Source organism: Ixodes scapularis, unplaced genomic scaffold (genome assembly GCF_016920785.2).
Source record: "Ixodes scapularis isolate PalLabHiFi unplaced genomic scaffold, ASM1692078v2 PGA_scaffold12__126_contigs__length_90152505, whole genome shotgun sequence".
Classification (NCBI taxonomy): Eukaryota; Metazoa; Arthropoda; class Arachnida; order Ixodida; family Ixodidae; genus Ixodes; species Ixodes scapularis.
In genome coordinates this window covers 11500780-11572868 of record NW_024609838.1, presented here as the reverse complement: position 1 = coordinate 11572868, position 72089 = coordinate 11500780, and the positions used below count along the sequence as shown (strand labels likewise).

Below are 72089 nucleotides of genomic sequence, written 5' to 3'. Positions count from 1 at the left end.
AGGAAACAGATACGTCGTCCTTGTCTGCTGTGTTTTTTATTGACATGACCGCGCTTTAAATATTCAGGAATATTAAATCAACAAACTTTCCCGTTTAGTTTTAGAAAATGTTTTACAAACCTCGTTTACCGACGCCAGATGAAGTGTCTAGAAATCGCCGCAAAGCAATAAGATATTTTCTGCTTTTCCAAATTACTTTTTTTTATATGACTCTGAAATGAGGGCTCTTCGAGGCTTTCAGCTTCCGTTGTTCACTGACACCCGTACGCATCTTCAATTATGGTTGGTGGCGTAGGTTACTAAAACTGTCATCTTTCTGCCTAGCCTAACAGCCTTGGTGTCGACCGCATACATTGAGCTGCTTACGAGCCAAGAAAAACGCAGGCCGAGACTACAACGTACATAAAAGAAGAAAAGAAAGTTTGGAAACAAATTTGAGTACAACTTCGTGTACTCCGCGATAGCGTCCTCATGTTTCTTCGCGTTGTCATCGATTATGTTTGTTAAAAGCTGCGTTTCATGTAACAAATAGAAATAAGAAGACAAATTGTAGAGCCCTTCCACTTCACGTGAAGATGGAGGACCATCGAAGCTAGAATTTTTATGACGTCGAGGACGACGCCCAGAGGACGACGTGTGAGACGACCTTAAGGACAACCTCAAGGACACCTTCTTGGACGACCTCGACGACGACGCCTAGAGGACGACGTCTAGAAGGACCTCTAGGACGACCTCAGGCACGACCTCTAGGACGACCTCTAGGACGACCTCGAGGTCGACACCTAGAAGACGACGCCTAGGACAACCTGTCTAATGACCTCGAGGACGATGCCTAGAGTTGATACCAAGAAAACTTCCAGCCTTTCCGCTCTGGTGAATAAGGAAGACCAGCGAAGCTGTACTACGGTGGAGCGACCTCAAGGACGACTTCTTGGATGGCATCAAAGACGACGCCTAGAGGATGACTTCTAGGACGACCTTGAGGCCGACCTAAGGGACGACACTTAAGACGACCTGAAGGACGACTTCTGGGACGACCTCAAGGATGACTTCTAGGACGACCTCGAGTTCAGCCTCTCGGACAACCTCAAGGACGACCTGAAGGGCGACTTCTAAGGCGACCTCGAGGACGAAATCTAGGATGTTCACCTCAAAACCAACAAGCCCAACACGTCAGATAGTTGACACCTAGGACGACGCCTGGAGAAAGTCAGCGTTTCCGCTTTGGTGAGAACCAGAGCGGAAAGGCTGGAAAGGTTACCGCCATCTATGAGCGAGGCCGGCAAGCCGGTTGTCTGGTTGCCGCCGTCGCTCCTAGATGGCGGTAGGTGTCCAGAGTTTTGTTTCGACATTTGTTTTGTACCGGACACGATCCTTGGAAACCTAGCCCTTTGGTGCAAAAATTGTGAACCCTGTTTACGTTTGCGTTCACGTCAGGCACGAATCGAAGGTTTATCGCTTTATCCGCAGCGGAACGCAGCAACGCCTTGGTATCGCATCTCTCCCACGAAGGGCGGTCACATGTTTACATGGTGTCTTTGCCAGTCGGGTCACTGATTTCGTTTTCTCGCCGCTACCGAAATTGAGGGCGTAGTTCTCGGCGCGCTACTAGATGTCGCTCTACATTTTGCACAAGGTCTATTATGGCCTAAAATTGGAGGTCCTGCCTCCTCCTTTCCCCCTTTTTTTAAAATCATCCGAATAATGCTCGTTACTCATTAAAATGACAATACTGTTGCTTCTCAGCGTCTTCCCACCAATGCCCGGTTTCCGTTACAACACTGTCGGCACTGTGCCGCCACATCTGTGTCTGCCAAGAAAGTCAGACGAAGAGGAGAAGCCCGCATGTCGAACGCACCTGGCTATTGAGTCGCACTTCAAAAGTAACTTATCAACCCTGAGTATCTCCTATGCACTACTTGGAAGCTCGTCCTAGACATAGAAGAAACAGCACTTCATGCGGCAGTGCCGCAGCAAGTATTCATATCGACGGTTATCGGCCTACACTGTGATCTCTCCCATTTTGCCTTCACACTCCAAACTTTCTATAATCTGTCGAGTCCGGTTCGAGTGCTTTTCAAACGCGTATTTTTTATTTTTTTTATTTTAAGCCGTAAGAAAGTGCGGGCCAATTCTGGCTTTTATTTACGGATGGACGCGCACCAAATTTACTTGTAACACCGTTGATACGTTTTGCTTTAGGGTAAGACGTTAAGCCCTCCTTTGAACCCTAGCGTCAGCTTCTGCTTAAAGATAGAATACGAGTTGCGCGAAACGAGCGCAAATTAATTAAAGCTAGAGAGTAACGAGATCCTAAAATCACTGACAGCTCAATAAATATGGGTCGTGGCGAGTCCTTTGCATATCATTATCATTCTGCAGCCAATGAGATTGAAGCATTGGCATTTGAGCAAACGGAACAATGAATTGCAAAGCATAAACCGCGATTCTATTATTAGTCCGCGCCCCGCATTCTTTAAGTTGCTAGCGATCGCAGATGCAGTGAACGTCTAGATTTGCCTTAAATGCATGCATTTTGATCACACGGGGTGCAATTTTCATGCTAAAGTAGTCAAAGGTCACCTCTCTTGTTTGATATCTAACGAAAAAAAAAAAGACAGCTACATTTAGTTTTAAAGTCCTACAATGCGTGAAATGCATTATAGGGAATTGTTGCATGTCACGTGACGTACGTTTTCCCGCTAAATTTAGCGGAGAAATTGGACTGGTGTCTGGGTCACGTGACGATGATTTCCTGCTAAATTTAGCGGGAAAACTTAGTCGGTGTATAGTTTAGCGGGGTGAATTGGCATGCATGTCCCGTGAAGTCCGGTCACGTGACAGAAATTTTCTCGCTAAGTTTGGCTGAGAGACTGAATTTGTGTATAGGTCTCACGTTATCAATTTCCCCGCTAAATATAGCGGGAAATGCCATGACGGACGGACGGACGGACGAACGGACGAAATTTTGGAACTGGAGGTAGCTTTAAAAAGTATTTCATGCTTTAAAAATGATCTTATGGAAGAGCAGAGGAGTCAAATCTGTGACGTAGTGTGATTGAGCGTGATTTGGAGAGATGTGCCCCGAGCACATCTCCACCGAGCACATCTCACCAAGCATCTCACCGAGCATATCACCGAGCACACCACCGAGCACACCACCGAGCACATCTCCTTCTAGGAGATGTTTCCTTCTCGGAGATGTGTTCGGTGGTGTAGAGCGAGATGTGCTTAGAAGGACAATGTTGTGCTTAGAAGTCAGTGGTCCAGCATAACATTTGTTCTTTCTCGTTTCCTCTCCGCTTTAATCGGGGCGCTAGTTTGTCTAAAAAGTGAGATTATTTTTTTAAAGTGTTACCTAAAAGTGTTACCTTTTTTTTTTGTAGTACCCAGGGCAATTTTTAACCTGCAGCGATGCTGCCCCCAACTCGCATTCTGAAACTTTAGTGCTGAAGGCTATTTTACGTTAACCGCTAGTAAGGGCGACGGTTTCGCACTTGCTGCGTCGTATCACTTCGCGGAAACACTGGCTCGCCTTTCCCCGTGAAGGCTTTATCCCACTCAAGTACTGGGACGATCACCCGTGCGAAAACAAGTCAAAATAGATATAAAAATAAGGCGATCTGAAGGGTGTCTGCGGCACTTGGTATCTAGAGCGCGAAATTTATCACCTCGCGCTAGACGAAGAGGCACTTTACATACCTTCTCAAAGATGCACAATCACAACGAACGCTCGACCAAAGGTTGGCAGCGAAAATAAACCGGATGGACATCTTGCAACAACTTCATGAGGTGGTTTAGAAGCTCGGACGGCTTCAAAATTGAACAAATACAATGTAAACTAAGTATCGGCGCGCTTTGAATTTTGGTACAAGATCCTGCTTAAGTGGAAAAAGCGCCAGCGCATCAGCAACTTGGATAAAAATTACTATATAGTTTTCGTCCTGGAAATATTAAAAATTTTGCTTTTCTCAAATTTGATTAAAAAAAAAATAAAATAAGAAGTGTCGGAACGTTTTCTTTCTAGGTCTTCAGCTTCCGTTAAGCCAAATAACGTAACTTTGTTTGAGTGTTTTTTTTTGTCAAACACAATCTACGTTTGACTGTAAAATAAGTAGTGTTTACTATAGACATTATTTGCTTTAAGTGATACTATACGTCGCAGATACATGGACGTTTATCTTATCTAATTAAGGTATGACAGCTGCGATTTGCTAGAAGGGGGTACAGAGGGACTGGGCGTCTGTGATCGGTGCCCTCTAAATATGATGCTCTGCTATCGCATCCTTATATTAGGAGTCAATGAATAAATTAATGGCAGTCAGGTCCAGCAATTAGCGTTTGAGAAATCAATAAAATTGAATTAAAAATGTAAAACTTAAAAATAAATTTAAATAACAAAATGTGAACAGTTCAAATGTCTCCCACTTTCACCTGTATGAAGGTATCAATATTTCAAAGGACAACAGATAAAGGAAACGCATGTTGTATTTAATTTCGCTGAGTGTTCGTGTTAATTGCAATTTTGCCTTACTTTGGAATGCAATATATGTGTTCGATTTCTATCAAGCTGCGATTAGCCCAAAAAGCATTAACACAATTATTTAGTCCCTGATAAAATACTCCCCAAAACTTTTCTTTTTAAGCCACGATCTAATACAAAGCCATCCCACCGTGAGTGAGCCTTTGATTTAAATAATTCAAGAAGAAACACCTGGAAAATTCCTTAAAGTACGTTGGGGTTTCCGAGCCCGACTTATAAGTAACAATAATGTGCCCCAACAATAATGTTGGAGCAAGTCATTGTTACTCTGCAAGAGATATGGGCTGGGAGCAGTGACACATTTCCCAACCTTCCCAACCTAATGCTTTCTTAGAATTTGCCATTTTTGGCACGAAAATGACATCCAGCGCCTTAGCAGTTTCAGCCAGACATTTTTCAAGAGCGCAAGTTCGTCTGCTTGTTTTGCAGGGGTTCTGGTGACGTCAGAACGCCGAGCTCTTATTGGCTCTGGTTGTAGGATTGTGGGTAGAGCTGGAGGTACCCTGTTTTGAGGTCTACCCACTATCCTTCCAATCAGAGCCAATCAGAGCTCGGCATTCTGACGTCACCAGAACCCCTGCAAAACAAGCAGACGAACTTGCGCTCCGCCTAATGTTAAAAAAATTTATAAACGTTAACGCGTCACTTAGAAGACAATTCGTTGGGTACCACTCTAAAAACTGCCTGCGCGTCTACTTACCCGCAAAACACTCAAAGAGCCAATCTCTGTGATCTACGAAATCAGCTCGGCGAATGATGAGGATAAACATCTGTTTAGACATCAAAATAAAATCTACGCTGTGGCATTACGCAATGCAAAGCGTCATGCTTGCTTTGCGTAATGACACAGCGCAGACTTAATTTTGAGGTCTAAACAGATGTTCCGCCTCCTCATTAGCTGAGCTGGTTTAGTTGAACGCAGAGATAGGCCTTTCGAGTGCCTTGCATGCAAGTAGACGCGCAGGCATTTTTCAGAGTGGTTATTGTAACTCGGAAATTCTTTTTTAGGTACGACCGTCTGCGTGCTGGAGGAAGAAAGGGTGAAGCGTGTTCAACTCGGAATAAACATTTAATGGAGACCTAACTTCGCAGAAGTGAGAACGATAACGAAAGAAGAAAAACCGACAAAACAAAACAAAGCAAGTGAATGGCAACAAATTGTAACATTCTCAGGAAAGAAAAACAAAGAGGGAACAAAAAAACCGCTCAACTCATGTCTCAACAATTTTACCTCTATACTCTTCAACAGGACGGAGGGCTCGGAAACCTCGTTCAAGGTCCCCTTAATGGCGATTAGCTCTATTTCTCGTCCAGACCCACGGCGCTCTCCACGTCCTAATTTCTGTTCACGTCCACGTTCGCACAACGACCACGTAAACATAAATAGAATGACAAGAAAAAAAAAAAGAAAAAAAAATATCCGATGGCTCTAGGTTCCAGGTTGTGTTGTCCAAAAACGATGGACGACACACTTGGAATTTGGCAGATCTCATTAGTCCATTTACATGCGTTGCTAACGGCATACCGCTTGTCGTGATACTCGAGACAAAAAACAAGATCTTTAGCTGAGGGTACCAAGCAACGATATGATTATGAACGAAGCACTACACGAGTTGGTAGTCTTGGTCAGACCACCGAAACTCGTCACATTTGTAATGACGCGCTCAAGCGACAAATCTGAGCATCACATTTGTTTGCGGGAGATGTATATATGCCCCGACTCATGCGAGCAGATTGAGCGTTCAACGTCTTATTTCCCAGAAAGCAAAGTAAGATATGGCAAACCTTTTTTATCTGGGTCTTAGCTCTGGATTAGTATACTCCGTTTCAAGTCAAGTCCGAGAGCAGTCGACGCCGCGATTCGATGGGATCAGGGATGGGCAGTATTTCAAATACAAGTATTTGAAATACGTATTTCAGATACTTTGTGTATTTTGCCTTCGTATTTAATTACAAATTAGGTAATGTATTTGACGTGCGTATTTAAATACTAAAACGTGGGTATTTCAACTACAATTGTAATTAAATACAATTTTTTGGGTGAAAATACATCCCTCAAAATTTATTGTCACTGCCCAGAGCAGGAAGAAAACTACGTTTTGCACCGAATGCAGTGTCTTTCAATCAAGCACAAGCGTTTAGTGACTTTGTGATTACGGTGCTAGTCCAGGGCAAGAATAGTGACGAAATCGACGTTCACAGGCAGACTGGCTAAATAAGTGCCTGTGACAACTTGGGATGCTTTCCAGCCTGATTTCCATCCATATTTTTGCCTGGAACATTCTAAATGCGCGGGTCGTCCAGATTTTCGTAACTGGTGCGATTGCAACAATAAAACATTTTCTGGCTAGTGCTGCGCGTCTTGGTCGTCTCGGTTCTTTGTTGGTCTATAACAAAATGTAATCGACAAAAAAAAAAAAAAAAACTGCTTGAAGCTTTGTACTTTCTTCACCTATTACGTCCAAGCTGATTACATTTTTTGTGATTATATTTTTATTACGTTACTAGAGCCTCGCACACTAACTCCCGAGTGTGCGATGCAAAATTAAAATGAGATACCCAGAAACCCGTTGCAGGTGCTCTGAAGTTGCTGACGCAAATTTTGAGGAATGTATTTGAAAAAGTATTTAGAGGAGTCCAAATACATTTGGTTGTATTCGTATTTTGTACTTCAATGCTTTTTGGAAAATGGAATTAGATTTGTAATTAAATACATTTTTGACGAAGTATTTTGTATTTGTATTTCAATACATATTTGCACGTATTTTGCCCATCCCTGGATGGTATCAATAAACCAGTGGCAAAAGTGCACTGTCATGGCGCTCTTCCTAGCCTGATAGGGTCGTTTAAAAAGGACAGTGTCACAGGTGACATCTAACTTCTGATACTCATGTTAGAAAAAAATATCGACAGAGAGACACTTAAGACTGTTTATGTGCAGGAAGGCGAAAGGCACTCCTACAAGCAGCGCATTCCTACAAGTAGCGCGCCCCGTAGTCCTTTTTCACACGGCGCTCCGGCGGTGACACTACGCTCCACCACTGCGCAGGCGAAGCATCTGTGTCGCTGCGCTTTTCTTGGTGTTTTACTTCTGAGCCGCGTCCGCTTTGACTTTGAGCGCCCCGCCGGCTTGCGTAACGAAGCACTTTGCGTTGCCGTGCTTTTCTCTGTGTTTCATTTCTGAGGCGCGTGCTTGAGGACGTAGTTTTATGACCATCTTTCGGGGACAACGCCACCGTTTTTTCGGGTAATGAAACAAGTAAGGCTTTCGCCTTAAAAAAGAAAGGTAAACAGAAGACTGGAACATATTTCTCCTTCTACGCCTCGTAGCTCAGTTAGCGAAGACAGACAAATACCAACAAGTGACAGCTAGACCATCATCTACGCGGATTTAATCGGACGCAGACGAAACACAGTCATTGTCATCAAAACTTCTAAAAAACAGAGCCAAAATGAATTAAAGGGGAACTCCGACGATATTTCCATAGTCAATAACTTGCCTCATAATTGGTTCAACGCTTGAACAGACACATGAATTATTAACGAAAATTGCAAGTCACGATCTTTTTTTCTTTCTTTTCCGCAAAGTGAATTCATTTTTATTTTTAGTCTTTGAGGCCCAGAGGTTCTACAGGAGACACGAGAAATGTTGTAGTAAACGGCCAGTACAGCTCGTTCTCGACTGGTTTAAGATGTTTGATGGTGTGAAGTAAACACTAAAAAAATTAACGCCAAAAAGAAAAAAAATTGCAGCGTATTTTTTTTTTTTAAATAACCTGCTGCACACGCACGCTATACACGTGACCCCAGTGCAAAGCGCGGGAAAATTTGAATGTTGGTTTTGGCAGAACTTCTAGTTGCCGTATTCTCTATAGCTCTTTCGAATTTAGCGATAGCAAATAGCAGGCCTAGAAGGGCAAAGCTGGGTCTCGCGAAAATCTTGAATAACTCAAAATCATAAAAATTAAAACACGAAAAAAAAAAAAAAAGTCCCGCGATCGGAGAAGAGTAGAGCAAAGGCCACCCGTCGCTCGGGCTCCAAGAAGGTGGCGCGAACTTATCGTCGCTTCCACGGTTTCGTTCGTCGACCTCGAGTGCGCACTTTTTTGCACGGGACGCCGGAGAGAAAGCTTTTGAATAACAAATGGAGGCAGGACAAACATATTCACGGTTGGCATTACACTAACGGCACACAATCGTTTCTTATCCGGAGGACGACGGTCCCGCTGGAGTACCGACCATGTCCAGACCACGTCTTCGTTATCGGCCCAGGAGGACCTACCGTAAAAGAGTGGCGGCATCTTATCCGGTCTTCCGATGGCCGGCCTCGTGATTGGTTGGCGTTGGGTCACGTGGGCTCTCTGGCGCCCATAATAAATTCGACTGTCGAAGACCGGGTCAGGTTAGACGGAGTCTTAGCTCCGCACGAGCTTCACAGCGATGAGGCTACTTTTGGGATTCGCGGCCCTTGTGGCCACAGTCGGTGAGTGTCTTCTTGGGGAATCGGTCGGCTGGCTTAGAAGTCCACTTTTTAGCCCCTGTGTTTTGAGTTTTGACTTTAGTAGGCAGTCATTGTGGTTATTATTTATTAAATTAAATTTATCGGGCCTCCAGAGTAATCGCAGTTTACACTTTCACTTTTACAATCTTCATTTTTTTTTCGTCCTCTCTTGTTAACCTAATGCTTTGGTTTAGTTCGCGAACAAATATGCGAGAATTCAATCGTTATATGTATTATCGCTGGACTTTTTAAAACATTTTAGTAGATGCTACAAATATTTCTCTATCGCGGGATGGCTCGAACTTTAATCGAGCGTAAAAATATACATTAATTGAAAGTACAATATCGCTTAATTTGATAATGTCTTAGAATTCTGCTACCTTAAATGAACTTTACGTCGTTTTCTCGCCAAATGGTAATTATGTTTTTGTGAAGTTTTTATTTGTTTAAAAAAAAAAAAGAAAGAGCCATTGCGAGAATAAAAACAAAACAAAAATTGCACTTTGGAGTTTCAATCCGCGTTTTTAATTTCGCGCCTTTACTAGGCGCGAAATGTGGTCGAGCGTTACCACAGACACCCAGTTATGTGAGTAAAACAAACAAATAGTTTGGATGTACATTATTATGAGTTAGATAGGAAAATAGAGACATAGCCTGGCAGCGGGTGACCTGTTTGATTTTCGTTCAGAATCCAGGAAACTACATGGCGAGATATCGGCCCTAAGTATAAGAAACTTATGATGGCCCTTCTGTCACCTGTTTTGTTTATTAAGAAGTATCATACGAGCGATATATGTCTTGTATCTTAGGAACAAAAGAAATTAAATGACGCACTTTTTACATCATTAGACAAATGCGCCACATTACAAAAAAGGTAGATAATATGTATTATCTTGAGGAAACAATGACTTGTCATTCAAAGTATATTTCCCTCACATGTCTACATACGCAACTTATTGAATTGCCCGTCTTTATTTGAATCCTATGTCTTCTTCTTCCAGTGACCTTCACGTACGCCAACGGTAAGTGGACACAATTTTCCATTCGTTCAACCTGACTTAAAAGAGAACGAAAATCTTTAAAGCACGTCAGCGATTACATCTGTCTTGCCCATGGGGTAGTGCTAAATGGTCCCATATTGATGCATGACGATATAAGTCGACGAGATTTGATTCCAAAAACCTTCTGATGCCACATATGAGCGGCCGTTTCCACTCAGAATAGTCACTTTTGATGACGTCTCATACTTTCGGTGTCCTTTAATACCTGATGTACAGTTATATAAATACATGCGTTAGAATCCTGAAGATATCTTCTCGACACACTGTAGCGCTGATATGCAAGAGACAGTCTCTAAATCCAGAATGGCAAGCGAATGGACGCCAAAAAGAATTCGAAACTTTATCTAGCTGACGTGGTCTACGAGTAAGATTCAAAGGATGTGGCATTAAAGTCGGCCTTGTTCATCCATTTAAACGAGCAGGATACGAGAATGGTCGGGAGTACATGTACGAGTACTACGGGCACCTGCACACGCACATGCCCAAGATGGAGCAGCAGGTGTCCGGCGTCGTCTTCAGGTGCAAGCTGCTCGTCCAGCCCAGGAAAGACTACATGATCATCAAGGTACGTGCTCAAATTAGACTATAACAGCTAACTTTGCCTAAACTCTTCAGGGATTTTTCTTATTGACAAAAATGGTTCCTGTAAATTAACTCCAGGTATACCCGTGAGCGATATGAAGGTGAACAGCCTTCTTCTTGTTTTCGGCGCTCCTGCAAGTTTTGGAACAAGATCTGTTCCAGGAGAGGGCTAGAACGCTAAGTTTAGACCCCAAGCCACGTATCATTTAAGACTTTGAGAGTTAATATAGTTTTAACAAGCCGTAAAACAGGCAAGAAACCAGGTAAGGTGTTCACCTTCACATTTCCAGCGGGTGTACAAGAGTTTCGTCAGCATACACAGGAAAAACTGCCAGTGTTTTTGTCTGCACTTACTCCTGGTAAAGTTTCAAATGCAGTTCTAAAAAAAAGAGATGTTCAATGGTTGTAATTTTTATGCTCAGCCTAGGTAGTTGAGATATTAAAACAGGAGTGTATGAAAGATCTTTTTTTTTTCTTCCACTCATTCGATATTTGTCTCAAGCTAGATTTGCATTTAAAGTACCGACCACATTTTATCTTCAAGTTTTAGGCATGGTGTCTTATAAAAACTCATTGTCGTGAAATCGAAGGGTTGATACGTCTGTATTAATACAAGAAGAGTTATCCAGTTAAAAGAAACTCATACCTGGCTATAGCCCCAAAATTAAATTTTATATTTTGTGCATTTTCCTTAATACCTTTTACCTGCAACATAGCTTCAATGTGAAAAGAAGATAAAATGTTTACATGCACAAACTCGGTAGAACACTTTGCAAATTAACAGGCTTCTCTCCTTTTTTTTTTATTCCTAGGCAATGGACATGATGTTCGACAAAGTCCACAAGGACGTCGAGGACTTCGATGAGCACGTCTTTAACTACCGTACCATCCAAGAACTCACCGAGTTTATGAGCAAGCCCTTCAAGATTCGCTACGATCACGGCAAGGTATGTTTCTTGACAGGCTGTAATAATTTCTTTGACAGCTCACACAAAAAAGCTCTGTTATACTCGTGGACATTACTCACAAGTGACATGCGCATTGCAGATCCGCAACATCCAAATCACAAGGGGTGAGCCTCTGTGGTCCATTAACATGAAGAAATCCATCGCCAGCGTGTTCAACATGGACCTTGAAGCCATGAACCCGATCATGCCCAAGGAAGAACGGTTTTACGGAGACATGGAACGTGGATACGGCATGGGACACGAACTGCCAACCAACTACCGCGTTTATGAGGTGCCCATAACCCACCCAGAATTTATCGACTTTTGTAAGCCTCATTTTTGCTTAACATGCAAAAAATTTAGACCGCAGACAAGCTTCCAGCAACTTCAATATTTACGTGTACATGTAATTTACTTGATTAATTACATTTTGAACGGCTAAGTTGTGACCTTCGCCACTTGGTGGCGAAGGTCACAACCTAGCTGCCGCGGTACTTTTACATTTTGAACGGCTAGGTTGTGTCACAACTTAGCTGCCGCGGTACTTCAGTGGAGAGGCGCTGTTTCGGAAGTGTGACGTAATTAAATTCAGTTTATTCGTTTTAAATTATCTTTTGTCGTCCTTTTAAGCAGAAAATTGTTGTCTCCGTGGTGGGGCCAGAACGTGGTTGAGATCTAGACAAGATCATAGGCGCTAGAATTTCGTTGCAGTAACCATATTAATCGCTGTCTGCTCACACCTAAAATAAAGGTTAGCTAGTAGAAAAAATAAACGGTGGCTGTCTATGAAACAAAGAACACAAAAAGGCTGTCAACGTCTTTTTAGGGTTTACTGTTTGTCTTCATCTTTTTATTAATCGGGGTTGTGCGGGCCGCTAAAAAAAATCAAGGAATCGTTTCAAAAGGTGTGATATCTAACGTGTGATTTCGTGCACTCTTACACCAGGACGGAATTTATGGAGAGTGCGAGACGATGTACGACATCCAGAAGACTGTCTGGCCTGAAATGCCATACATGACTGTCCTCAACGTCACAAAGGTCAAGAACTACGAGCATTGTCGTAACACTCCCCACATTTTCTTCGGAGTCAAGCACGGCTACCAGTGCAACGACTGTCCGGGTGACAAATCGGTGCGGATTTACCGTAGAATCTATTCTTAAAGTTAAGTAGCAGCTTGATTCGAGTACACCAATGTGAACGTCGTCAATCTTCAACGCCCAACAGTTTCCGGTGACGTCCAACGCGGCCTACCACTACAATATCAAGGGAACGAGGCACAACTTCATCATCGAGAAGATGATGGCCGACGGAGAAATCATGTTTACGCCGTACACGCCCAACGGAAACATCATCAGGATCCTTCTCAAGTGAGTCCTCCTGGAGCCGGAAACGCTTCGGAACATTTGTTCTTAACAATTCGCGTTTCTGTTTGCGGCACAGCCGTACCATGACCCTGATGGAAATCCGAGACGTCAGGAGCGACATCACAATGCCCGGGGACATTATCACATACAACAAACTTTCCTACATGTTTACGGACATGAACGAAGGAGGAAGAATGATCGACCTCAAGCACGCTCATCAACTCGTGGCCGCCTATGGTCTCAGGGGCAACGTTGATGAGGTGAGTCGTCCTATCGATTGTCACTCACTACCGGCCCCAAGAATTTAAGAAACAGATGGCGTGGCAAGTCCCAATCATCTCATTATCCCTCCGCAGCCAGTCAGATTACTGAATTAGCCAATAAAAAAACCAAAATAACCAATCATGAAGCGAGACGGATGAACATATTGCGTCAAACCCTGCGTTTTTTGAGCTATCAGTGACTAAAGATACGCGCATCAAAATTGATGTTTTTCATGGGAGACATATATTCATGTTATTTTTCTTTAAGGTCGGAGGACGTCGTACAACTTATTTAGAAAATTAAATCATGTCATTAGTTTAGAAATGAACGGTTCAACCCTCGGAAGGCCTGAAAAAAGTAATAGCAGGATACCTTTATCTTACACGGCAGATGAAAGAATTAGAAGTTTTGATCCTTCCCGAATCTGAAGAAGCCTTGTTGGCTGGATTAGGTGCTCTCAGAGAGAAAACTTGCGAAAGAGTTTAAATAAAACTACTGCTGAGGGGCAGCTGCTGCTGCAGGATGGCCAGCTTTACTTTTTTAGAATAAATCGCAATTTGATTTCCTTCACGCAGGTTGGAAGGCTCTTCAGGAACATGGTGGACTTCGACTACAAGGACAACGAGATAAAACACGCGATTCAAAAAGACAGCCTCCCTCTCAAGTTTCTGGAGATCATCTACTCGTTCGTGCTTCTGGACTACCAGCAGATTGATGACTTCTACCATCGCTTCGTCGAGCCCGGATCAGAAGAATACAAGTACGCCATATTATTTTAAGAAATTACCCTTACAGAGATGCACGTCCGTTTGTGCCGCTGCGGTCCATTTTACGGTCTGATCTTTTAGTTGAAACTGCTGCCGGGTTCTGGCCGGGGGAAACAAGAAACCAAAATGCTTCATGTGGTGCATAATGAATGCAGCTCGTTGTTCCAAGTAACACTACTAGTAACCCCAAACATGCCAGTGCCTCTACTTTCTCGGAAGGCACTCAGAGAGCCTACCACTGTGATCGTAAAGGGAACTTGGCAGTTGACGAGATCAAAAACAAGTTTCACGTAGAAAGTTAAGACTGCAATGTGAGAGTCATGACGTAAGCATATTACACATCATGCTCAGTGTCACATCGAGAACTCTCTTTGTTTTTGTCTAAACATAGTTGAAACCCCATCGTTCGCCGAGTTTTTTTTTTTTTTTTTAAATCGTAATTTTGGTTCTTTTGTGAGCGCGGCTTCTTAGCTATGTTCTCGTCAGTGTTAGCGCTAACGCATTACAAGTAACAGCGTTACCGGTAACCCCTTACATTTTCGCTAATGTAGTAACGTAGTCGTTTATTTTTCAATACAGTAATGGGGAACGTAGTAACGTAACTCGCTACTTCTTCATAAGACTTAAAAAAATTGCACCTCAATTTATTTTTGTACTTTTAGTCACCAGGTCTTCTGAATGCTTAATTTTTTTTTCCTTTTTATTTCCTTTTTTCTGGTGAGCCTTTAGCTGAAACCATAAACGCAATAACGTAACTCTGTTCAGCTTCTGCCAGAACATATTGTTTCTTTATATATGGCGCTGATGCTTTTTAAATTTTTTAGTTTCTTTTTTTTTATATAGCTTCCTTGACAGGCAGACCACCGTTTGTGCGTTTAGAAAATTGCCTGTTTCAGTCTTGTTTGTGAAGTTACTTTAATGACTTTGTTTGTTTTTTATTCATACAGAGAAGTCTTCGCGGACCTGCTTAGCGTCGCGGGTACAAACCCAGCCTTCATGTACTCCAAGTACCTTATTCAAAGCAAAAAGATCAGCGAAGATGAGTCGATTGAGATTCTCCGAAACATGCCATTCCACATTCGGGAACCCTCCGAGATCCTCTTCGACGAGTTTTACGTTAGTCATTCTTGCCTTCTTACATCACATTGTGCCTCGTTTAAACTTGCGTTTTGTAGTAACGTTTACCTGCATCATACGCTTCAGCTTAGAGGAACAACATTAATGTTCTTACTTTTATTGTTTACCCTATTTTGCAGCGCCTCTGTGAAGGAAGTCACGTTAGGGACAACCACGAAATTCACTCGGCATGTCTTATGGCATTCAGCTCAATGATATACCAAACCTGCGTTGTCAAGTACCACAACACCTGGAACGACGCAAAGGAGAATGCCATCTGCACTCCCACCATGGCTGCGAAGTACTTCAACGTGAGTTTAAATGCAATGACTTGCGGTACCTTTACTGAAGACTTGCGGCCACTGTACAGCGTAAAAACAAACGTCTAAGTACAACCTACGTATATCGCGTTTTTCAATAAGAGTACAGGACTAGTAATTGTACGAAGGAACTTACAAGTGTTTTAATTTTAAACGATTCGACGTACAATATAAACTTTTATGCTTATAAAAAAATTATCAGAAAGCTCGCCCCTTTAAGGTTACTACTATACAAAAACAATGGTTAAAGAAATCTTGCTACATTTTTAACGAAAAGAATGCGTGGTGAGCAGATAAGCAGACTTCTTTGTTCAGGTCTATGTTTTTGCAAATTATCGTGTCCTTCGCCCAAGGTTTTCAAATATCTGCGATCAATCATACTCGAACTGTTTGACGCGATGTACCCTAACGCGATGCATTTGTTGTCATTTCACTTTCTCGTGCTACAGTACTTGGTGCCCCAGTACGAGCGCAATCTGGAAGAAAAGGAGAGGATCATGTACATCAAAGTCGCAGGCAACTTCGGTCTCAAGGAAGCACTTCCTTTCCTGGAGAAATATGCGGAAGACAAAATGGACCAATTTCCAGTTCACATCCGGATGATCTCTATCTGGGTGCTCGAAAAAGCGGCTTTTTATAATCCAGAGAAGGTGAGACAACTGAAAAATATGCGATCCAAACCAGCCACGCTCATGATATATTTCGCTTCAACCTTGGCGTCTACCAGGTCCGAGACATCGTGCTGCCCATCTACAGGAACTGGACCGAGTCTCATGAGATTCGGTTGGCCGCATTCACAATCCTCATGAGAACCTTCCCAGACATGGCCCTGCTGAAGTCCATCGCCGCCGAGCTCGTAACTACTGAGCCTAACACGCAGGTCATCAGCTACGTCTGGTCGACGTTCAAGCACATGGCTGAACTGGACTATCCCTGCTACTTCGAAATGTACGACGTATTTTCTACTTTGTTGCAATTCAGAACTTCCCAAATAAGCGAAACGACATGGATTGATTACAGCCATGTGCTATGTTAACTATGCAATGATTTCACAGTGCTCGGCACCTTGAATACGTTATGCCTATCATCGAGGGTCACGAGAGACTGAAGGACCTGGAGGAATGGCCGTACTCCAAGAAGATTATCAACGGCGGATACGAACGTAAGAATATTGACTTATATACTCGTATAATGATTAGTAACTGTGTTCGACTGTCGACTCAAACTGTGAGCTTTGGTTATTCCAGCCGAATTCGACTACGGAGGCTACTCAGTATTTTCTTACATCATGGCCAACGACAGCTACATGCCACGCAGCATGTACATCAGGATGAACGATTACATGAACAACTTCAACTACGATACGTTCTCTGCGTCGTTTGACAGCTGGGGCCTTGAGCCCATCCTTGACAAGATGTTTGGACCTAAGGTCAAAGGCGACATCAGCCCAGGTCGCAGCCTTTGGAACTTCTTCGGCCGTCGTAGGTCCACCAGAGATATTGCCGTCCACAAGGAAGTCAAGGAGATTGATCAGAACGTAAGTAATGCAGTCCACAAAAATATCAACATTGACTGTGATCATAATCGCAAAAGAAGATGAACTGACTGTATTTGTTTTACTTTGAATAATAACTCTTAACACTCGGGATATATTTCATTTTTAGGTGTTTCTTCTTTTTATTTATAGCTTGTGTATGAATAGGTTTCTACGCTAGTTTTGTTTACATTGTGTTTTCTCCAGACAACCCGTTCTCTGCCTGATGTTTTGTGATTCGAATTCTTTGCTTTGTCGTCCCCTTGTCTAATGTCCTCGCAATAAATAAAGTTAAAGACAAGCATATAAATGAATTGAAAACACTGCAAAATACAGAACAGGTTATCAAATAACATTTTTTTAGTGCTTCAAGTATTCTAAGGCAATTCAATATATTAACGTAAATATACTGCATTTACAGTTGCTGAATAGTTCTCATGTGTAGTCATTTAAAGTTGAACAAGTTGCGAGCATTCCCATGTCTGTTTCAGCTCCACATTGAAACAAGAAACCACCCCAAGCCATATGCAGCCCTCAGGGTCACGGCATTTAACAACGAACTTATTAACTTGAACTTTGACGAGGAGATGTTTGATACCATCATGACTAGCGGTGAGAACAGTGACAGATTAAGATAACCCATTTTACAGCGGATAAATGTTCGGCTTTGTAACGGAAACGAGCGTTTGTTGTTTTCTGTTCGCAGACAAAGGGCCAATGTCAATTCTGAGGAAGATAGTTGGAGATATTAAGGACTTCCAGGTCCGAAGCTTTATGATGGACGGAGACATGTCGATGTTCTTGCCCACCGAGATCGGTCTGCCTTTCTACCTGGAACGAAAGCAACCAATGTTCATGTACTACAAAAACAAGGAGATGAAGTTTGATGTGAAGGGAAACGAAGCTGACGGTACCATCGATGAGTTTACCACTAAAATCAACGGACACTTCATGTAAGACTCTTTTTTGGATGTACAATCACTTCATAAATGATTTTATTTTCTGCCTCTTCTAACGAGTCATCAAAGTTTTGTTTTATTTTTGTTTCAAAGCAGCATAAACATATGTGGGTTTAACAACACCTTGTAGTGACAAGGAATATTTTACTATTTTTAATGAAAATGTATTGCCGCTTGCTTGTTTGTGTTGTGCTGAGGCCTCCAGGTCGACTAGATTGCATAGATAAAATATTTAACGGATAAAATCCTTCATGCATGATTTTTATTTAGCGTAGCGGACGACTAAAATCGTATTGTTGATTATAGTTCGCAAAGGACATACTGTTTTTTTTTTAACGTTTCTTCACATTGTTGAATGTCAGAAGCAAACGGGTATCACTGGGTCATTCCGTCTCTAAATGAAGACATTCAGAAACACAAGCACTGTTTTATGAGAGTCCTTCATTTGTTGAACAAAGCTGCCGAAAATGTAGAGAATTGATAATCGTGCGTTCGGGTTCAATCGTTTCCCCTCTGTACCATGAAAAGGTTGTTAAGCAGCTCTAAAATACAACTTTATTTTTCTTTTAAATTTTTCAACAAAAAAAAAACAAATAAAAAGGCATACGCCGAACAGAATCCATAGCCAACGGCTGGTGACGGATACTTTTGAGCCAATATAAAATGACAAACCGAAACGTACAAGAGTAAGCGTATTGACAGAATATCACCTATATACATTATTCAACCACATGGTGCATACAAATACACATCATGCAGTTTAATGCTCAGTGATCTTACTAGATCCTAGAAAAGGAGGAGCATCTTTAATAAAACGGAACTTTATATTTCATAAGCACATGGAGATCATGCAAAATGGAGGAATCCCTCGTTTTTTTCAGATTGTTACTTTTTTAATCAGGATAACAGTGACATATTCAACATGTTTCATAATGAATAGCAACACAATTGAAATAAATTGTTTCTGCATCTACAGTTATTGAGATGTTTAATCCGAAGCGCCCCCCCCCCCCCCCCCTTAACCTGTTTTATGTTCCTACTCCATTAAAGGTACGACCACCACACAATCGAAACAGCAAGCATCCTCGTTCCCTTCGAGAAGATCAGCGTCGGCGTTGGATACGACAGTCGCATAGCCATGTCTATTCCTGTCGATATCGATGCCGGCATGAACATGGTGGACCGGAAATTCAGGATGAAGACCCACCCGCAGTCGCCCCACGAGATTTTCCATTACGACTTCAAGCCCTTTAGCTTCATCGAAAGCTTCGAGAATGCCCTTCCAGTTATTCACGAGGAAACCAAGGTTGACATCTTCATGGAGGAGGACCTTCACATGGTAGGTTAGCAAGCATTAAGGTAATCGCGGATAAAAATAGATTCTATCAACACCTTGTGTCAAGTCAGCGTTTCAGTCTAATTTCCGGCATTTCGTGGTAACAAGACCATTTGTCGCCGCAGGCGTTCTTGTTAACCGATCAGGATGGATGAATGGTTGCCCTCCCACTAACTTCATGACGTTTTATCCATGCATATATACATACGTCTGTGATGACTGGCGATCTTGCTGACGCGTTATAGAATGACTAGGAACCGAGGCGGCAACCTTCTTTAATAAGGACATTCAAAAGCTTGCGTCACGTCACGATAAGTGGCGAGATTTGCCCTGTGGTAATGTGGAGGAAGGGCTACAGTATGTATTTAAATATGGTGAATATAAAAAAAATGCACATCACTCGTTTTTTCCGCAGCTTTTTGGAGGTTTAAAATAGCCTTCGTGTTAGTGTCATCAATCTTGCTAGAATGTATTTTGAACTGTGGTTATTAAAAAAAAAACATTTCCGTTTTCAATTTATAACTGCTCAAACTAATCTAAGCTTCTAATACATGTGTTTGTTTGAGTATTTTTTACTGGATACATATACGCCCCTTTAAAGGTGTTTGATGAAGTTTGTAAAAGAAATGCACAAGGAACTGACTCTTTTGTTTTTGTGTCGATATATTGTATTAGTCCATGCCTACGCAGTAGTGAGCGTTCGCGAGTTTACGGGAAGGAGGGGACGTGCTTGTTGTATGTGTCTTCACTAATCTTAAGAACACACCTGGATTTGTGTTTCTCTGCAGTTCGAGAGGGAGTACTTCCACGACATGTTCGGCATGGGCATCAAAATGTCGGGCCACTTCCTTGAAACTCCGGACTTCTGGGGGACCTGGAAGAAGTTCTGGTACAGCAATGACTTCCGTCAGAAGCTCTACTACGTCACCGAAAACCCTATGTGGCACCCGAGAAAGATATCCATGATGATGAGTCCGGCCAATCGAGACATCACCAACGAGGTTAGCTATGAACCTTGTGAAGCTGAAGGCTTGGGCTAGTTGGAGACATGCCTTTGAGCTGTTACTTCCAGCTGTGTCCGCCTTCTTTGTCATTATCTGGTCCGTTCCCTGAGCCCTAAGAGACTGAAGAGCTCTTTCCGTACCTTTATATTTTTAGATCGAGTTCAACATGGGATGGTCGTGGCTCATGCCGGAAACAAGAGGCAACAAGATATACACTTCGAAGCACTCGGCCCAAATTGGAGACGAGTCATTCTCGATCCGCGACGAAGCCAGATCCTACACAAGCGTCATCGACCTCGAAATGATCCTTCGTGGGCAGAGGGAAAGAAAAATTGTTTCAGAAATGGCGTACACGAGAACGAGGGACCTGATGACTCATCATCTCAACTTCTTCTACGATAGAACGCCGTTCACGATGGGGGAGACAGACAACATGAAGGTAGCTATTACCCAATGACCGCTCGCAAAGTTGCACTGCAGTAGATGAAATATATCAACTCGCTAACTATACTATGCTATTTCTAGATATGTTTCCACGGCAGCATGAAGTTCCCACCCATCGAACACGACAAATTTACTGAAACGGATATCCCGATTGACGGAACCGTTGGCACAAACTTCCTCCTCAACTTCGGCAAGGACTGCAAGACAGACCACAAGGTACAACATCGTTAGATACAACCTCTTAATCGCCTTGGTTCTAATTCAACATTCTGTCCAATGCGCTTTTAGATCAGTATGAAGGGAGTCTTTGAGCACACCGAGGAGCAAAAGCACATGATCGAAACTCGCGAAATGGAAGAACCCATTGGAAGGTTCATGAAGAACCCACTCAGACCTCTGTGGAGGGAGTGCATGAGGCACAGGCGGAACGGAATCGGCTGGAACATCCACTGTGACGAATACTACTTCATGGCCAGTCAGCTGAACCGATTCATCGCCGACATCGAGTACGAAAACGTAAGTAGATTATATTTAAAAAAAATTATGGTGCACGTATAAAATGTTGTTTCTAAAATATATATTTGTTGCTTGCAGCTGTCAAAGGAATTCATGTGGTACATGATGAACATGCGCCGATACATGCGTCACATGTACTTCCCCTGGTTGGCCGACATCGAAGACATGAATATTATGAACCCAGAAGGAAAGATGCACATAATTGCGAATGTGAGCACCTGGGAGCCTGTGATGGATGTTCGCCTCATGTTGACCAAGGAGAACATTCACTACAAGCAGGCGCCGGTGCCCATGTGGTTCATCCCTCCGAGGACGTACGCGTTCTTCGAGTACACCAACCTCGAAGAGATCTCTTCAATGTACAGGCACCGTGAGTTTGCGTCTTTTAATCGGTGGAACTAAGAGTTCTTCGTATTTTATACTCCGCTTTTAACGATAAAGTCCACTCAAAATAGAGACCAGATTGAAAAATACAAGTGGAGCGTGTCCTAAGTTTTCAGTTCATTTCGAAATATAAAATTGTGTTTGCAATCATTAGCATGCAACATCTACCGCATACCATAATATCCTCTAGAGCTCCTAATGAGGCCCCCTAAAATTTAAGCGGCGGTTCTCTTCTTCAGATTTTACCCAGCATATTGTACAGAAGGTTGAGTTCAGAAGGAGGTGACTATTCGCAAAACCACAATAAAACGAATTAAAGTGGCGATGTGAGCAAATTGGTGAATAATTTATAAAACATACACAACGCGCTGATTAAGCTGAAATAGTCAAATGTTCGTATAAGTGGCAAACACTAAAGTGTTTGCTGTCTGCTTTGGATACCTACTTTCACTTCCAATTTTGTATATTAATTTTATGACTATATGTACAAAAGGCGGTGGAATCAGGGAGGCGCTGGTACTGAGAAGTTGCTCACGAGAGGTTCAGAAGTTTATTTTGTAGTTAGTCGCATTGTGACACTCTGAACCACTGACACGGCGATTGGCCATGGTTTGCGGAAGGAGTACGTAACTTTGGCAGTGAATCTGAAAACTATATTTGGTCAGTCTTAAGCTAATAACCAGATATCTAATATTTACTGAACAGTCATCTGTAAGTGCACGTCCTGGTAATAATGTTTAAAATATCACTGACCAATGTGTCTTCGCATTATACCCTCATTCTTTGTCAAGAAGGTGAAACCTTGGTCCATTACATCTCCAAGGATGCCCAAGGACCGTAACAAAAAAACACAAAAAAACAACAACACAAAGTTATGCTATTAGAATTAAATAGTGTCATCTCATGTCGACAGCAATATCCACAAAAGTTGGTTCGTTGCCAATTGTATTTTCTTGCTACCGATTTTGGCAGGTGTTTGCGACGTCCAAGGTCCGTCCATCAGGACTTTCGACGATGTCTTCTTCATGCTTCCCGACACCAACTGCTTCAAGGTTCTCGCTAAGGACTGCTCGCCTAACGAGCACTTCATGATTATGGGAGCAACGACAAGGAATCCCATGTACTCAAAGGTACGACATACATCAAACTAGTCGCGAGTAACTTGTACCTGTAACTTGCGAGCACTCGTAGATTGTTTAGTAACTGATTGGTTAAAAAACACTGGCCGTGGCGATTCCTGAACATTTCATTATCACTTCGAAACCAATAAAATTGGAGCACTAGCCAATATGATCGCAAAAAAATGCATCACGAAACAGCGAGCGTGAGCATAAATCATAAAAAAATCCGCGTCCTTTGTTTCCTAAGCTGTCAGTTCCTATAGAAGGTTAGGCTAAAATCTCATTTGTGCTCAGCACCTGTTCTATGACACCTTTGATTTGTTCTTGTAACCAGGCAGATTGATAAACTCAATTGGAAAATTTACTTTTTAAACTGAAGGTATTAAATTCGCATTATTATCTGACAGCAAGAATAAAATTAAACCTAAACAACGTAACATGCTTGCATAAGACTTACACCATGGCCTTTCAAAAGTACTATTATGAGTAGAGAAACATAACGTGCAGAGCATTGAGGGGAGAATACCTGCAGAAGCGCGAGTTAGTGACGCCAAACATTACTTACAATTACATTGAGAAGCGAAGTGGCATTCGTCTTCTTACTTACTATTCTGACTTCACCCATTAAATGCACGACGATATCGAACACCAGTTGTGTGCCATGTTTTGTCTAGGCCCTGCGGATGTTCATGGACACATTCAAGATCGAGATGATGCCAATCACGGACGACGGTACCCCAATCGTTCGCGTCAACGGAAAGAAGGTTCCGGTGACTCCCGAAGAGCCCTTCCGCCAGTTCGTCAACACTGGCGTGCGTGACATTGAGGTCTTCAACATCATGATGTACGGCTCGAAGCCCATCTACAAAATAATCTCCGATGTCTTTGGCATACGCATCGCATACGACGGCAAGGGCATCTACATTCAGGTAAGGGAGCGTGCGCCTCGTAGCTTGATATCCACATTGATGAGTAACCAAAATTACCCGGTCGTAGATGATATACTCTGAACAGTTTGCTAAACATGAAATAAAGAAAAAAAAAGGAGAAACCCTGCAATTGCAAAGCCCTCTTTTAATGAATTTATCTACGTTATGAATCTTATTTAGGGGTAACTAGAACATACAAAAAAATGATGTGATTTATTTGAGATTATAGCAATCATCACATTTAAATAAACAGCGTCTAATGGTCATGATAGTACTTTGTTGCAACTGCTGGCAAAGAAAACGGGAAGAAAAAAAAAACAGTAAAAGCTTGGGTGCCCAAGCCCCATCTCCTTTGTGGCATTCAGCCATTTCGTCATTTTTTTAATGTCCCTCTTCCAATTCGTATTGTCAAAGAGTCGTTGATTAACGGTCCAATCAGAGTGTTGTTCTTAAACACGCCCCTTCGCATCAATCAATTGAAGTCCTGAGGCCAACTTAATTTAAATCTAAAAATAAGAAATACGTGTCATTCGATGTCCAGTTTGGTTTTTAAGTTTCTTTCACTAACGCGCATGTCAACGTTGAAGTTTACGTACAGCCCGACAACACTCATGCACTCCTTTTTCAATCCACCATAACCCTGTTGCAATTCTCGAAGGTCGGAATGCTTACTATTCTCTGGCAAGTTTATTTTTATTTTTTCTTCAAAGTATTCAATGTGGCATTTTTTTTTTTGTTTTTTTCGGAAACCAGGTGGCCCCGATGTACCGTGGCAAGGTGTGCGGTCTTTGCGGTGACTACAACCTCAACAAGTTCCGCGAGTTCATGGGCCCCGACATGTGCCTCCACTACAACTCTACGTCCTTCGGAAACAGTTACGTCGTACCGTCCGGAGAGTGCACCGCCCCCGAGAACAGGAGTCCCTGCACATACCCCAGTAAGTTAATCCGAGCTGTTACATTTTCTCTTTTCCTGTTAATACACTCTGAAAATCTGGGGCGTTGGCTTTCCCGCAAAGCACTCTGGAGAGCCAATTGCTGCGACAGTGGGACCTCGGTCAAAGACGGGGCAAATATTTTGCATAAACTTTAAAGAAATATTGTCGGCGCTGCGACTTTAAGCCATGAGCAGACGCTTCCTATTTCTTAGATAGTCCTTACGCTGTCGATGGCCATAGAAGTACTAACCGGACAGCCAGCGCTCGATTTATTTCCACTAAATAAAAAAAAAAAAAAATACCGATGCGCCATCAAGTTCTCTTTTAATGGAAGAATATACTTTCGAAATGTTTCAGTATGTGCTGCTTCCTAACAAACTGGGACAGTCAGTCGAGATCAACCTGAGAATCTTGTTTAACCAAGATTCTCAGGTGCCGGAATTACTCAGCACGTGGCGTGGCTTGGCTGGCTCTCATTGTGAACCCGCGATTTATCTTTCAAGATAATACTCAACGGTATCGCCTCACTTTTAAGTAAAGCACTAATATTGGCCTTTTTCGGTAACTGAAGAACGTTACATAGAAAATATTGTGTTAAAGTGTAGGCTGTATAGCCTGGATCGACTTTACGTTTAAATACATGTCAGCGCGTTCGTTCCCAACTCCTTGTATAGCTTGTTGCAATATAAAACTACAAGATAGGCTAAGCCCACAAAATTAACGTTCCGCTTCTTGCTCAACCTGTCGAGTTGCAGTAAGCATTAGGTGGAACCTTGTTTTCTTGAACGTCAATACAAAGACAAAAAAAAGGCAAGCGATGATATGTTTTTTATTTCAGAAAGGGCAATCCAATGGGCCCTTGTTCGTACAGAAATGGGGTAATGATGCCATTTCGGTCTTGGAATGCGGAGGGATGGCATTTGTGGCAGCTCTTATGCTGGAGGAAACCCTAGTCGCATAAGACATCTTTTCACGGCTACCTATGAGGGAGTTTAGGTCTTCGTCAATGGTTTCGACTCCATCATCGGAACAAGCTGTTTGTTTTTGGCTGAGCAGGGTTAATTACGCCCAATCACAGCCCCTTCGGTGCAAATGGCACCTGGCGCAACTAAACTTTATTGCTGATGTAGCCACGTGATCTGCTAATTCAGAAAGTTCCAATCAATGAGAGGGATAACTTGATATAAACACCTTGGTGGTAACGGTGTTTTCTTATTAACGAGAATGAATATTTATCGAAACATGAATGCTTCGGTTCGTGTGTTGTCTTGCAAAATCTACAAAGCCGTTACTGAATAATTTTGTCACTTGCAGTTGGCGACACTTGCACGTTGATGCGTACCAAGACCATGGAGGTCGGCGAGGGCAGGAACAGGCAAATCTGCTTCTCCATCAGACCGCTCCCTAAGTGCGCCGAATCTTGCATCGAGACGCGCATGATGACCACTGACATGGGCTTCCATTGCCTGCCGGCCAAGGACAGCACCACCAAGGATCTCCTGGGGCAGGCCGCTATCAGACCCCTCACGATGTTCCGCCGAAAGAGGCAGGACCGGGAAATGACCATTCAGCACCCGGAGAGCTGCTACAGGCCATGAGCGAGAGGCTTCCAGTGAATTGCCCCCGACTTATTTACCAGTCCAGTAGGAGACCAGAGTAGAAGAACGATTCATCGCAAGATGCCAAAATAGACTACATAATCGTAGCAGTGTTCAAGAACAAAGAGCGTCGGGGTTCAAAAACTAACGGCATGGCAATATGTCTGCCTCTTTTTTGTGTCGGTCTAACCACTTTATGCGTGTTCTCCACGTCGTGTCGTCTCTTTTTTTTTAGCAATGTATTGTTTCTCTTCCGACTGCGAATGTGCCACTGCCATTTAAACTTCATATTCCCGGAGAGAAAAAAAACAAATAAAATACTCAAGAGCTTGACTTGTCAAAATCACTTCTTGGTCTACAATATTTCTGTAGCCTACATAAGCCTCCACCAACAGCGGGCTTGTGAAGGTTTTTTATTGTTTGTTTGCTTGAAAGCAAATGCCTGAATTCACAGAAACGTATCCATTGACAAAATATTAATTTCTAGCTCATTTGTAAGTTGTCTGCATGAGTACGGAGGTACAGTAAACTTTCAAATGACTTAAGTAAGTCATCTGTAAAATGACTTACAGTAAAAAATGAGTGTCATTATCAAAAAACGCCATGGCTCTCAAAAGGATGGCATCGTATGCATTTCTTACAGTAAAAAATGAGTGCCATTATCAAAAAACGCCATGGCTCTCAAAAGGATGGCATCGTATGCATTCCCAGCATGTACAAAACAAATTAAGAGCTCATGAGCCTGTAACAAACAAGATTAAGATTTGATGCGTTAACCTTAGTGCGAAGGGTTTAAGGTACACTGCAATAATAATGAAGATATATTCATAAGATGCGTGAGTTGTGCGCAATGTTCTAAATGCATCAAATCAAAGGTCTCAGGGAATTCACACACGTGGAACGTCTACTGCAATGTGCATCATAGGAGGACCATGTAAAAATTATTTAAACTTCATTTTTATCGGAATGTAATTCGTTTTGACTCCAACCGCACATGCTAATATGTAAATTTGACTAAATCTTCATGTCGCTCTTATGTTCAATTTCAACTTCAACTTTAATGTTTCTCTTCAGGGAAGAAAGGAAGTGAGAAAAAAAGCAGACCGTTGTCGTTTGACAGAGTTTCTCCTCCTCGCCAGCTTGGCGCTCTCAGGAGAATCCATTTTAGTTTTGTTTTGCTATGGATTTTTTTTGTTAATGCTCCAAATATTTCCACAAAAAGATGCCGGTGTCAGTCCATGTCCAACTTCTTATAAACTTAATAAATAATTCGTGATAATTGTGGTCGCGGTTGAAGGAGACGATGAAAGTATAAACACCTCTCTATTAAAGTTTCGCTGTCGGGGAATGGCTTTTTCGCCCACACTATCAAATATCTTTGAATTAAAACTGCACTATGATTAGCTCGGAACACCAATCAATGATTTTCGATGTTATTTCGGTGGAACCAATGAGAAGATAAATTGGCATAATGGTTAAATGGACGTGCGGTTTCAGTGGCCAAACTTGTGGGCGCTTGTCACTGGCTATTCATCATCATTATGATTCGAGACAACTCGCCCTTATCATTGGCTAAATCGGTTGAACAAACATTCGTTTTTTTCCTGTCGAAAGTACACTGAGTAGAGAAGTTTACACGCAGGAACTTTAAAGAGTAATACACCAAGCGTGAGCGCAATTCAAGAGGAAATATTAGGCTAGACTTTCAGCCCACAAATTGGGGAGTTTAACTTTGAATTGACGAGGGTAGTTCGAGCCGCTGTTCGGCTTATGGTCACCGACAGTTTAAAAAGCTGAGGGCGTACCAAGTCACGAGCACCTTATAATGCCTCCGCAGCCAATGAAATTGCGACATGAGCCACTAACAACGGCGGAAGACCAATCACGAAGCAAGAAGCGATAACATAAAAAGCTACGTTCCAAGTTCTTAAAGATGTCAGCGGTAATAGAAAATTTTAAATGTAACATCGATGGTTTCTAGTTGCTCTTCTGTTACAAAACCTCGAACAAAACGAACACACTCAGAATTTTAACCGACCTTCAAGTGGGTATCTAGAACAAACAACCGTGACACGTCCTGAGTGAGGCAGCAGTCTCCGAAATTCGATAAGCCTCGGAAGCAGCAAGGACAAGGTTTCGTCGGACGAACTTGCCGTAATCTTGCTCTTGGAACCAGACCACTCGTTACAGGGGTACAGATACACACGGTGTGAAGTTCAAGTCTGTCTGGAAAAGATTGTTAACTACCGGTACTTTGAAACGTTCTTGCCGAGTATTCAGTTGTACGGCAATGTTTCTGAAACAGAATAATTGACTCATTAGCGTGAATATAATGTGCATAATGAATAGCTTCGTTTATTTCAATTGCATTGTATTACTTCGTTTTATCCATGAACATTTAACGTGTACAACTAATCTGTCGAGAAACGCGTGTACATTTAAGTGATATGTTAAACCGACAGACACATTGAGTCGTTCAGCAATTGCAAAGATAGTTAATTTACTTTGTCATGGATACAGCAACATGCAATTCGGGGGAAACAAAGACCAATTTCATACTCCTGCAAATGTGCTGCCTATTGTACTCAAAAAGGTGGTCCACACCCTCCTGAATCCTCGGACAAATATTTCTTGAACAGCTTGAGCACATAAAAAGGAACGCAAAAAAGCCCCCTTTTCGCAGGTTAGCTTTCAGCGCTCAACGTGCTACGTCCTATTCACGTCAATTTAAATGAGATAAGGCAAAACTATGTATTTTGTTTTCTACAACCTACATACAGACCTTCAGCCTTACGCAGGGCCAATGGGAGTCCTAAAATAGACATTCCGCTGTAGGACCTCGATATAATTTATAACTAGGGTTCAGAGTTTTCGGTTTAAACCGATAAAAACCGATACAAGTACGCCGAATTCATTTTCGGAAATTTGGTTTTAACTGAAAAAGGCCAGTTTTTAGGTTCGGCAGTTTCAATTTAAACCAAAAAACCAATAAAAGTTCGTCGAATCAATTTTCCAAAACTCAGTTTTAACCGGAAAAGGTCACTTTGACCTTCCAGTCGTACCGCAGAGCCGTGGTGATAAAGTGGAACGACAGTGTCTATCGAGACGTGTCCGAATGTATGCGATACACGGGTGCCACCACGACGTTCTGGTTTAATGTGCGCATCATCGATCGGAACGTGAAGTCCGAATTGCCCCATGACTTCGCCATGTACGAGCCTGTTTTCAAACTCGTTGTAAGAAAGACTGACTTGGTGCAAGCTCTGCATCTTGTGTTGTGCTTCAAAACGTCGCACCGTGTCTCTTTCGACGATTAGAGTTGGTGTATTGGCCGATTTTGGCTCATGCAGCGCTTCATCTCCTCAGCCTGCCAGTGCCCAGTGTTAGCGTTGAGAGGGTACTCTTAAAACTCAGGGTCATATTAACAGGAAAAAAAGAGTGCGGATCAAGGAGGAGAACCTGGGGAAGTACATGTTTGTGTACTATAATGAGATCACGTATTCCTGATGTACAGAAGGTGATGTTGCATTTTTTGGGGGGCATAGGCTCCATATCTGACGTGTTTGTACTTCTGTGTTTTTTTTCTCGTTTCTTTTACAGTTGCAGAGATTTTCCAAATAAAGTGCCCATTTCGTTTTCAATGTATCTGTGCCGCTATTCTTTGAGTGATCACAAATATCAGAGCTACGTACAAGGATCATCTGATCCGGTGTCCGTTGGTGTTTATTTTATATTCACCGAAAAAAGCCGATAAACTTTTGCGGGCATAAATATACGCCGAAAACAACCGAAAATTGAATTTTAAAATAAATACCGAAAAAAGTACGCCGAATTTTGAAAAAATAGAAACCGAAAACGCGGAACCTTAATTATAACAGACTTCGGAACATTCGAACGGCAGTCTTTAGACCGCAAAAGAAAACTAAACGTCCTGAATGGCCCAGAGCAATAAGACTCTGTGAAGCTTGAACTTTACCTTGACCAGAAACTCCTGGTTTTCTTTAAGTAGATGAGTCAGAATGACGGCGCTTCCCCCACCCTTAAGCGCTGACACGGGGAGTCTTTGTCAACGAGCGCGTATCATTCCGTAGAACTGAAACCCGCAGCAGCCAATCGCGTTAGGTCTACGGCGATAACACGAAAACTCGAGGATTTCCGGGCACTTCGAAATTGTACCCCCGGATCGCCAAGGTCACACGCAACGCTCGGGTTATCGTCTCACTCGCTCGTCTTGACAAGTAGTCGCGACTGGGAACTCGTGTCGACTTAAAACGACGTCGAAAGTCTTTCAAGGCGCCTGTCACGAAATGCGAGCAAGCACTTGAAGTTGCCAATCATGGAACTTCTGCTGATCTTTGCCCTTTCCTGCGTTGGAGGTTCAACAGGTCAGTGGTTAATCCGCATTGTCAGTCTTTAGGAATTATCTGCGTTAATACCTTTAACGTTCAGCTCTCAAAATAAAGCCCTAATTGAGACCATGAAATCTTATATTTGCGACCTTCGATCATGCTTGAAATGGCGGCGCGCCAAGCTGGTCTGACGATTGCTGCCACATATAAATGTTAACACACGTCACTATTGGTGCGAAACCCTTATATTTAAAAACTAAAATATCTTTTCCTAGATTGCATAATTTTTGTGCAAGCCTCGCAATGTTTCGTTGTTGATCGCGATTGGTAGCACACTCAAGGTAAGGCCACTTGTACGGAAGACTCACCCAATTACAGCAGCATGTCCGTCAGCTATTGCGGGTGATGTAAGCACGGTCACTGAAAGTTTAAGAAACGAATAGCGCGGATAATGTTCACGCTTCTCTCTTCGTGATTGGTTCTTCAGAGTTCTCATCGGGTAATAGAGAGTTTTAAAATAACGTACACAATTTTAGCGCTTGTGTAAAGGCACACAACGAAAGAGAGTTTTAGAAGAGCGTTTCTCCGCCGGCGACGCAAAAGCCCAAGCATCTCGCGCTTGCAACGCCACCAAGATAACTACCATTTTATTTCCCAAACAAAATGCTCAACTTGTCAAAAACAATATATTTTTGGTAGAGAGTCACATTTTAGATTGGTTTAAACATGAAAATGCGACACGAGCCGTCGACCGGTCGTGTCCGCCTGCGTTGGCTCGGCGATAGACGTCTCGTGTACTGACCATCGAAAGCCGTACTTTCGCCGAAAAAAGTGCGCGCGTCGCAAGCATCAAGTTACCGGTGATAGTTACCCACCTTACTGGGTTCTCCAAACCGAGTGTAATGTCGTTCCGTATTAAAAATCGCAGTCGCGAGGAGGCCGCCGACGTCGGGCTCAAGACGTCGTCAAAGCGGCCGCAACCATGGTCCTGGGAGCCGCCATTTTTTTAGCTCTGCTCGTCTTGGCTTTAGCCAACTTCTCACTACGAATCCACCTTGGAGGTGCGCAAAAAGCTCTTTTGCGTACGCACGCAATTTCTGAAAAATAGCGTACGCTAAAATAGCGCACGCAAAGAACAAAACGTGGTTAGCTTTCGGCGCATGCCCAGTGTCGACGACAGTATTCTTTGTGCACGCAAAACTTTAGCGTACGCTGTCCTAGAACTACCTAATGCCGCAACCTGATTGGCTGAGGAAGTTAATCAGATTTTCGGGACTCGCCACGCCGTACCTTTTTCTTAAATTGGCAGTGACTTTAACACGTTTGACCGAAAAGTCGCGAGTGAACATCGCGTCCTCGTCATGGGCGTACCAACCGGGGGGGCAAGGGGGGCGCTTGTCCCCCCCCCCCCCCCCGTTTTCAGATTGGGGGGGCAAGGCATGTGTTTTGCCCCCCCCCCCCCCCCCCCAGAAACAGCCGCCACTGGGCAGGGCAGACACTAGCCGGCGGCGCCCAAGGGATACCAAGGGCACCGCCCCCCGCTTTGGAAGGAGGGGGGGTGTTCCGGTTTGCCCCCCCCCCCCCCCCCCAACTCAAGAACTAGTTGGTACGTCACTGGTCCTGGCTCAAACGCAGGGTTCCAGACCGGCAAGGAGTACGTCTACAGCTACTCGGGCAAGGTCCAGATACGGAATCCAGAACAACTCGTTCATTCCAACGGCGTGGCATTCCGCAGCAAGGTCACTGTTCAGCCCCGGGCGGACCGCACTGTGTTCAAGGCAAGAGATATCTGGATGTATAATGAATGGTGCTGTCTAGCACGCGCCGTTATTTTAGCGCAAGAACAACTATCGTTGGTGACAGGTTAAGAATTTTGTAGAACCTCCGCAGCCAGCATGCGGTCATCGCCTTCCGTCATGCTTTAGCTCACGATAGGCCGAAGTGTTATCGAAGTCAGAAAGGTCGCGCTGGAGGCGGTACTTCAACTACATCCTTAACCTGTCATTGAATGTAGGTTTTTAACGGATGCGGCGAATAGAGACTTAATATGATGAGCTTGGGTTAGGACCTCCAAACTCGGGGTAGTCTCCTCAGCAATGGGGAACTAGAAGTACTTATGGAGCTAGGGAGCACTCTTGTAAGAAGTAAGAAACAAAATTGTTGTAGGAACTTGGTGAACGTAGGTACCTAATCCTTGCATAAGGAACTTTTTCGCCTCCTCTTTTTCGCAGCCACCAGGGAGGCATATCCGGTATGGGCGACGAAAAAATAATAACGCATCTGGACCTGCAAATAGGAAAAAAAAATAAAGGGGAGACAAACCGAGAATGTCCGACGGTTACGCTTATGTCCTAAATGTATTCTATTGCCATGACGACGCCAATAAAAATGTTTTCGCCCAAACTAGAAGCGACGATATTTCAAAATGGCGGCGTTCTTGTAGAATAGGTCTGTATCTTCCTCATTTTCATTGAGTGCGACTAAACGTGACTTGTGCTTAGCCATCATGTGGGTGGGCACGCACTAAGTCAGTTGATGTTCGACAGTGCGCTCTCAGCGTTTTGAAAGACGTTCAGGCTACTGAGAGAAGCAGATACTTGTAAAACTGGGCCACTGCACCGTGCAACGTAAATCATGTACAGAATAGTTTTTCCAGACGTGTTGAGGACATGTTATCTTGGCGGCTACATCAATATCTCGTGCCTTCAGTGAAGATACCAAAATGTAACAGGATCTACCACAATGTTTTATGACTATTAAAAACAATCAACACGGCTTCAATGTAAACAATTTGAAGTTGTTTTTTTTCTTTTGTAACTTTTGCTTTTGACTATGCATGGTCCTGGCACACAAGCAAGTGTACGGTTGAGAACATCTCCAACGCATCAATGGAGCGGCTAATGTTAAAGAGCATCTTCAAGGGTTCATGCACACTGACCATAAGAACGCTTCGTCATGAGGCAGAAATGAGATTTGTTACATATATTAGCAAATTCCGAAATATACCTTCCCACATTTATATCTCTGCGTAGCGTTTGCAATTCGACAACGAACAAATCAGTGCAACCATCCAGCTAGCACAGATTCACTTTTTATATAACGAAAGCATTAAGTTGCTCTAAGTTTCTGCAGAAATCGCCGTACGATGTTGCTTGTGTGTGTGTGTGTGTTTTTCCAACGCATTTTTGTTTGCGAGACACATCAAATACAAAACAATCGCGTAGCTAGAGCCGTGATTTTCTTGTGATACACTCAAACGTTTCAAATATTTGGAATAATTAAAGGGGGCTATTGAGCATATTAAATACAGTTTAAGGGCGGTTTGCAGGTAGTGTCTCAGCAAATATATCAGATAGAAATTATTTCCACCTCTCTGGGAGCCTCCAGCCATATGCCATGGAACTATTGTCACTCTGTTCACTTTGGGACTTCGAAAATAGAAAGCCACTCTTTTAGTTTTCAGACGTTGAAGCAGATCTTTTCCACGGGGACCCGAGTGAGCTTGCCACCCATGCCTTCCACTATCAGCGACACGAGAGCCTCTCTCAGCAGCTGGAACGCCCATTCGCTGGGACCTTCAACGAGGGCAAGGCATGTCGTCTCTGCTTTATTATTTTACTTAGGCGCATGTATTATATTAAGCTTCGAAAATTTGCCAGGCCTGTCGTTTTATCTTTCGTATAAATAAGTGGTATAAAACGGCGACGGTAACAAACTCCTGCTGTTATCGATAAATGAGTCGTTCTTGAGATGCGAATTAGTAGAGTTTTTTTGGCACCGTGGCTTTGAACACTATAGTTCTTACCGCGTCTAGCAAATCGCAGCAGGGGCTCAGCATTTTGTCGTTTATGTATCTCCGGTTTTAAGTAGATGCATGCCTCGACATAAAGGGGGATACTTCAAATATTAAATCGAGGAAATCTTCTTTTTAAAGAATTCTTTTTTTTTTTTACGATTCGTCATGTTTTTGCCCCAAATTGTTAATTTTGACAGGGTCATTGAGATCAAAATGGTATGACTCGTACAGAAATGCCGTATATGGCCATATAAAGAATTGGGAAAGTAAGGTTACTCATGGCCATTTTATATATATGTGTGCTAATATATGGCCTTGTTTGCCCAATTCTTTATGCGGTCGTCTATGGCATTTCTGACAGGGACGGCAATCGTAAAAAACCGAAAACAATGACTTTAGGTTAATTATAAAACAAAGTGTGAATAAAATTTTGTTTTTAATCTATTAATTGAGCTCATAATCAAGTTATAATTATTGCAATAATATTGGGAGAGTTCCAATTTTTTATTTGTTTTAATCTCGCGCTAAAGTGATAGATTCTATCCTTTCTCATGAATGGGGAATAGCGCTAAGATAAATACAGAGTGTTTCGTCGAAGGCTTTCAGGTATCCCTAAAAATTCGGTGACTGAGAAAAAAGTATTTTAGGAAACAAACTGCCAGCCATTGCGGACGTCAGGAATTTTAAAAAAAAAAAAACTTGTTAGCTCAATTATTAACTAAAATTTACTAATTAACGTTTTGATTAGTGAAAATCAACATATGCTTCCAAAAAGAAACTTGCTAAGCATCACCAGAAACCACCAGCTAAACTCATTTTAGAAAGCTATGATCGAGGCATAAGCAACATTTGATGGCGTTCCATAAAAACATAATAATAATAATAAATAACGCTAAATTTGGACGCGTTTTTAGGTTTCGATTGCTTTATTTTTTTTTTCTAAAATGCCCCTGCCTTACATTTTTTTTTCTAAAATAAGTTGAATAAGTGGTTTTCGATTATGCTTAGAGAATTTCCCTTTGAACCATCTGTTTATTTTTATTTATTATCAAGTTAATTAGTACACTTAAGTTATTTATTTAGGTAATTAGTATATATTTTTTTAAATCCTTGACGTCCGCCCTGGTGGGGCAGCTTGTATCCGAAAAGAGTCTCTCTTTTCTCACCACCGTATTTCTAGGGATTTCTTAAAGCCTTCGCTTAAACGTCTGGTACATATACATAGCAGACTATTTCAAGAACTGATGTGATATAAGACAAACATCAAAATGTCGATGATCAGTCATTTGAAAAGAAAACATTTGTTTTTGAAAAAAAAATATGCTGCGTTTGTAATTGTTATAGACCTAAACAAAACATGTTTGTAAAAGTGACTTTGGGTTCAAGCATATGTTACCACAATGAGTTCAACAATATAAAACTACTAATAATTATTTTTCCATAATCAGGCTCTGAATACACAACCACAAACAAAAAGCTATTCAGATCCAAGTCGCAATCCTCGGGCTAAAGACCCGTTCACACTCTTGCGACCTCTTAAACCTGGGTTCCTTAAAACTTCTTAAACCAGAAAACACACTGGCGCCATCTATTGGCGAGCAGTGTAAACTCGGCGGTCCGGCATATATTTTTTTTTTTTTATTTCTCGCGCATTATTCTTTTTTTCTTGGCTCGGAAAACTTTTGTCAATGTTATAAACGAGCCTTTCTATGGGTATTACGCAAATTTGACTTCGGAAATCCCGCAAAACCTTCGCTCTTGTGAAATGCAGTTCGTCACCACATAGATGGCGCCACAATGTCAGTGTGATCCCTCATTCTAAAAACATTTAAGAAGTTTTAAAAGAACTCGTCTCTCTCAGTCGTAGTCGGTCGCAAGAGTGTGAACAGGCCTTAACAGTCACCTCAGCGGTCTCAACTCTTTATTGCTCTTCTTTAACGCTGACTCTTTCATCAATCGCCGTGGCCCTGTATTGCTACACCCTGTCCTCAGAGCTGCGGGAAGCACGGGTGCGTGATTTCCGAAAATGGGTTTCTTACCCGAGTTATCGTGAGAATATAAGACAATATTTCGAGTAACATTTTCGTGCCTTTGATATCGCTGCGGATAAGTGAAAATAAGAAGTATAGAAAAAAAAACTAGCATAACAGAGAGAATGGTAAATATTTCGAACATTCTAACAAAACTAACGGCGAGTTCTTTTTTTCTTCTTCCAAATGATGAATACAAACACTCATTTTCAAAAGAGCATAAATGCACACAGCTATAGGCGCCCTGATGACGCTTTTTTTATCTGGTCTTATATTCAGGTTGAACATTATGAACTAGGCAAGCATGAACCGACTTGGTCCCACAACATCAAGAAGGGTGTGCTCAGTTTGTTTCAACTGGATCTCGCACAAACCAGGCACATAACACGCGACAGCAGCAACTACAAAGTTAAGGAGGTAAGCAAAAAAGTGCGGCAATAGAACTGACATTGCTTGTCTTTCCTCTTGATGTAGAGCCATTAATATTGTAACTGAAATTCTGAAAATAATGCCAGGTTAGCTGGACTCAATACTTATTTAGTATTGGCAATACCAGAGCTAAACCAAATAGACTAATAGACAGCAAACGCAATCGCCCTGTATAGTTAAATAAAGTAAATTTAGAACGCCCAGCGAAATCTGCAGCACAAACAGGGGTTGTGGTGACGTCAGAAGGACGCCGAGCTCCAATTGGCTCTGTCTGAGGTATAGTGGGTAGACCTCAAAGCAAGCTGCCATGATGTCTACCAATTACCCTTCAATCAGAGCCAATCAGAACTCTGCGTTCTGACGTCACCACAACCCAGAAGGATAACAATTCGAGCATCTCGCGCCATGACAGAACTGGTATGTCTACCCAAAATCAGCGTTGTTAAGAGTTTTTGAAAAAAAAAAAAAGTTTACTTGTCTTTGACTGGGGGCCCACTTACAATACAATACAATACAAACAATACAATAAACTTTATTTTTCCAGACGTACTGGAGGGGTCCCCAGATAAAAAGCTGCTAAAAGCAGCTTGACTGGGTTATGTATTCAAGTGCAAGAGTCTGGAAGTGGTTTGGCCTGCAATCGGGCAGCGAAATTGATCTCTAAATAATTAGACAATCTGGAAGAAGGCGGAACTGCAACAAAGCCTGATATCGCGCGAATAAAACTCTTATACTGCTAAATCAATCTCTGTTGAAAGGATGGACTCAATGGCAACTGTGAAACCTTGTACGTCGTTGCTGAAGAGGGCGGCCATGTGGACGTTACCAAGATAAAGGACCTCGAACGGTGTGGACAACTGGCGCACGCATTCTACGGCAGAGTCAAGGGTTACAGCTGCGTGAACTGCAAAGCTCAGCAAACAGTAAGCATATACTGTTCATTGCCGAACCTTAAATGTTTTATGATGCTAAAATGTTATAATTTAAGAATTTAAGAACAAACGTTAAGGATCCAAAAGTGCTTATACTGTGGTGCCTGGAAGGCGTCTCTGACTGGTGGACTTTATCGTTCTATTTCGACCATATATCAAGAGCGGTCATGAAGTGGCAACAAGTGATGTCACAGAAGCCGGAGTGTCATGCTGTCGATGTCACGATCCTGGCGGTCGGCGCTAGAAATACGGGTAAACAGTACGAGAGAAAGCGAGTTTTTCTATCGTCGTAGTGTCTGAACATACAAGCTGCCGAAACTTCCGTGAGCTGTCAAGATGAAGAGCCACCTACAGCTGCTATAATAGGCACAGACGTCTGCCAGATGCACTACTGCTACCGCGAAACTCGAAGGACCAGTTTTTGGGACGCGGTACACACACCAGTCGGAGACGCTTTCCAGACATTGTACCTTCGGTTCATAGTTTCCTCCTTCATATGTTTTTTTTTGTTTCCTCTTCCATAGGCGGCAGACGTTATGGAGAAAGGGGGGGGGGGGGGGGGGGGGGGAGGTCAACATCGAATAGTACTCTACAATCATCCTGGTGTACTTTTGCAGTACTCCACTGTAATTCCCAGCTTAATAAATGCATTGGGTGGCTAAGCCTGGACGTATTATTATCGCTCTGTCGTCAATTGTACTGTAGTAGCCTTAAATTATAAAAACGCAAAAAAATATATGGAACAAGTAGTAAGAACACAATAAGCAGCTTCCAAGTTCTCACCGACTTTAGTATAGAAGCGACACCAAAACGCAGTGAGACGCAAGGTTATGAATGTTCCTCTTACTCGCCGAGAAAATAAACCGTCGCGCGGGCATTCGTGAAAAACGAAACTATACATACTTGATCTTTCTCTAACATTGGGCCCACCGAAAGCTACAGCTGCAAGGTCAAAAGAATTCGATCGCATTCGGATTGCGCGACAAAAGCCTCGTGCTGTGTGTGGCTCAGGCTACCAAATCTAAGAACTTTCGATCCTTACCATTATAATGCAAACGAAAGTCATGACAAGATCCGAGTATCTCATTATTGCTCCTCAACCAATGAGACTACAACCCGAGCAAATCACAAAGCGAGAAATAAGCCACGCCCTTAGCTATCATTGACTATAGAGTAGATCCTTTGTGTGATCCTAATCTTTATGTGCGCAGGTTAATAAACGAAACTTATTTAGAAAGCAAAATGGGTAAGGAAGAGTACATGCTATTCACTCTGTCAATAAAGGACAATAGCAATGACTTCGTACGGGGCTATTAAAACTCTGTTTCCGCTGCGGAACTGCCTTGCAGGTACCTCTTTCGGTGTCGTCTGACACAAAGTATAAACTCAGCGGCACGCGAGACGAGTACGTGATCCAGGAGGCAGCTGGAGCCTCCGACCAGGTCTTCGCACCTTACGGAGACGGAAAGTCGTTCCAAATTCATGTCGAGTAAGTGAAGTCCCAGCAAAACACAAAAGTGTGTCGCTGTTTTTGTTGCTTGACCTCTTCGTTTAAAGCAACATTTCGTTTTCTCTATTATTTTCTGCCTAACCCCTACTGCTCAGATAAATCTGACCCCAGCAATTTTCTAAGTTAGGTACGAGTTAAATTAAAATTCAGTTCGTGATTCGTTGCGGTAAAACCAGGAGTGTGAATAGGTCTTACTTATATATGCAACCCGTCGCCTGTTTTCGAACATACTTGTGATTTAGATTATAATGCAATTAAATGCAAAGGTGCAAGCGAGCTGGACAAGAATGACGAAAATAATCCCTGGAGAAGGGGATCAAGAGGGACAAAGGACAAACACAAAACCAACAGCTTCGGTCTGTTGGTTCAACATGAAACTTACGTGCTCATATGAGTGCGAGATTCGGTCTTTCTAGAGAGGTAGAATTATTAACTCAAAGAAATTATATACCTTTCACTTTTGGTGTCGACCTCTGCATCTGCTGAGTACTTCAGTTTCCATTTATGTAATTAATGGGTATATGCCTCGCATGCTATAAAGTATGTAGTGGACTGTTTATCGCTTCATCGGAATCGAATCCGTTCCATTTCTGCCGGTAGCCAAGCTCTTCACTTGCTAGAAGAACGGGACGCAGCCGAGGACGTCCAGCTTCCGGAAGTGGACGTCCATCAGCAGCTGTCCCACACCTTTCCCACTTCCGGTGGGGTGCACACCCACGAAGACCTCCAGCAGCTGAATCGCTACGTGAGAGACTTTGGGCTGCGCGCGACTCGAGAACACGTACGTTTGAGTCTTCTCTGCCGTTCTGCGAGTTGGTGGCGTCCCCGCGAGCCGTCGTTGTCTAAAATGGGTGGACCGAGCGCGTAGCTTACACAGGGTGCTTATTTTCATAGAGGGGACTACACTCTAAAAAACGCCCATGCGTCTACTTTCCGGCGCAACACACTGAGAGCCAATCACCGCAACTTACGGAGGCAGCTCAGCGAATGACGATTTGAAAGATATGTTTCGACCAAAAAACACAGTCTGAGTTGTGATAATAAGCAAGGCGAAACGTCACGCTTGCATTGCTTAATAGGGAGTTTTAGTAGACCGTGCTTCCCCCCCCCACTAACCCTCCGCAACGAAGAAACCGACACTGCGCCTGCATGCCGATGGCCTTGGCTGTAGAGTTCCGGGTAGCGAAAGGGCTAAGCGGAGGGGAAAACACGGTCTACTAAAACTCTCTATTGTCACAACTCGGACTGCATTTTTTTGGTCTCAACGTATGTTTCGGCATCGTCATTAGGTGAGCTGCCTCCATAAGTTGCGGTCATTGGCTGTCTCAGTGTTGTGCGGAAAAGTAGACACACGTTTTTTTTAGAGTGTAGAATGAAAAAGAATAGGTAACTTCAGTCGGGGCTTTTGTTAGCCCTGCGACTAAGTTGGGGGATATGGGGGCCACATAGAAAAAATAAGCTATTAACTAGTTAGTCAATTGTCTAAAAATTATAATAATTTAAAATCGTAATTTTTGGGAAAATATTGCAGTCAGAGAATTGATGCCCGACCTTTTTATATTCTAAGTGTTTCGTGAAATTTTTATAAAACAAATTACACCGAGCGTACGGGGCAAGGAATGTCATCCTAGGACAAGCTTCGAAACCGAAACTAACCCACCGAAGGGCGACTGTGACGGTCATCCATCTTTGGTAATAGTGAACTCTTGAAGGGTTAGATTTGAGCACCATTACTCTTCGCAGTCGGGGAGAATTACTATCCTTAAAGCCGGGTCGACGATTGTAACGTCCTGTAGTGCCCATACTCTATTTATGTACATTGGTTACAATACTGAGCTAACTTTAAGTGTGCTGGGCTTCGATTAAAAGTTTTAGCCCGATTAATCGCCACCATATATTTGATTAATTGGTAAATCAATTTTTCTCGTTCATTTCTCCGCATAAAATTTGTAAAAGTCAAAATTACTTTTTTGTTTGTTACTTTCTTTTTGAAAATGTAATAAACGACGCAATATCTACAATTTCGATTATTAATCAACCACGATGTGTGCGTAGTTGAGACAATTTCAAAGACAAACACACTTGCGGAATATTACTTCACCTACATGAATCAAAGAGGTTCGTTCACATTCTACGGCAAGAGCGACATCCTTTGAATGTTCACACTAGTCTTTGCTGCGCCAAACGGGCACTTATAGTCGGCGACAGGTTCAGAGTAAAGTGGAAGCTCCTCCCACCTCTTTCCACTTTAGCAGAGCGAACGCTGGAGTGCAGGCGATCTCCTTTCCAGCGTTTCCTCTTTTAAAATGGAAAGAGGTGGGAGGCGCTTCCATATTACTCTAAGCGTGCCACCTACAAAAGCACGGCGTTTAAGTGGCCGGGATACGCGCAACCTTCTGCACTTGCCTGGAGTTACATATCTGGGCCCTACAGCTTCCTTCAGACTAAAATTTCACATAAAGTGGGCCCTTCATGCAGGTGTTCTTTCTTGTCCACGTCCTGACGGCAAAAGCGTTTAATTACTATATTTTTGTCTATCAAAGTTTTACGGACTAACTGGTTAAAATATTAATCGCGATTAAGGCATTAATTGATTCATCGGTCTATTGCCCAGCCCTAGTTTTCCTTAACAGTGATTGCCCCAGCTTGACGCAAACCAAAACATGTCACACAGCATATTTTTCCTAAAGCGCAGACTTGTCTTTGAACAATTCACTACCCCGCTCAGAAAACACGATACACTGAATTAACCAGAAAAATACCGAGGAGACAGAGTGTAAAAATATATATGAATTAACTCTTGCATCAACAATAGTTTTTTTTTTGCCAACAGTTTGTCGCAGGCATGAACTCGCTGGCAAAGCTTGAATTCACGGAAGAAGATTACAAGGACATCCCCGCTAAGGAAAGCCCAGGCTTGCAGTTCCTTCTGCTGTTCTTAGACATTGTGACTTTTACGTACGACGATCTTTCAGAAGTCTACAATCAACATGTGCTCAACGCGCCCGAAGACACCAGGACCAACGTTCGGTTCGTTCATTTTCCAATGCGTTAAAATTCCAACGTTGAAGAACGAATCATAAATCAAGAAATGGGGTTTTTAATAGGTCACACGGCATTTCTTAAGCTGATAGTGACCTGTGAAATGGGGTTTACTTGGGCTATAGTTGGTAATACACTCTGGCGATTAAAAGCGCTGAGAACACGAGGATCAGTAGAATAAGGCACACGCACACACACCAAGAGCGCTGACAGTGACGATGACGTAATTGTGATGGTACCACCATAATGTGTGCGAAAAGAAAAGAATAAACATAAAGTAAAAAAATATTTTCGGGACCTGAATAAAAAAAAATTCCTCCGCTGTTTCTTGAAACGTAAAAAGAAGAAACAGTGACTCTCGGTAGTTCCAGGCATTTTAAAATGTAGTAATAAATGGCTGAATGACGAGAATTTTTCATACTGAAAGAGAAAGGAACATCGGGACAGAAGTCAAAGCCTCAATCTCAGCTGATTGTTAAAACAGCACCAGGTTCATATATACGCCATTCTCAAGGTCGCGAACCTACCACCCCTCACTCGTTTTCTTCCCCTTTGGATCCTTCTCGTTCTTCACGCCGTCTCAGGACGTTTACGAAAACGGCAAATCTACACCAGCTCACTTGTGCCATCACTATTTTAACTTTAGGGACGTTTGCAGTTTACATTTTTACATTCTTGACAATTTCACGTAGTTGCGTGGTGTTGCCGAGAGTTCCGGTGGACAGATCACGTTGCTTAGATGTGTGTGCTTATCTATTGAGATTGTTTTATGAAACGCACATGAATCATGTCGTTTCTATAGCTTGAAGGTAACAGCGTAGCATGCCTTGCAGGCACCTGTTCATGGACCTGTTGGTGGCAGCAGGAAACAACCCCCACGTTGCCTTTGGTCTGAGGCTCGTCAAAGCTGGACAACTTTCTGTGTCAGAGGCCCAAAGCTACCTCTCCAGACTTCCGTCAAACTTGAAAGAACACAGCGTGGCTGTGCTCAACGAGATCGCGGTACGTCGTTGATCTGCCATTACATTTGAAAGCTATAACCTTAAGGAGCTCGTGTTGTGCCGGCCTCGGCGGCGCGACGCAGGAAAGCCGCGAAAATCCTGATTGGTCGGTAGGGTAATGACGTCACAACCACATGACCTCGCGCGCGGGAATCTTAATCAACCCACAACGGTCAAGTGAAACGTGACAACACGCGTGGAATGAGTGATTAAAACATGACATGTGACGGGAATTTGAGGTTGCCGCATGTTTCCAATGATTTCACTTTCTAAAGTAGTCCATACGCTTTAAAGGGAAAATTTGGAAGTTTTAGGCGGAGGCGGGATTCGAACACGACCCCTCGGCTGAGAGCCATGGCTACCGACTAGGCTAACGAAAAGGCAAACATGCAGCGCGCAGTAAACGGGGACTAGAGGAAGTGCAAACAGGACAAGCGCTGTCAGTATGAACCAACTAACCCACATCGCCACCCGAATAGGCTACGTAGACATGCTTGCACGACTTGGGATTGAGAGGTTTTTTTTATGTGTAGCTATAGCGTTCCACTCTTAAAGGCGAAGCTTAAGCGTTCTTCTGTATTCTGACTATCTTTTGGAAGCTCAGCTTACAGTTTGTCCTTTGTCCCCCTTGTTCCCCTTCTCCAAAGATTATTATTGTCAGCTTACAGCATCTACACACGCACTAAAGTGATTAGCATGTTAAGAACGGCAGGGTAAGTTCCCAATGGTTAACCTGGACAGTTGAACAATTTATACAAAGCACGAGATACACCTCTACGTGTCTCGTCTAAATGGTGCAGCTGTCCAGTTTAACAAAGCATGAACCAAATAGCTCAAATAGAACCTGTATTTTTATTTTTATATCATGCATTTTTAACTAGCCCACCTCAATATCTTAGTAAAACCTGTAACTGTATCGAGGTGTGGTGTGAGAATCGGATGATTACGCTCAGGAAGTACACTTCAAAAAGGCAATTGACTAATCATAAACGAATGCCAAAATTATTAGCCTCGCCAACGTCTGAGATGTGTGGGTAACTATACTAAAAGCACTGTGTGTATGTCAGCCCTGCATCTAGGGGGGAACTTTATCACGAAAGAGGAGTGTTAACACCGTTAGGTTTTCCCTATAAACTCCCTTGTTAGTTCAGTCACTAGCATTCTAGAGACCAAACCAAAGCAACATATTGGTTCACTTAACGTAAAATAAAGTTTTACAAAAAGCTTTCAGTTTACATTTGGCTATGCTATCGCTAAAAATTGTTGAAAAAAAAAAAGAAAAACTACACTGCAGTGGTGTTAGAATAGTCTTGCACAATATTGCGAAAAACAACCCTTTAAGAAGTCAGGTTTTACTAACATATTGCAGTGATCTCAGGTAGTTCTTCTTTAATGTGTTTCATACCTAACTAGCCAAGTTTTATACGCTGTTACAACAGATTTTCCCCAGTCGGCCGCATAGTGCTTATGACAATTCCTACGACTTCATTGCGACGAGATTTGTCTTTTGAATTATTATTTTTACTCTGTAGTCTACGTTCCTTAGACTTTGTTTCCTTCTTTTATTTTTTCATTTCGCGAGACTATTTTTAAGTTTTGCTTATTAGCAAAACGTTAAACAAGCAGAAAATGTGGAACTAAAATGAAGACTGCCATGTTTATCAACGACGGCGAGAGCCCGCTGCCATGAGTGCATTATTTAAACTGTTATTACCACGCTCTTGGGCTTCTTTTTCTTAAAGTTAATCTATTTTTGGCTGTTTCCTTCTTTCAGGAAGTCTGCCAGTCCGACTTTGTGAAAGCGAACGGAGCCCTGAAGTCCGCTTGCGTCCTCTCCCTCAGCGCGTTGGCTGGAGGTGAGAAGTGCGTCCACGCCAGGACTCTCCAAGATGAAGATGATGGTCTTTGCTCACCAGACATCGTCCGCCACTTCTTCAACGTGAGTCATCGCACGCGGGCCGGTTCCGATCGTCAGAAAGCTTTCATAATAGCAAGCTTAAGAATCTGCTGAGCGTGAGCTACAGACTAATATGTTATGGACTCAACTTATACTTTGTCCAGTTTTGATATGAACGGCCATCGTGCGTTCGTATCGAACCATAGCAGTGGATTTGCTCTAAGGATAGCCAGTGCTACGTGCAGAGAGGGATAAACCGGACGGTCATCCTTCTGGAGGTCGAACGTTTGATCACCCAAAACTCGTTTTTTTTCCATCTAGGTACCTAAATATTTGTAACAGTCGTGTATAAGCAGTCAGAATCAATGCACACGTATAAGGATGGTCGCACGCAAGAGAATGAAAGTGCCCAATATAAAGACCCGTCCAAAAATAAATCCTGCATTAAGAAATAAAATGCCTGATCTTTTGTGAAATACATGGGGCAAAAGGAAAAGAACTACTTACAAAGAGAATACGGGACAACCACGTGCTCTGTATTGTATAATCTACATCTAGCACTGTTGTCCTTGTCATTTTGAGTTGTCTCATATACGGATACTGTATACGCATGCACATACTGCTTGGTTGCTGCCTAAACATGAGGTCCCACGGAGTCACAAGGCAGCAAAATTCGAGACCGCATCAAATGTACAGCAAGTCTCTTTTCTGCTTTTTTTTTTTTTTTTTCTGCATGGCAGTATTCCATGAGGCCCGAAGACATCAAAGATGGGCCCGAGGCGCACGTCACGATGTATCTCGTGGCGGCTGGCAACCTTGCCACCAGGAGCGCGTGCCGCTACCTGCAGAGGTTCATCGACCCCAAGACCAACCAGGCCACGCCCCGGAGGGCTGCCGCCTTCTGGTCCCTCACGCGAGCTGCCCCCAAGAACCCAGAGCTGGTCTGTGAAACCATACCCATTGCATCGAAGGCAATGCATGTACTGTGGGCAGTGAGACCTCAAGAAATCCAAGGAGTGGAAAGTACTCTCTCAGAAATAGAAGTGTAGTACTTACACCCCTTGTATCATATGTAATGTAACACTCCAAAAACGACAATTGTACGTTCAGTCCAGTGAAGTCGAACCGACCATACCAACTTCCTTGAGCGGCTTGATAGTCAAGTGATACAACTTACTAAAATAGCTAATGTACACATGAAAGACTACAATGAAACACTCAAAGTTTTGTTGGCCCTGCTGCAAAACCTCAGTTTTTTTTAACTTTGTAGTTTTCAACACGTACTTTAGCTACGTAGTAAGTAATATATCTAGGCCATAAACTTTTCGGTGTTTCCTTATGTCAAAACTCGGCGGATGCTTTTCGGCGTTTATTTGCTTCCAAACTACCGGAGCATTTCGGTGAATTGTCTCGTGCAGACGCTTAAAATGGCTTTTATCGACGGAAAAAAAAATCGCAAATTGAAACAGACAGTGAAGACGAGAAATGGTACAACTTTTTTTTAAATCTGATAATTACTCCCACTTCGTTACTGTAATATATGCTGATAGGAGCAACCAGTCAGCGTACAAAGCGCACCATCATGGTGTTCGTCATGTTTATGTACGTGTTCTATCATCGCTGAACCAATCATCAACAGCTAATACTTCATGACTCGCGCTTTTCACGATGCTTGATTGGTCCCATTAGCGCGTAGCGTCGGCTGCATGTGGCCTTAAGCTGAGACGACGTTCAAAGAAACCCCCCCCCCCCCCCCCCCCCCCCCCGGACGCGCTTCGACCAAAATAATGGGGAATTGTAGTAGACCGTTTCCGCAGCCCGCTAAGCACCCGGATAGGGTGTCTTTTTACACCATGCAAAACGTCACGCTTGCATTCCTTAATGTCCCAACTCAGACTGCGTTTTTTGGTCTAAACATATGTTTCGGCATCGTCATTCGCTGAGCTGCCTCCGTAGGTTGCGGTGATCGGCTCTCCGAGTGTTGTGCGGGAAAATAGACGCACAGACTTTTTTTAGAGTGAAGATTTTGAACTATGCAGATAAAGCTGACAGAGCGCATGCGCCGCTGTGGCGTTTTGTTCACGGATACCGTAGCGAAGGAGGAAAACGGTCTACTACAATTTCTCATTGTGAAAGACACTTCAAACCAGACAACAAGGGTCCACGAAGAAGGTGGGCAACCTTCAACGGGGCAGTCAACAAGAGGGCGCAATGGGGCCAAACTCTTGGGGACAAAGTGAAGTTCAAAGTAACCAGCACTGACAGAAGAAAACACATTTTGATTACTAAGAGGCCTATGGAAGAGTTGCGCTGACAGTCAACCCAAGTACCCAAACGTGGGTATTTCAAATACAATTGTAATTAAATACAATTTTTTTTGCTAAAATACACCCTGTTTTTATGCATGTGGTTGTAAGATATAGTCTCCATCCTTTATTCGGCCATGGGGCTTTTTCTTTTTCTCCTTTGGCTTTACTTTAAAGGCACTGCCCAGAACACGAAGAAAAGTACGTCCTCCACTGAATGCAGTGTCTCTCAATCAAGCAGAAGCGTTTAGTGACTTCGTGATTACTGTGCTAGTCCAGGGCAAGAACAGTCACGAAATCGACGTTCTCATGCAGACTGGATAAATAATTGCCTGTGACAACTTGTGATGCTTTCCAGCCTGATTTCCATCCATATTTTTGCCTGGAACATTCTAAATGCGCGAGCCGCCCAGATTTTAGTAACTGGTGCGGGTTGCAACAATAAAAAATTCTCTAGATAGTGCTGCGCGTCTTGGTCGTCTCGGTTCCTTGTTGGTCTATACCAAAATGTAATCGACAAAAAAAAGCTGCTTGAAGCTTTCTACTTTTTTTACCTATTACGTCCAAGCTGATTACATTTTTTTATATTTTTATTACGTTACTAGAGCTTCGCACACTAACTCCCGAGTGTGTGATGCAAAATTAAAATGAGATACCCAGAAACTCGTTGCAGGTTTCTCTGAAGTCGCTGACGCAAATTTTGAGGAATGTATTTGGAAAAGTATTTGGAGGAGACCAAATGCATTTGGTTGTATTTGTATCTTGTAGTTAAATTCTTTTTTTGGAAATGTAATTAGATTTGTAATTAAATACATTTTTGACGAAGTATTTTGTATTTGTATTTCGATACATATTTGCATGTATTTTGCCCATCCCTGGCTAAGAGGAACGGAAAGGAACACATCACAGTGGAAAAACGTGAACACAATAAGTTATGCCCCGCATATTCTAAGCTTGACGAAAGAGCACGAACTATAGAGGCTGCAGGCATTCAATCAAACACGGAGTGCTCACTTAAATGTCGCGCGTAAACTCATAATTCTTAAATTTTTTGTGCGTACATTGACCAGTATTCGTTGCGTTGCTGCTTTATCTAACCCGTTTGTTCGTTTGTTCACGCTTGCTCAATACTGTAGAATTCGCGATAGCCGAAGGCATTCCAACTTCTAATTAACAAAATGAGAAACGGCATTAGCTCGAACACAGTTCTGATATAATGGAGCTTAGTGAAAGTACTAACACCAAAACGGGATTTTTACAGGCTCGCTTGATCGCCCTCCCTGTGTACGAGAACGTGAGCGAGCCCCACGTGATACGGGTGGCCGCTTTCGCGACGATCCTGGTAACAAACCCTGACCTGTACCTATTACGTCACATCGCCAAGAACATCATTAGCGATCCAAGCGACCAACTGGCCTCTTTCGTTACATCCGCCTTCAGGACTTTCCGGAAGGCCAACTTCCCATGCAACGCTGAAATGTACGTGTTTCTTTTCCATGTTCACTTTTGTGGAGATGCGAATGCGGTCAGTGCGCATTGCACGATTACTTATATGTGACAGCAGCGGTTTTTAAGACACCGCATAATAGGCAAACAATATGGTTACAATGAGCAAGACGCAACCACTGAGGAATTTTTCTATTCTTCAAATGCTTCTAACGCGCAGTCACATCGCCTCTCGACCACAATCCCATCAGTAGAGAATCATTACTATCACCTACCCGCCGCATGTTCCCTCGTTTAGATCACTCATGTGAATTACGTCCAATTTAATCCCCCAGCTGTTTCTTACCACACTTCCACACTACCTTTGGATATCGAGGATTGAAGCTCACTACCTCACAGCATAGTTTCTATAAAGAATGCTACCAAATTCGTTGAATCCATTACCCTCTTTCTATCTAAACTAACGAACTTGCTTAGAGTGGTGTTTTCCTGTTTACTGTTATAATTTTTGTTTAATTGCCAACCCTACGGCGCTCAAGACAAATCAATCAATCAATCAATCAATCGATTGCCCCAAACAGCTGGTAAGGCTTTAGGAGTGTTAGACTTGCATGAAGTGAAAGACAATCGGACCAAAAATATTTTTTGCATACAAATGGAGCCTCAGCATTACACTTTTCTTTAAACATGCAAGGGTAGGGAAAAGTCCCACTTCAGGGTTAAAACACTTGTCATAAATGATCATGATGAGTAAAATGAAAGTATTTTCCTTGACTCCTCTAAATATAAGTTTATCTAAAGCGCTCACTACCAAAAAAAAAAAGGAGTAATATTTAAAAGGGCCATAAAATATATACGAAGCGTTTACGCGGAGTTTGGAATATTAAGAGACCTTACGCAGATCGTTTGCAAGAGCTTTGCATTGCAAGGGGGAAGCTAACGGGAGCTCATGCCACCACGTTGAGCACACATCGGGCAGGCGATCACAAAGCCCGCAATCCGCGGCTTACGATTCACGAAAAATGGTTATTAGCACGCTGTCACCAATGCTAAAAAGTGTTAGTGGATTGTTCCGATACGTCCCATATACCCCCGTTAAGGATACGAATCACGATGCATGCACAAAGGTGGCGGCAGAGTATCGGGTATCGAGTATCGTTATCAGAGTCGTCGGAACGATCTACCAAAACTATTTTGTAACAACCGTAAACGTTAGTGCCTATACTCTTCCAGAGGAGTTTTGTTGCGTATTATAGAAGAACCTAGTTACCAGGACATAGCAGTTTAACATACATTGTCAGCCTATGCCGATATGTGAAGGGTGCCCCATAACCTTGTACAAGTTTTCAGACGCAGGTTGTGAGAACCACATATAGAGCAGACCTGTTCTAAAAGAATTGTAATAGCGAAGTGTTCGGAACTTCCATATCTGCCCACTTTAGCTTTTGCAATGTGCATCTTGATTCCAGGGCCCAGAAGCTGCGCTATGTGGTACCCCTATGGGACAATGTCAAGCGGTTTGCCATGGAACCAGACATCACCAAGTCGAGTGTGCGCGTATCGGCTGCCTACGATCGTAAGTCCAAAGCTCAACGCAGCAGTTGGCAGCATAGCACTCATGTATACGCGTGTCTCAGGTCATAACAGTCGTGCCTTGAACCACAAAGATTTGTTTGAACCATACAATTTGTCTGAAAACGAACAAATCGTATCTGGTTCGCTAATTTTCGAGAAGGCTTGAGGGAAGAAAGCGTTTTTTTAGCGTCTGCGCAATAAGAAATGTCTAGCATGGTCTTCTCTGCAAAGCACTTGGGAGGACCAGTCGCTGGAATCTACGGAGGAAACTGGCCAAATAACGAGGCAGAAATGAAGTTCAGACCTGTACAAAAACAGTCTGCGCTGTCACATTCAGTACAACGTTCACCAAGCTCTGTCTCACATTGCCGACTGTTCGTTTTAGGCCTAACCCTAGTGTCATGCATCCTCGTCCTTCCCTGAGCTACCTCCATTATTTGCAGCGATTGGTCGTCACAAGTGTTTTAAGGAAAAGGACACGTTAGAGAGACGTAATGATTATGGTACGGTTATGACACCTATCTGAAGGTAACGCTCAGATTGGTTGCCGTATGTTAAACCTCATGGTCTTGCTCGCTTGAAATAAAAAAAAAAAGATAATATTAGAAAATTGTTCTTTAAATACAGTCGTCCCCCACTGCCAGCAAACACCACCGGTCGTTTAGTTGTTCTCGTATTATCTAAATAGTCCAGAATATCTTTTAAGCTAAGTTTATACGCGTTACCTTTGTTTTCTTTTTGTTCACAGCCAAATACGACATGGGCAGCATGTCTCTTCTCTCCGTGATTCGATCGGAAGACAGTCTTCTGCCCAACTCAGTCTACCTCGATGCCAAGCACTACATCGCGGGCTACGCCTACGACACCTTCGCACTGAGCTACGAAGGATGGGGCGTCGATAAACTCCTCAACGCTCTCGTGGGACCCCAACCCGGATCGACCAGGAATCTCTGGAACGTCCTCAGCAGGCGCCGCTTCACGAGGGACACGTCCACCCAGGAACGCAAGAATATCGAAGACGCCGTAAGCTCTCTCTTCTCTGTCCTTACAAATCCAACATCTATAGAGTGTATTTTTGGAATCGAAAGTAACTTGTTTCATCTTAATAAGAATGAAAGCATACTCCGTTAAGCTTTACGAACGACTGCGAAGGACGCCACGAGCCATCGAAGACAATTTAATACCGCGCGAGTTTCACGGTCTCTTTGAGAGGGTGCAGCGACGCGCGGGGGCACCGTCACGTGATGCTGTTGCTGTGCCGGATTGGCTAGGATGGGCCGTAGCGTTCGCTGCGGTCCTTCGTAAGGCGCAACTACAAAGTCTGGAACGCGTGTTCGACTGGTGAGTTTACGGTCCTATCTCACCCATACAGTCAAGGTAGTCCCGAAGTGCGAACACACTGGGGAGCCAATGTGTTTTGCTTGAAAATAAATGGTGGTAGGTTGTTGTTGGTTGGGAGAAAGGCTGACGGAAAAGGCGAGCGGACGCAAGGGTCGCTGTCGTCACGGCGCCCCAATTGGTTTGTGCTTTGTATTCTATCGACTGTCCACCTGCAGAGAGACCTGGAGCGGAACATGCGTCCGCCACAATCACCTCTGCTACACTGCCACCACCTGGATGGCGACAAACAACATGACACTTTTATGATGACACGAGGCAGAAATGATGGGACCACAGTTTTGAAGTAGCGGTAAACACACTGGTCAGTTGGAGACGCGCTCCAGACACCATAGTAAAAAGGACGGTAGGATGTGATATTTCTGCGCATTTGTTTTTGCGGAACTCCATGGAGAAAACGCTCCTGATCTCATCCGCTGATCTGTCGCAGCTTCCCATTGCGGACCGGAACTACGACCCTCTGTATGGTCGCCTCTCGCTGTCACTCTTTGGAAACGCTGTCAACATCCTGGAGTTCGACGAGTCCCTCCTGGCTTCCTTGCAGGGCCATGGTAACTATGCAGTTAATTGACGATAAACATCCAGTAATATTTGTTTGTGACGTCTTCGCATTTGCCTTCTAGCCGACCCGGCCGAAACGATCCGAAAGCTGTTTGGACGCGAAGTGCACTTCAAGAACTTCTTCTTGAGCGACGATTTGATCCTCTTGGTTACCACCGAGTTGGGTTTCCCTGTCTTCTTCGACTTCAAGCAGGCGGATTTCTTGTACGGGAACCGACAGGCGGCAAATTTCGGCGAAGCTCCCGGCGGCAAACCTTTCCTCAACTACAGGAGACATTACCTGTGAGTGATTCATAATTGGAGATCAAGGCCAAAGAAGTAATGCAATAGAGCTGCTATATGGTCATAATAAATAAGTAAAATATTTTAAAATTATAAAAATAATATATCAGGATTGGGATTTTTAGCTCTTTTTACTACAACTGCGACACTACAGACACATTTTCATAATATAAATTTAAGAAAGAGTATGGATAAGAAAACCACAAATCCGAAGGCAGTTTCTGGCGCCGTAACTCAGCCAGCTCATTGATTCAAAAACAAAGGTAAATGAACAAGCTGCAGGGAATATTTCGCTGTCTGTGCTGTAGTTTGTAAAATGCGGAACCTCGCAGGTTTTGGTGATTGCCAGAGCACTTGATTTCTCGTGACTTGTACAAACGTCCGAAAGCCATACGAATGTCCGGTCTATGTCGAACGATTCAGGATATTATAAGGGTGTGTACTTTAAACTTGGAATGCAATCGAAGTAGCAGACTTTTTACTACGGTCAAGAAGCTGTACATCCCCAATGACCCTGCCTAGGTCTTTCATTGCATAGGCTCGATGCATAGGAACAGATGACGCACCTTTCCCGAGTTCCCAACTGCTACGTCCATTATTCTCCCCACCACAGCTACGAAAGCCGGTCGTACAAAGCAGTCGGCATCGCCCTCACCTTCAACCAGACCTCCGTGGGCACCGGTTACGACTCTCGGCTCTCGGTGTCGCTGCCCCTGCACCTGGAAGTCACCCTCGACCCTGCCAACAGCAGGCTGAGCCTGAAGCGTCCGCTGTCTCTACCGCTGGACGTCCTCAACTACCACTCCCTGCCCTACAGCTTCGTCAAGCCCTACAACCGGGAAGATGTGGCGGCTGGCAACGCTGCAGCGCCTACCCTTCCTGGCGAACCCCTGTACAGCGAACAAGAGCTCGCTCCTGTGAGTCTCAAGATGACCCTTAGATGCAGATTTGACATGAACGCTGTGGCACTGTTGGGCTGGGGCTCGTGTTTCTCACTAATCAAACACGAGGCCCATTTGAACACTAATGCAGCATTTCTTATCTCCGACCCGCGCTAATCTTCGGTACGATAGAAAATCTGCACTCTGTTTCATACTAGGCCCGAGCGCAGCCTACGATAGAATCAAACGGACTCAATCAAGCAGCTTCCCAAGTGCATCATCGAGTCCATCGTCGCCTTAGTGCGCTTGCTATCACTAGCTAAATGAATAGCGAAAAAAAAAAATCGCAGGAACGCGGCGCTTTTACTGCGCGTTATTGCTTTATCCGGCGATATCAAACGCACAAATACGACGGTAGCCGTGACCATGCACTTTCGGCGCTGCTTAATAGATCTTTCGCTGAATTGCCCGAGCATCAAAGAATATTTTGAGAACTTAGATACACGCGCGGCACATGCTCGCTATAAAAAAAAAAAAAGATTCAAAGTAAATGACCGAAATAAAGCGTTCGTGGAAGGCGCGTGCGAAGTGCCATTTGCTTAAAATTTTTGTTTTCGAACAGTGAGAGCTGAAGATGCCAGCACGCGCAACGCGTGTACCCACGTTCCCTGCATTCTTTTTGATGCGGCAGAAGGTCTATTGTGGCCATTGAATCGTAGCATTGGCTGCTCCCTGACTCAAGGTGAAGCGAGGTATAAATAACAACTCTGGTTCTGGGTTTTTCTACGTAACCTACCTGAAGTGTGAGCGGGGTATCATATTTGATATGGCTGGTCAGCGTTCGGCGGCTACTCGTCTTTAATCGGTGAGGACACAGCTCCATACGGTGAACACTGACGCATGCACTCATTTCTATTCACTGCCCCGGGCTGACCTATGGTAGGTGACGTCACAAAAAATCAAGCACAAAGGCCCTCTTTTTCGCGTCAAGTGAAGCGTGTGCGCATACGCAATGCCGACAGCAGCGCCACCTCACCGGCGTGACAGCAGAGACTTGAGATGATCTGTACTATACACTTCCGTTCAGTTTTGTGTAGTTTCTCTGTCTGAAGACCTTATTGATGTCACGCGGACTGCCACCAACCTGTAGAACATAGGTTACAAACATTTTACACCGGAGCTGTTAAGAGGTAGTTTTCCGAGGATCGCGTCCGGTACCAAACAAATGTCGACACAACACTCTGGTAGCCGCCGTCGCTCATAGGTGGCGGTAGCTGTCCAGAGTGTTGTGTTTGCCGGTTGTCTGCTTGCCGCCGTCGCTCATAGATCGCAGCAACCTTACCAGCCTCGGCAACCAGACAACTTGTTGCTGCCGTCGCTCATAGATGGCGGCAACATTTCTTCGGAGGAAGAAGAGCGGGAACGGAACGAGCGGCGATGTGCGCAGCAGCGCGGATGGTTCCGCAACCGCCGCGAGGCCGCTATCGCCTAAAGTTCTACTGCGTCGAGCGCTTTAGATTCCTTTGCGAAAGAAGAGCAGATCGCTCGCCTGGAAAGCCACCGCGAGAACAAAAGCTACAACTCCGCTGCTCTTCCTTCTTCACCAGAGTGGAAAAGCTGAAAGTTTTTCAGGCTGAGTGTCTACGGAACGCCATTTAGAGGCGGTTCTTATTTCATTCATCGCTTGCGAAAATAAGTTTCCGTTGGTTCTAAATTCGGTCGCCGAGTATCATGGGTCGGATGGTCGAGATTCTTGCTATCCTGCACTTGGCACCATCAACTTGGCATCGCCCCCTTGAAGGCCTACAGGAATCAGATAAAGAGATCTGCTTTAAAAATAAACTTAGGAAGTACTAGACTTTTTATTTCTATCGGAGCAACGTGTACGGCTGAATTTCAAAGCGTGTAATAAATTATTCGATTGGACTATTTAAAGTGCGTGGATTGTTATTTTCTGCTCGTGTTTCCGCGTGACCGTGCACATTAAATGCTTTTGCAGAGAGCGCGTGAAACCGATGTTTAAATGTTGACGAGCAGTGTCGGTTGTGTGTGCGAGTAGTGAAGGACATTTCAATTAGATGTAATTAATCGCACATTCAGATAACAATAAACTAACCCATCAATTAGAATAGAAAAGTGTGATATAGTACTTGGTGCGTTATTGCGAAGAACGTGAAATCAAAGTGGAAATATGGACAAACAGTGTTTGCATTGACGCCACGTGCAAATAATTCCGCTTAATATTAGTAAATCCCGCGTTCGATCGTTAAATTGAGCAGTAAATCAATTGAAATGCAAACTAGACCTCTAAACCTTGATGCATACGTATGTGTTGGTGAATTAAAGACTACAATAATCGGTAAAGATGTTGACGTTTTGTGTGCGTTTCAGTTCGACAGGAACTACGTGAGTGACTTCCTGGGTTACGGGTTCAACGCTCGGGGTCAACTCCTCAAGAGGGACCTCAAACGAAACCTGCACGAGCTGTGGCACGAAATGGACTGGAGGCAAAAGTTACATTACCTCATCGTCAATCCAAAGTGGAGTCCCAGAAGCCTGCGCCTTAGGCTCGTGCCAGCGGAGCAGGACGCCGCAAAATCGGTGAATATTTCTCTCGTTACCAGATCCCATATTTGTTAGTACACGGACGATCTGACGCAAATTACGGTGCCACGGAGCGCGTCTCCGACCGGTGTGTTTAGCGTGCTATGCGGACCGCAAGGTGGTCTGCTTCAGCTTGCAGCAAATTCGTCTGCTTCAGCTCGTCTGCTTTCTGACGTCGCAGACGTCAGAAAGATGCCCAGCTCTGAATAGATCTGATTAGAAGGATAGTGGGCAGACCTCGAAGCAAGGTGCTTTGAGGTCTACCCACTGTCCTTCAATCAGAGCCAATCAGAGCTCGGAGTTCTGACGTCACCTCAGCGCCTGCGAAAGAAGCAGACAAACTTGCGCTCCGCAATACAAGTTCGTCTGATCTTTTGCACACCTCGCGCATTTGTTTGCCACCAAATGCGACGTGTCCTTTTGTTTTCCCACGACCTCAAACAATGACGGTGAGTACTTGGATGCCTCGTCACTGGGTTGTTCCTACGTGTTTTCTATGCCGGCCTCTGATTGGAATGCTCCTCCTGCGCGAAAGACGCCCAATTAGAACACTTACCCACCCTATAAGCCAGATTTACTCGCTAATCAAACTAAACTTTCTGTTGACATAGTCATTCCAAAAGTGGGAACGAGGGAAAATTGTTTAGTACGTCGAGAAATATGTAGGGACATGTATTAAGTTCATGGCCTATTTTTGAGTGTCACAACGTCGTTTTAAAAACCTCGATAAAAAATTTCCGTTATCCAAAATGAAAGCACGAAAGTATATTCCCTATGTCCCTGTGCCGCTGTAAAATATTTATATGAACACCTATATTGACACACCTTGAGCCTGATTTTTTTTAGATGCGGGCAATATGATTGAAATACGCGTCCAAACAAACCCGATGTTTTACTACTATTGCTGTCCTCAAAATACCGTATTTTCCGGGCTATGCATGTTTACAAGTTAAAATTTTAGGCTGTGCGAACTATACAGGATTTTTGTTTTTTAAGATCGTTGATTATGACGAGACGAGACGGGCTCTGTGAATGAAAGAGTGTGGTAATGATGATTTACGTATAATACAAGCTTCTTTGTAAGCTAACAAGGTAGACACTTGTCAAGGTGTGCCTTGTAGGAGAAGATTTTCATGTCGACTAAGCACCAGGTGCCGACTATGCACGGCGTGAGTACTATGCACAGGGTGCGGACTATCTTAGCAAAAACTTTTATTTTTGGCCTCAGATTTGCCTCTGCGGACTGAAGTCCGGAAAATACGGTATGGGACGAAGTCACTTCTCTGGCAGGCATAAAAACGATATTTACGAAATTGTAGATTCATCGGATAGTAGCGTGTAGTTTGGTTGCCCCATACCAAGCATAACTTCGTGGTAAAAAGAATGGATGAATTATTCGGTTCCAGTTAACGTGATGTTAATAAGATGGCACCGGAGCTACTACCGATGTAAGCAGATAAATAACTTTCTCCAAATTTGTTTTTGTATATTTAAGTTGCACTGATGCTTATCAGTCTCAGGGTGAAAATAGTTTTGTTTGTTTCTCTGCGTGCTATCATGTTGTACAAAGCAAACCTAAAAATAAACAGGGCGTCGACATGAGAGCAAAACCAGAGTGAAAAACAGACCGCGATTTTCTAAGCGCATGCATCTATAGAATTTGTAAAAAAAATAGAAAATGAATTACCTTTTTATGATATATCAATGTTCACACATGTCTAAGAAACAACCCAAGTTTTGCTCTTTTGAAGCATCGCCGTAGAAACCACAGTTTGCTCGCTTTAGGGTCACACGGTGGGGCACTACCGATAGAAACAAGAATAGGGACTTTTAGCGAACCATTACCGTGTTCCGCATACCGCGCTACCGGAGCTTTTGACGTATGTTTTTAAGCGCGCGCTCGGGTGAAACCGTTACCGCAGGGCGCGCGCTTAAAAGCATGCTTTAAAGACTCCAATAATTCGCTACGTGGAACACGGTAACGGTTGGCTAAAAGTCCCCAATTATACGGCTGGGCGTAAACGAGCTCCGTTTCCGGTTCTTTTGATACAGGTGGAGTTTGCGTTAGAATACAGGTTCCTCAACGCATCGGACAATGATGCGCTCGCGAAGCAAAAGCCTTTCGGCCACAAGTTGAGTCTGGGCATCAGCGTCAGCGGCGAGAACAGGACTCGAGGTGTGACCGCCGGGTTGAGGTACTCCTTCAGCCGGGACCTGCTGAAACACCAGGCGTCTTTGGCGTATGAAAGAGAGGCATTCGGGGAGACGGAAACAGCCCCAATCAAGGTATATGCTCGGTTAAATATATGTGACGTCCATGTTGTAGACCATGTCGCAGTTCTTTCTCTTTACTCTTTTAAATGCGCAGCATTGATAGTACCAGCTCTTTGCGTTTTCGCGCCCACGGACTTAGCCTCGATGACATCGCAGTATCGCCTGACAGTTTGACGTCATCGTAGCCGATGCTACGACTGGCTCCATCGAATCCTAACGTCGGCTGAAGTAAAACTGAATATAAATGAGTGGCATTTTTAGGTCCTCCTTGACGTCACACGGGACAATGACGTAGCGTGATAACATGACGTCAAGTAACACTCCGATATCCCATCACACTGTAACGTCATGGTGACTCGCGATGTAGCCGGTCGTCTCTTTGATTTGATTGAATACACACGAAACCATGACGTCACAGTTCCACGTGACATCATGGTGTCTCCTGGTGTCACTGCCACGTGATATACGAGTTCATTATATCACGCCTGGTGTTGCCTTGCGTTAGGATGTTGTCACAGCGTCATGTGACGTCACATAGCACTGCGACAACCTCCTTACTGTGTTCGTAAAAGCTATGTATTTAGGACGCCTTTGGGAGAAAAAAACCCAGAGACAGCCAATTTATTTTAAAAAAAGTGAGAGCTTCCAGCGCGCAGTGGATCTTCCAAGATGTTAATTAAATTGACAGTCATTCTCTCTAAACTGAACTACCTTATAATAATTAAAGCGTGCCTGCTCTTATTTTTTAGGTCTGCGCAGACGCAACAGCAGCCTTCCCTAAGTCTGACTGGAACAGCCTACCAGAAACGGCCACCTACTACCAAGGAAAGGAGATAAACGTGACGGCTTCAATCTACTATGGCCACGATTGCCAAAGCTCTCCTCTCGTAAGTGGGGTGGCGGGCTGGCAGGCGCACTCGCGTACGGCTTCTAACCTTTCTGCACATCCTTGCACGCCACCCAGGATAACATGATTGTATGCAAATAAATATTATATTTATTATTGCTATTATTATTATTATTATAATTCTATGCACTGAAATGGATCTTCCTTTCACGTGGTGCAACAAAATTGCCTTCACCTAACGGGGTCCTTTTTAAGAAGTGTATAGAATAAAAAGAGAGAGAGAAGGAGAGGTGAGGGTCATGTTGACTTTGAATATCATTTTATTTATAATTCATTCGTACTTGCCAATGATTAACTACCTTACACATCCGTTTGATTTAAACAACGCACGATCTCTCGGGTTCACCATGCCTGTACAATGCTAATACAATCGATATCTTGATTATGCTTGCTCGGACAAGGCTCTCGGTGTGGTTTCTCAAAATTCCTGGGGAGTCGTTGCTTTGAGAATCCGGGCAAATATTGCTACATTTCAATGTCCTTTCAATACATAGAGTTACCGTCATGTGAATAATTTCCTTAAAACCCTACGTAAGGGGTTAAACAGCCCCTTGTTCCTACTGTCACACACGTTCAGAGGACTTTACGTGTTTCAATGATTCTATCTAGCTTTATAACGACGAGGTTATGTGACATCGCGGAATCGTTACACAACTGACGTAGTCAAAATCATCAGTGTTCCATGGGGCATGATTACACAAAATGGCTTGGAATTCTCTAAAATATGATGAAAGAAATTTCAAACGTTTTTTCAAGCCAATGTTCAGAAGAGCTCATAGCTAAACGTTGGCGGGTTATATCTTTTGTAAAAAAAAGGCAGTCATCATCATATTTAATGACTTATTGGGGTAGTTGGCGCGTGAAGTTGAATAAACTTGTACGCGCGAACAAACACGAACATCAACAAAGCGATACAGACAAGCGGGTTTCTTTGTCCCCTTCCTTGTATTCGTTTCTATTGCGGCTTACAAGCTTCCTTAACATTATGATATTGTCGTTTCTGTTGTTGTGGTATCACCACAAACGTGGCTCCTGCAAAAAAATGCGACAACCTATGAAACTCTAATCAAGCAGGTACACGTTATTGAAATAAATTAACTAAATACTTCTACTCGTGACTCACTTAAAAAGTAACAAAGTACGTTAATCGTTGGGCATATTCGGAAACGAAACCATGTGCATACGCCCCGGGGCCATCACAAGGGGAGTGCACGTCAACAGCGGCGCGTCGTTGGAGGCGTGCGAGAATGGTTTTTTCCTCTCATTTAAGAGGAAAAGTCTACGTAACGAGCGAAGGAACGGACCGAAAGAGCACGGCAGAAACCACACCGCTGCCTCACAAAACCAGTCCAGTCCAATCTAAACCATTCACACCAAAGACGGCTGCATGCTCCAAGGCAATAAATGCTAACACATTAAAATAAAAACCGTAGCTAGATATAAGTAACGCGCTTCTTCTAACGCGTCACACCTTGCACCTTGTTACGACTGTGTGCCGTTTTTGTTCGCCCAGGTGGTAGCCACCGGCAAGTTCACCCACACGGACGAAGACGCGGAGCAGATAGCGGCCAATGCCATCGGCGTGACGAGCGACGTTAAGCGGCTGCAATCGCAGACACTTCGTCAGCTCTACTACAAGTGCGCACGTGACAAGGAGCATGGTGTGGCCTTCGGCTACTTCTGTATCAAGTACCTCTTCTACAGCAGTCGGCTGGGGAAACTGACTCTGGACGTGGATTACAACTACGGAAATTCGGTGAGCGGTTTGAGCGAAGGTGCCCAATATTCTCGACATCTTTCGATTCCTAAGTTGCCATGTAAAACAAAATAGATCCTTTTACATGTTTAACAAACATGCAATCTCGAAAAAAGGTATCTACGAGGAATGCACTACGTTTTAACCCAAGCTCGCGGTCTTCATTAAGGACCAAAACATTCGAAACATTGTGCTGAATGCAACAGCGCAGCAGTTCGCGTTACGTTCGGTGTCCATATATATTATGTCCTATATAACCATCTGTGCTATTAGAGGCGCCTAAATGGATACTTCGCTGCAACACTCCTGGAGCACCAATTATGTGTCTTCCTTTAACCGGTTCAAGAAATCAGAAGGAGGTATGCATCATGCTGCTTCAACGGCCATCCGGTCTCAGTGGCAGAAGGAGTGGTCACTGTTTTACTACTTACACTAAGTTGAGGATTGATACCGCTCCCATTCTCATTGGCTAAACTGATTGAAAGAAAGAAAATGATTGATTATTCGTCTGCATTACGGGGCAGCAACACGAAGGAGCATCGAGAGTGCATTGCCTTTTCACTAACGGCTGGGAAGGGTGCTTGCTCCGTGCTCTCTTCAAGGATGTACCGTCAGGGGTGCGATTATACAGATTTGCAGGCAGCCACGCTTTGAAAGCTAGGCAAGTAGACAGCGCTTGTTGGTGTACAAGTCTGGCAACATGAAGCACGTCTTAGCATGGCTCGACCATTAGATTGTCAATGCCCATCAGTAGCAACATGGCGGCGCCCTGAGCGGGCGTATATATAGAATACAATGGCATCGACTGACTTGCCCTCTTTTCAACAGCCCCTCACAGGACTAAGCTTGAAGCGCTACTACCACAAGTACCACCAGCACAACAAGGGACATATGGGCTTCCTGGGAATCGTCGGGTCGCACATGACCGGCGTGTCCGGAAAGCTGCACGTGGTTTCGCAAGTACCCGGCTCCCACGGGCTTCCGCACGCCGACGTCGTGGTCACGACCCCTAACGGACACGAGTTTCATCACGACCACGTCCCCATGTTCAGCCACCTGCTGGAGCCCAAGATTTTCAACGCATTCGGCTATTCCAACCTGGTCAACTATGTGCCGTACTACAAGCACAGTGAGCTGCCTGCCCTTTCTACTCCGCTCATAGTATATGAAAGCGTCTCACGAAATATCTGCCAAAAGTGTCCAATCGATAACTACATATCGTTCAAAAACAAGGTGCATGTTGCGTCTAACCTGGAATGCAGAGGAGGCGCCGCCTTCAGCACACGCTCACTGCCTTTCGCCAGGTCTTGGCCTAGCGTGAAACTGATTGTTATCAAAGGCGGAAAGCTCGCACTGAGCCGGAGAATTGACTGAATCCTTATCCGGTCAACAACTATGAGAAATCTTGAGCGTCGTCTTTCCCACAAAGCACTTGGGAGATAGCCAGTCGTTGCAATCAACGTAGGAAGCTCACGCGTGACAAGGCAAAAATATGTCTGGACCCAAGAAAAACTGTCTGCGTTGTGACACTGGTATGTGCTGTGACACTCTCTGCGCTGTGACACGTGCCTACATCAAAACCAATGTCGCAGCGAAGGCTGTTCTGTTGTGACTAAACATTGTTTCGCGTCGTCATTTGACACCTGCCCTGCGTAGATTGCAGAGATTGGCTTTCCCAAGTGCTTCGTGGGAAACTATAGGAGCGCCGCTTTTCCCAACACGTATTAGAAAAGCGCAACAGCACTCCGGAAAGAATAAGTGGGTATTGTTATTAAAGAGTAAGCTTATGAATAATATTAATTAAAGTAAGATTTTAATTAAATGAAGTCGCGAACAAAGTCACTTCAAGAATAAAAGCCGTTTACAACTGCCTGTAACGCCGAATTAGGCCGAAGCTCTTGAGAAGGAGGAGGGAAGGGTACTGAGGGTTACGGGTTCTCGGGGGGGGGGGGGGGGGGGGGGCACGTGACCCTCATGCTCCCCCCCCCCCCCCCCCGAGGTCGCGTGACCTTGAGGAGGGGGTCACGTGACCTGGGGGTCAAGTGACCTCGGCGGGGGTCACGTAACCCCCAGGTCACATGACTCCCCAGAGAAATTTTCCGCTAGATTTAGCGGGCAACTTTTTCTGCTAGATTTAGCGAGAAAATGTTCCCGCTAGATTTAGCGGGGAAATCTTTCCGCTAAATTTAGCGGGGAAATTGTTCCGCAAGATTTAGCGGGGAAATTTTTGCGCTAGACTTAGCAGGGAAATTTTTGCGCTAGATTTAGCGGAGAAATTTTTCCGCTAGATTTAGCGGGAAAAATTTTCCGCTAGATTTAGCGGGAAAAGTTTCCTGCTAGATTTAATGGAGAAATTTTTACGCTAGATTTAGGGGGGAATTTACCCATAATGCACCGCGCGGTTGCGCCGACGACGACAGCGACGGCGACGGTGACGCCGACGGCGACGCCGCTCAAGCCGGAAACGGGCGCCTAAGAGCTGCGCTCTAAAACGACTTACGGTTTTTAGGATGAGTTTTTAAAAAGAGCAAATTTGGGACGCGCCGCTGTGGTATTTTTCTCCCTTTGGCTGAGGCAGAAATATGCTGCAATTAGAATGTGTTTCAGAGAGTGCGGTTGCTGATTGGTTGCTGGCTCTAAGATGCAGCCAATAAGAAAACAAGACATCAAGGACGTGTTCAAATTGAGATTTGTTCGGAAGAACACCGTGTAAAACTTACCGGGTCTCAGGACGGACCGGGTCTCAAGTTAATTAGGTAGCTTTCTTCGATTATGTCTTGGCAAGGTACTATGTGCAATTGTATTCACACTCTTATCGTTTTAAGCGCTAATTAAAATTATTAAGCATTCATTGATTCTGACGGCTGCACCTCACTGAATAGGTCCCTTAGCACTGATTCAGTTCGATGAATATTTTATGGCGAAAGCGACTTGACTCTGTTTTGTGAAACGCCTCCTATATAATGAAATTCCCTTTTCATTTTGTGCGCCATTTTTAAGAATGCAAATCTCTCTTCGTGAAGAGTTTTGCAGCCAAAACTCTCTATAAAACTCTTCTTCCCTTTTTAGTTATTATAAGCAAAGAGTTTTTTCTAGAGGCAGCCTGTAAGGTAAGTCCAAAAGCTCTTAAGCCTTGTTAATGAATACGCCATGTTCAATTGCCCACTCAATTGTAATCATCAAAAGGGAAATTAGAAAATAAATGGTCTATGAAATTTGCTAAAACTATAAACCCATGTGATCGTAACCGAATCAGTGTGTTACAAAAAATGTCTAAAAGTGTGAAGTGGCGAATAAGTAGACTCAAAAACGAGTGCCCCAATTGTGTTAATATAGGAAGCAACACAAAAGAAAGTCAGCCTGAATCCAGAACTTGGGTATGGGACTGGTAAGTGCTAGATACGTCATCACTTTTTCAGGATTACATACCAATCGCCGCTATCTAATGACGACGTAATGTATCAGTTGTGTGGTTCAGAAGCACTTGAGTCCAAATGGTGTCAACCTGTGTTTCAGAGTTCTGCGATCTCCAGGGCAACAGCGCCAAGACATTCGACGGCGTGGTTGTGAATCTTCCAAACACGAACTGTTTCAAGGTTATTGCCAGAGATTGCTCGCCAAGCAAGAGGTTTCTTATTCTCGCACGAACACATCAGAACGCAGCTTATCCAAAGGTAAGCATATTCAATAGCAATCTAAATGTCTGTTTGGAGACTGTTATCAAATGCACTATGAAAAGCTAACCTCTTTTTTTTTTTGTCTTTGCATGTCATCTCACCCCATTCATTTGAATTTGAAATACCTTTCATAAAGCTTTGTTTTAGAAAGTTTACGCGATACATTTTTGTGCTTGCTCTATCTTTTCGCCTGTGCGTTTATTATTTGCGCTGAAATAAAACAGTTGCCGCACTGAGACTGCTTTTCTATTGAAAAGTTATGTTTCCTGCTGTGTCTCCATTTGTTCATAAGCATTTAGCTTTATCAAAATTGTTTATTTCCCATAGATAACTATTTTCCTGTTTTTTAAGCACACCGACGAGATGACATTCATAAATATAACATTCTAAAAAATTTCAAATTATATTTTTTGTCTCCTCAGTTGATAGCTGTTTTGCAGGTTCCTATCACAATTTGAGGAACTAATACCAGCTCACCTCTACTATGATAATATAGGTTAATGACCTAGTTGTTGCAACATCTAAAAACAGATGTATTGACGCCTACACTATGGCTTTAATTTTTTTAATAGATGTAACTTTCGTTATAATTATTCGCTGCGGATATATGCTCAGTTACAAGCTTTCCAATATTTTAAACAGTTGCTTTTATTTAGTGCGAAGCACCGGTTTTGAGATATAAAGAAATAATTTCTCTAGATTAGTATTAACACAAGCAAATAACCAAGTCCATTTTGTCGATTCTATACACCTTTATGATCGCTTTCTGTCACAGGCGTTGAAGATGTTCGTCGACCAGACTAAAATAGAGGTTTTGTCCTTGGAGGAAGACACATTGCCCATAGTACGAGTTGATGGATCACAAGTGGCGCCATCTCTCGACTCACCCTACAGTCACTCCGTCGCCGATGCGGAGTTGTTTACAATCTCACTGATGAGCAACAAAAACTTTGAAATCGTGTCCAAACCCTACGGCATCTATGTCCTCTTCGACGGCAGGATTCTTTACGTCCAGGTGAGACTTATTGTTAAACTCCCTAAGCCAATAATGACCCCTTTAATCTGAAAGGCGTAGTCGCTGACACGTTAAGAAAAGCAGAGCGTGGGGAATCCTGAGCGTCTTTCTATCGCTCATCAGCCAATGAACTAGCGGCATTAGTGCATAAGAGCACCGAAGGACCAATCACGAGGCAAGAAGGTTGAACTATGATGTGCCACGCCCGACATTTCTTAAGCTGTTAGTTACTATACGCGAAAGTATAGTGATTATGTATACCTGTGAATGTAGCGTATAGATGTTTACAAGTGCGGCCTATGGGCGCAGCCATCTTGCTGGTGTAGGTGGATCGTCTGATAGTCAAGCATTGCTTAGGGCGTGGGTACGTGGGTACGTCTCGGCAATGCTCGACTATCAGACAATCTCCCCCGACCAGGAGCAAGATGGCGGCGCCCAAGGGCCATCGTTGGAAGCGTCCATGGACTTTTTATGCTTTGATTGCTACCCTCTAAAAAAGTAAAAAAAAAAAAAAAGAAGTTAATTAAGAGATTGCGGGTGCCGACTAAATTTACCAGAAAATCTAATTCCTAGGATTATGAGCGAAAATATCAGCAAATTAAGAGTCGACGGGAACTATAGAAATATTTAGGATTGGGCCTACATTACTTTGCCCAAAAGAAAACCAAAAGATTATTTTACGTGATTTTCTCTCCGTGTTTCAGCAAGTTACAATTTACCTGCCGGCGCGTCGCGTGGCAAGCGCCTCATCGCGGATCTTGACTTAGTCACGAGTATGTCATTTTCAGCTGTAGATTCTAGTTTAAGATTTAATAAAACACCAGGCGGTAGTGACACACGTTTTAAGAACGCAGCCTGAATAACCCAACATTTCCTCATTAATTTTCACCAACCAAAAAATGTTAACACACTTCGCGCGCTCCAGGTGTATTTACTAGAGAACAGGGCTCCAGAAAAGTTTGACGGGCCGCTCGTGGCAGATTGATGCATTGCGCAAAGTCCCTATTTGTTAATCCTAAAGTGCCGCAAACATATTTTCCCAATCCAGTCAATGTTGGTCTGGCCATGAAACGTCTGCCAGCGTGGTTGTGCGTTGCAAAATTTGCCTTAGAGTTCGTGGTCAAATTTTGGACTTCCGAGCCTATTTGAAAGAAATAGAAATAATATTAGATTTGAATGTCACAAAGTGATGTGCGAGGTAAAAAAAATTAACATTAAAGCTTTATGTGGCAAACCAACTAAGTTCGCAGACGGAACACCAACAAATCTTTATGAAAGGAATCTACTCAAGGTTTGAACCCTTCAACTTGCGCTTCGTAACCAGGAAGCGCGCCTCAACTCCATGGATTTGAATGGTCTTTGAGACTAAAACGTAATGATGATGGGTAAGAAGATCGCGTTTCGATGTGAATTAACAAAAACATGAACATTCATTTTTTTTCCTTACACCTACTGCCTGGGATTTACAGCGATAACAGTTAATGGGACTTTCCAGTTCGGCTCGCGGAGGCTTCGTGCTCGGCAGAAAACTCAGTGGCGTCATGAAATCACGTGACAACGTCCAACCAGAGTACTTTCTCCTCTTGGTCGAGAGATGGCGGGTATGCCCACGCGCCCGCAGTCTTTGCGCGCCCGGTGGTACTGCGGGGCCGTGGTGCCCGCTTCGGGTTGGAGCGAAACATCCAGCTCTTACAGTGATAGTTACCTGAGTGGTGGTGCCTGTCTCGGTTTCCTTTTAGGCAAGAACCTGACTCACGTAGCAGTTTTTTTGTTTTTTTCTTCAGATACTTCATTGCCCACAAGGTTGCGTTGTGTTTGATCAAGTAAATAAAGTGTGGATGTGCATAAAGGGTGTGCTACTACGCACAATAATAGCTATTGCATTCACTTCTTGGCACACTGTAGCGAAAAGCTTCGTATATTTATAGATGACAAAATATATATTTTAGACATGAAGTTTACTTTTATTAAAGCAAAATTACTTCATGTTTTATTGTGCAGGTTGCTCATTTCTACAGAGGCAAGCTTTGTGGGATTTGCGGAGACTACAACTACGACCGACACCACGAGCTTGTGGGACCTAATCTTCACCTGTACAACGATAGCTTACAATTTGCCGCAAGTTACGTGGTTCATTCCAGCGACTGCACTTCACCTCAGTAGTGCGTGCTGTCATGTGGATGCACAAAATGCGAACGCTACTCATTACATACCCGCCCACTCATGTTCGCACAATTCAAATACATCGGATTGGTTCACTGTGTATTTAGCCGGCAATCGTAAATGGACCGCCCGTTTTCAATAAAAAAGATAACAGTTGAATTGTTTAATGACTTTGTCACTAGGCTACATGTCTAGCGTCAAAAAATACGCTGACAGGTGACCCAGCCAAAAGTTTGCTCTCCAATGCCTTGTATCTTTGCAAAATTTGCATGGCCAGTATATATATTCATTTTTTTGCGAATGACCAAAAGCTGCGGGCCTTCCACAGTTAATCTCTTGCTTTAAACTACGTCTTAATGTGATGAATTAACCAATCCGCGCCCGGGCCTGTGAATTGTTTTCTCTGTAAGGTGCCGGAAGCAATTGACCATGTTTGTATAATTTGCTGTGCTGCCCACGTTCTTTGAGGCACACTTCGACACACCTAAATAAACGAAATTCTACATAACACAATATACTACCTGCTATTTGGCTGCTGAAATTCGATACGTTGTGTCCCATGAAATGTTTTACTGTTAGCATTGAGTTTCATATCCAAGTCGCTCTTGGCAGTGCGAAATGCAAAATCTGATGTCAAAGAAGTGAAAGAGTATTTTGTGTAGCTTTTTTCGCAATTTGTATATGTTTACGTTGCTTTGGACTAGGTTCCTGAGTAGACAGGTTTGTTCAGAGCTGTAATAAAAAAAAGTAAAACTGTAATAAAAAAAATTGAAATTAAAATTAAAAACTAAGAGTTGTAATAAAAACAAATTGCTTAAAAACATTTTTAAGCAAACTTTTTTATTATTATTGTTACTTCGCGAAGACGGGCTGTTCGGACGTTTCATGTTGAAATTGTGGGCACTCGAGACGCACTGTCTTGTTCTTTAGCTCGCTGCACATCCGCAGTGTTCATATTTTCACATGATTACAGCATTGTTTATCAGAATTAGGTCGATGTAAGGCAATCCTCTGAAACACCTCCTTTGTTTCCTTCTTTTCAATACTCTCATCATCATCAGCCGAGAAATATATTACAACACCTCACAACGTATGTCATTTGCGTGTTGTATTTTCATGGCTAAAAATTAAAAAAAAAAAGTCAGAGTAAAGACACGTAAAAGAACGACAAGGTAGACGAACAACAGCGCTGACTTCCAACTGAAGTTTATATGTGCTAACACTGAGTATAAATACTGCAACGCCAAACAAACAAACCAAAACCAATCATAAAAACACTCCACTTGTTCCTTACTTAAGCAATAGTCACGCATTGCTCCCAGTGCACCTGAAAATTAACATACTTTATCCGACATAAATAATGATGGTGTGCTGACACAATTTGGCCCTAATCTCATGATATCGCATACTTCTATAATTTCTTGAGTGAGTTTATTACTGTTCTTTCTCATCGCTTCACACTTGTCAAAGTTGGGAGTGCACTGACAGGCCGTCGTCGTCCACCATGTTTCATTCTTTCAAGTATTCATACGGTGTATTCATGTTCTATTAAGCAATAATTCAAGCATCGCCCCGTTTTCCCGACTCACCTCCGACCGCACGACAGCGGAACGGAGTACACAACCTCCTGTACAAAAGTCACAAATCGGTCATGGGGTTTCTTGGTGTATTCCTGTTTCTTTTTTTTTTCTTTTTTTATTTGACAGTGGACTGGATTATTCTACACAACCCAGACAGCTCTTCCAGAGCTGAAAATCCCAGATCAACACCAGGCCTGCGGCCAACTTTCTTTAGATTATGTAAAATCTTATAAAGGTAAGATAAAACTCTGACTTTTTTGTTAACCGTATTAGCTTGCAGAGTAATTTTCTGACGTCCTTTCTTAAGCAAGCTCATAGCAACTATGGTCAACAAGAGAGAAGTATACTCCGCTGGCCCAGCCTTGAAGCTTGTCCGTCCAATGTTTTTTTTAAACTCTTTGAGGGCAGGACTTGTACAGGGCATTCCTAAAACAGAGGTTAAAAGTACTCTACTTCTCGAGCTTTGAATGTGCTGAGGAAAATGGCGGGATGAATTCCTTAGACCCCGGATCATAGAACCAACGCACATGCGCAAAACCAAAGTGAAGGCCGAGATTCAACATCACAATGGTACTTAACGCGTCAGTGCCAGCGGTTCCAGACACTAAAAAGCAGAAAGTACACAAGCTACCTCCATCAGAAAATCTTCTTTGTAAATATTTAGGAGGACTAAACAAATCACCTACGAGCCTAAAACATCTGGTAACCCCTGGACCCATCTTTCTTGACAAGACTCTATTCTAAAACGCAAGATAGATTTCGCTAAGAGTAGGAGCAATGCATGATCTTCTACAGATACCATTTATTTTATAAAGACACCGTCATCCCAGGTGGCGAATATCGCCTCAGATATAATTATGAAAGTTCCAGAAAGTGAGTCACAGTTGAGTCGAGGCTCATTCTAAAAGAGACACAAAACCATGACTGTCAATACGGCCTTAAACATACGTCAGCAGCTCGTTATGGGGTATCAAAACGTACTAGGCCTTGTATCTATCGAGCAAGCTAACAGGTTTTGATCTGTTTGAACATTCAAAAATTTTATATTTGATCAATGTTTTTCACCTGAAAGGGATTATCTATCCCTTACATGTTAAATTTTATTTTCACAAAGGTAGCTACAAAGTTTCACCATGCCCCGTTTTGTGACAGATAGAGCGCAGCAGACAGTCAATCTTATGCGTCTTAACCATAAATCTAGACTTAAGATTTGGCCCTTATCGAACGTTCGGCCCAGTTTAACTGGGTTTAACCGTTTGCAAAGTTTACGTACGTCAGCATTTAGCTTTGATAATGTCACGTCATCCTGGTGTATAAAAGTGGCCGTTTTGGCGTCTGACATATTTGACATGAACATTCCCCTAGGAGCCCCCATCACAAAACCTCTCTCTTATTCCGCTGGTAAAAGCAATACGGAATTTACTTTTGAGTAGGTGACTGTGGTTCTCAGCGGAACCCTAAAATGATGCTAAGCCGAAATTTCGAGCTCAAAAATAAGGCTGCATCGATAGACGGGACGCTGCAGAACCACCAAACACCACTCATACAGCGATATCTCTAACGGATGGCCGTACGTTTGGAAAAGAAATGCGCGATTGAACACGGCCGACAGGGCCGACGACATATTTGACGTCACGATTCCCATTCCCTTTCCTCCTCGCTTCGTCCCGTTGAGCTGGTGAACCGAAGCGAGGAAGAGAGAAGAGAGGCTACTTCTCCTCATTCTCAACTGCTCCAGGAGGATCGTGACGTAAGAGTTCATGCTGGATCGCGCCCTTCTTTTCCAGAAATACGGCCATCCGTTTGAGATATCGACGTAGGAGTGATGTCTGGGAGTTTGTAGCGTCCCGTTTAACGCTTCTGCTGCCTTATTTTACGAAATCCAAATTTCGGTTCAATATCCCTTTAAGGGCGAATCATACAATTGCCTTGAGTCCGATTGAGTGCGAGGGTTGCTATGGCAACAGCTGTGTCAGCTTCAACAAAACCAGTTTTACCCCGCTTTACTGGAGGCGACGCAGGTGCTGCTATAGCAAACCTCGCACTAGGTCGGACTCTCAACGCAAATGTGTGAATCGCCCTTTAGATTAAGAAATCTTGCAGTGTAGCAAAACGTGCGCACCTTCAGAAATATATATGCATATTTCAGATTCCTGGGTCCGTCCAGAAACTTGTCCTACCAACGTTAGCAGCTTGCGAGGCGATTTACTTGGTTTGACGGCAAACTTTGGGCCGTTGCTCTGGATTCGTTCCGCCTACACTGGAAGTTCATCGCCCCCAACTTGCGAACCAGGTTTCCCATAGCTGGCGCAGTCTTGGGTATGCTGGCTCGAAGATACATCAAAGTTTTAGGTCACTGAAATTAAACAAATCTGTTGATAATACAGACAAAATTCCGCCACCTGCCCCTAATGTCAGACGGATCAGCTCCAGCATGACGGCGAAGATA

At 43.4% G+C, this 72089-nt stretch overlaps 2 protein-coding genes across 2 annotated transcripts; both read left to right on the top strand.

The window, feature by feature from the left end:
• The first annotated feature begins 8794 nt into the window (after positions 1 to 8794).
• Positions 8795 to 26575, top strand: LOC8035573 (vitellogenin-6). Its single transcript, XM_029970588.4, has 27 exons — positions 8795 to 9026; positions 10046 to 10066; positions 10528 to 10670; positions 11500 to 11634; positions 11735 to 11926; positions 12581 to 12766; positions 12861 to 13003; positions 13077 to 13260; positions 13840 to 14024; positions 14979 to 15147; positions 15288 to 15458; positions 15917 to 16117; positions 16195 to 16415; positions 16523 to 16629; positions 16715 to 17004; positions 17493 to 17613; positions 17708 to 17954; positions 19011 to 19299; positions 20085 to 20297; positions 20455 to 20739; positions 20826 to 20960; positions 21033 to 21260; positions 21339 to 21630; positions 22617 to 22774; positions 23440 to 23694; positions 24448 to 24631; positions 25946 to 26575. The coding sequence occupies exons 1-27, from the start codon at positions 8984 to 8986 to the stop codon at positions 26227 to 26229; spliced, it is 5082 nt and encodes a 1693-aa protein (XP_029826448.3). The 5' UTR covers positions 8795 to 8983; the 3' UTR covers positions 26230 to 26575.
• Positions 26576 to 30565: 3990 nt separating this feature from the next.
• Positions 30566 to 68219, top strand: LOC8035568 (vitellogenin-6). Its single transcript, XM_029970566.4, has 25 exons — positions 30566 to 30614; positions 32214 to 32356; positions 34035 to 34169; positions 36684 to 36821; positions 37592 to 37756; positions 39115 to 39254; positions 39876 to 40056; positions 42109 to 42305; positions 43151 to 43319; positions 45093 to 45257; positions 45956 to 46156; positions 48783 to 49000; positions 50437 to 50543; positions 51291 to 51565; positions 52371 to 52491; positions 52564 to 52783; positions 53397 to 53700; positions 56056 to 56265; positions 58321 to 58554; positions 59292 to 59429; positions 60963 to 61205; positions 62034 to 62334; positions 64722 to 64879; positions 65658 to 65897; positions 67899 to 68219. The coding sequence occupies exons 1-25, from the start codon at positions 30566 to 30568 to the stop codon at positions 68058 to 68060; spliced, it is 4614 nt and encodes a 1537-aa protein (XP_029826426.3). The 3' UTR covers positions 68061 to 68219.
• The last annotated feature ends 3870 nt before the right edge of the window (positions 68220 to 72089 follow it).

Excerpts from the sequence above, each read along its gene's own strand:
- LOC8035568 (XM_029970566.4), top strand. The coding sequence starts at position 30,566 with ATGGAACTTCTGCTGATCTTTGCCCTTTCCTGCGTTGGAGGTTCAACA. Across the intron at positions 50,544-51,290 it reads CGTATCGGCTGCCTACGATC|CCAAATACGACATGGGCAGC; the intron begins GTAAGTCCAAAG and ends TTTTGTTCACAG. Across the intron at positions 58,555-59,291 it reads CGGAAACAGCCCCAATCAAG|GTCTGCGCAGACGCAACAGC; the intron begins GTATATGCTCGG and ends CTTATTTTTTAG.
- LOC8035573 (XM_029970588.4), top strand. The coding sequence starts at position 8,984 with ATGAGGCTACTTTTGGGATTCGCGGCCCTTGTGGCCACAGTCG. Across the intron at positions 15,459-15,916 it reads TGGCTGCGAAGTACTTCAAC|TACTTGGTGCCCCAGTACGA; the intron begins GTGAGTTTAAAT and ends CTCGTGCTACAG. Across the intron at positions 22,775-23,439 it reads GGAATCCCATGTACTCAAAG|GCCCTGCGGATGTTCATGGA; the intron begins GTACGACATACA and ends TGTTTTGTCTAG.